General features: G+C 46.6%; 1 protein-coding gene across 3 annotated transcripts; it reads left to right on the top strand.

Annotated features, from left to right (window-relative positions):
* Positions 1-26,729: 26,729 nt before the first annotated feature.
* PMP22 (peripheral myelin protein 22) lies at positions 26,730-52,808 on the top strand. 3 transcript variants are annotated; one of them, XM_027517591.1, is made up of 5 exons: positions 26,730-26,817; positions 28,732-28,848; positions 30,055-30,154; positions 44,450-44,590; positions 51,487-52,808. In XM_027517591.1, the coding sequence occupies exons 2-5, from the start codon at positions 28,771-28,773 to the stop codon at positions 51,648-51,650; spliced, it is 483 nt and encodes a 160-aa protein (XP_027373392.1). In that variant the 5' UTR covers positions 26,730-26,817; positions 28,732-28,770; the 3' UTR covers positions 51,651-52,808. The 3 variants fall into 3 exon arrangements, with proteins under 3 accessions (XP_027373392.1, XP_027373391.1, XP_027373393.1); XM_027517590.1 differs by lacking the exon at positions 26,730-26,817 and adding an exon at positions 27,018-27,193; XM_027517592.1 differs by lacking the exon at positions 26,730-26,817 and adding an exon at positions 27,343-27,361.
* Positions 52,809-71,431: the final 18,623 nt, after the last annotated feature.

Here is a 71,431-nt window from a genome sequence, read left to right as displayed (position 1 = left end):
CTAAGGGCCCAAGATCACACAGCTACTGAAACCCAGACCCTTTCAGGCCAAATGTTAACTAGGGTGGCAATGGGTATGGATGCTGCCAAGTAAGTTTGTGCTCTTACTCTGGTGGTCCTAGGTGCCAGGCTGAGAGATTTCGATTTGGGCTATTGGCAGCAAGAGGCCAGAGAAGCTTCTGACGAACTTCTCAGTGGAAGGTACCGAGGAAGAAAGAAGGATACACTTGTGGTGGTCAGAATGGAAAGATGGGAGAGCTTCTAGGAAAACCACGTGTTGAGGTTTTTTCTCATTAAGGGCTCCTTTCTCCCACACCCAGAAGATGTCCAGAGCTGCTGGGGACAAAGCAGGATTGCAACATCCAAGACAGTGCAAATTTCTTCAAGATATGAAAACGTTGTTCACGTTTGCAAGTATAGAGAAGAAGCCAAGGAAGAGAGGAAGAAATCAGACTGGAGGAGTCAGATTACGTATATTATCTTCTAAAGAGATGAGTTACTTGGTAACAATTTTAAAGTTACTCTAAGGTAAGACTTCTCTAAATGTCCTTAAAAATCTTTCAGCTACTTTTACTTATTATTACAGAAGCAGCATTTTAAAATTATAGTAATTAAAGCTGAGATAGGCAGACAGATCACTGAAACAGAAAAGTCCAAAATCATGCCCTTATATATGTGGATCTAATAAAATCGATGCTCCATAATGGTAGGAGGGAGGATGGATCACTCAATAAATAGCAATTTGCCAAAAAAATTAATTTAGGTTGTAATTTAGTAAGACAAAATTAGTATAAATTATAGATGACTATAGATTTTTAAGTATCATGAAAGTATACACTCTCTGTATCTATTCAAACATCCAGAAGAACAATAAAAGTGAAAGTCAAAAACTGGGAAGGATCAGTGAACATTTCCTCATGCACTTTTTGGTTGAATTGAGTTTTTTAATTTTTCAAATTCTGTGACATCATTTTGGTTGCAGTTTTAAGATGTTGTCTACCCAACAATGTCATCTCTCTCTTCCTCTAATAATGGAAAAAAAATCAACAGGTATTGGGAAAGAGTCAAATTCTTTGCTATTAAGTCATTTATACCAGGAGAAGGAAATGGCAACCTACTCCAGTATTCTTGCCTGGAGAATTCCATGGACAAAGGAGCCTGGCAGGCTGTAGTCCCTGGGATCACAAAGAGTTGGACCTGACTGAGTGACTAGCACTCACTTATTCATTTATACCAATTGTCCATCTCCTGAAAAATCCTCATGAATTTCCAAATATATAGTGTGATCAGATCAGATCAGTTGCTCAGTCGTGTCTGACTCTTTGCGACCCCATGAATCGCAGCACGCCAGGCCTCCCTGTCCATCACCAACTCCCGGAGTTCATGCAGACTCATGTCCATTGAGTCGCTGATGCCATCCAGCCATCTCATCCTCTGTCGTCCTCTTCTCCTCCTGCCCCCAATCCCTCCCAGCATCAGAGTCTTTTCCAATGAGTCAACTCTTCGCATGAGGTGGCCAAAGTACTGGAGTTTCAGCTTTAGCATCATTCCTTCCAAAGAAATCCCAGGGCTGACCTCCTTCAGAATGGACTGGTTGGATCCTCTTGCAGTCCAAGGGACTCTCAAGAGTCTTCTCCAACACCACAGTTTAAAAGCATCAATTCTTCGGTGCTCAGCCTTCTTCATAGTCCAACTCTCACATCCATACATGACCACAGGAAAAACCATAACCTTGACTAGACGAACCTTTGTTGGCAAAGTAATGTCTCTGCTTTTGAATATGCTATCTAGGTTGGTCATAACTTTCCTTCCAAGGAGTAAGCATCTTTTAATTTCATGGCTGCAGTCGTCATCTGTAGTGATTTTGCAGCCCAGAAAAATAAAGTCTGACACTGTTTCCACTGTTTCCCCATCTATTTCCTGTGAAGTGGTGGGACTGGATGCCATGATCTTCGTTTTCTGAATGTTGAGCTTTAAGCCAACTTTTTCACTCTCCACTTTCACTTTCATCAAGAGGCTTTTTAGTTCCTCTTCACTTTCTGCCATAAGGGTGGTGTCATCTGCATATCTGAGGTTATTGATATTTCTCCCGGCAATCTTGATTCCAGCTTGTGTTTCTTCCAGTCCAGCGTTTCTCATAATGTACTCTGAATATAAGTTAAATAAACAGGTTGACAATATACAGCCTTGACGAACTCCTTTTCCTATTTGGAACCAGTCTGTTGTTGCCCTGGGCATCACTGAGTTGGGCTTAAGAGATATTATCAGTGCCATGAAGTAATGTTTTTTAAAAATCCAAACGCTCATTCCTAAATTCAAATACTCATTTGAGTGCCTTTTACTCAATATAGTCTATTGTAGAGAATAAAATCTTATACCTCCTGCTGATACCTTCACACCCTGTGTCAAAAGGCCTATGCTGAATGGGCACCGCTTGATTTAAATTTCCAGTTTGAGCATCTTCCCTGCTTTACTGCGTCATGATTAACACACACACTGGTAATCCCAACATTTATTTTCACCAGCTCCTTCTCTCACCATACCTACTTAGCTAGTGTTCCCAACGCACATTTTCCAGTCCTCAGCATGACTCACACAATAATTGCTCACTAAAATAAATACCTCTTCTGTACTATAAGTTTCCAACAGAAAAAGTTGTCAGCTTTTTCTTCCTTGAGATATTCACTCATATTCCAAGTGAGTTCAAAAGTTGGTACACCAGGGTTTTATCCAACCACAAACCAAAAACAAACACAAGCCTTACCACCAGCCTTCATGACGTTGCTCTTTCACATTAGATGTTATTAATACAGGGCATCATCCATCTGGTGTCCACTCATGTATGGATGTGAGAGTTGGACTGTGAAGAAGGCTGAGCACCGAAGAATTGATGCTTTTAAACTGTGGTGTTGGAGAAGACTCTTGAGAGTCCCTTGGACTGCAAGGAGATCCAACCAGTCCATTCTAAAGGAGATCAGTCCTGGGTGTTCTTTGGAAGGGATGATGCTAAAGCTGAAACTCCAGTACTTTGGCCACCTCATGCGAAGAGTTGACTCATTGGAAAAGACTCTGATGCTGGGAGGGATTGGGGGCAGGAGGAGAAGGGGACGACAGAGGATGAGATGGCTGGATGGCATCAGCAACTCGATGGACATGAGTCTGCATGAACTCCGGGAGTTGGTGATGGACAGGGAGGCCTGGCGTGCTGCAGTTCATGGGGTCGCAAAGAGTCGGACACGACTGAGCGACTGAACTGAACTGAACTGATGAATAAATCCCATCACTACACATCAGTCAGGTTGAGCTAAGTTATGCTGCAGTAACAAGTGAGCCCCTGATCTCACTCAGCAAAGTTTGTGACTGGCACGAGGCAGTTGAAGACTGCTGTACATCATCCTTACTCTGAGATCCAGGGTGGCGAAACAGCCACTGCTGGAACATGGACAAGTCCTGGCAGCAGGCTAGAGAGAACTCTGAAAATTGTTTATCCACCCTTTTTTCCAGACTGAAGCCAGTCATGTGGCTGTGCCTGACTTCAGAGGCAGCTGAGAGATGCAGTGCTGTCAGGCACGCAGGAGGCAGAGAACTAGAAATGGGTAGTGAATGCCCTAATGATTTCCACATGCTCATTTGACTTACTCTCTGAGTACAAATGTGTCAAAGGCTATGAAATTGGTTTTGTGAACTTTGGGAAAATATTTTGACTCAACCTGTTGATGCTTTGGAGAAGGCTTTGAATGTTGGCTTTGAAGTTTTAGACTTCTTAGAGAAAAAGATTCCATTGAAGACTGGAAAGCAGTATTTTGTGGTCATTCTAGAAAAAAATTGCTCAGTGGGTTTATTAAAGAGGTCACTGGTGAAAAATGATGCAAAATCTTCATACTCCTATTTAGCGAAGTTTCTGATCAGGACAAATCAGTGCAGAAATAGAAAGAAAGAAATTCCTTCATCCAGTGAAATCCAATTTAAAAACTCACTTGTCAGACTTTTCATTCAACCCTCCAGTTGGAGTTGTTTGTAGGAAATCTGTTTTCCTATCACGGCTCTGGCGCATGCAGATTCATAGTCTATAGTTGAACTGTACTGGAATCCTCTTTCCTATTTATATTTATGATGCTATTCTGAGCTCTAGTATTTACATTACTATTTTCAATATACTCTTATTCTTAACAAACCACCTTGGAGCCGTTGATTCTTTTCTGTGAACCGAGGATTTAAAACAGCAGAGTGATAACAAAAAACAATGACAAATTTTTGAAAAAAAAATTTAAAGAGAAAATAAAATGAAGTTCTTAAATGAATTAGGTAGATGTCCTTGAACAGGATGTTCAGTAAAAGTTGACTTGTGGAAATAGTATAAGCAACACTCAGTACCCCTAGAGACAGATAATGTAGAAAACTTTCTGTCTTTATTTTTAGGAAATGGGGACGATCTGAAAAGTTCAAAGCTTGTAGTTCCTCAGAGAATATGATCCCCCATTCTATCAGACAATGTCCTTCTCAATACCTCCAACCAATTTGTGGGGTTTTTTTGGCCTTTATTGCAAGAGATGCCCCAATTATTTTAATTAATCCTCCCTTTAACCTTCTAATTATCATGGTGTGAAAAGAGGTTGGGAGGGACATTCTCTCCTCCTGCTATTTATTATATACACAGGTCTCACTAAACAACAGAGAAACATTTTCATTTGCATGCTTCCTTTTTTAATGGCATATTGAGTACACCAGTTCAGAGCCCAATATCCCAATGCAAAGTGTGGGTAATTAGAAGAGGGTTCTCAAGCTTGGGATCAGAGACAGGGGTCTCTCACTTCCTGGCTTTTACCCCAGAATTGAAATCTGGGACCACATTCTCAGATGGCAATGGAGAGAGAGAGAGGCACGGCCTTGAAAATTCCTGACTCAGTTACTGACTTTTCCCGCCCTGTTCTATTTTATTTACGTGTTTATTTGGCTGCTTTGGGTCTTAGGTGCAGCACATGGGATCTTTCGCTGGGACACATGGACTCAGTAGCGGCAGTGTGTGGGCTTAGTTGCCCCCTAGGTATGGGGGATCTTAGTTCCCTGACCAGCTATTGAATCCACGACCTCTGCACTGGAAGGTCTGTTCTTAACCACTGGACCACCACAGGGAAGTCCCTCAGCTACTGTCTCTCACCCAGGAGTGAGGATAACTAGCTGGCCTTACATATAATCCCCTGAAAATACCACAGTGTGGGCCCATGAGCAGTGGTCTGAACCCAGTGACCCCAGTGCCATGAATGAATTTCATGTTCGATGGGTCAGTGATCCCATTCTTACCTGGGGGAAGGACCCTGGGAAGTGGGAGAGAAAAGTCAGCCAGGGTCCCTTTAAAAGTTGTCTATAGGGAGGAGAGAGAAAGTCCATTCTTCTGTGAACCAAAGTATGAAAAAGTAGAGAAAGACATTCCTTCTCTCAGGCACTAGTGTTCACTGGCTTCTATGGTTTGAATATGTATGTCACCCCAAAAGGAAAAAGGAAGGAACCCAGAAACCCCAAGTCTCTTCCTTTGGGGGGAAGGGAGTTTAGGAGTGAAGCTCCAATTCTCTCCTCTCAAATTTTCCTTCCCTTTGAATAATTGCTCATTAATTACCAAGTCCTCCAACACTGTTCTGTGTAGGGATGTGGTATGGGCTGAAGTGTGTTCTCTAAAATTCCCATGTTCAAGTCTTAACCCCAGTACCTCAGAATGGGATGTATAAAGATACAGGATTCTTAAAGAGGTAAGTTACCATGAGGCCGTATAGGTGAGTCTTAATCAAGCATGACTAGAGTCCTTATAAGAGGAGGACACCTTAGATGTTGACATACATAGAGGACAGACCAGGTGAAGACACAGGGAGAAGGTGGCTGTCTTCTCTGGGGTACTTTGTTAGGGCCATCCTGGCAAATGATACACGATGGGTGGAAAGTGACTTCTTTTAATGTCTAAGAACATAGCTGAGAGCAAACATTTAAGGCAAGTTTCTGTAAAGTTTATTGTTGTCCAATTGTTAAGTTGTCTCTGACTCTTTGTGACTCCATGGACTGCAGCATGTCAGACTCCTCTGTCTTCCACTATCTTCCAGAGTTTGTTCAAATTCATGTCCGTTGAGTTGGTGATGCCATCCAACCATCTCATCCTCTGTCACCCCCTTCTCCTCCTGCCCTCAATCTTTCCCAGCATCAGGGTCTTTTCCAATAAATCGGCTCTTTGCATGGGTGGCCAAAGTATTGGAGCTTCAGTATCAGTCCTTCCAATGAACACTAAGAGTTGATTTCCTTTAGAATTGACAGTCTTGATCTCCTTGCATCCAAGAGACTCTCAAGAGTCTTCTTCAGCATCACAATTAGAAAGCATCAGTTCTTTGGTGCTCAGCCTTTTTTAGGGTCCAACCCTCACACCCGTACATGGCTACTGGAAAAAGCCTAGCTTTAACTGTTCATAAAATTTGCGACACAGCAAAAAGGAACCAGACACATTAAGGTAAAACTGGGTCATCCGGCTTGTAAGAAATGGCTTGCTTTTTAAGCTCACTAATGGCTCATCCCATTCAGGAAAGAATTGATGCCTCCTGCACCCCAGGGTCCAGAGCTGGATCCCCACCCACACAGCCCATTATTTTGTCCAGAAATCATGTGGTCACATGTGCTGAGAGCTGGGTTAGGACTCAGACCACAAGTGGCCTGTGGCTGGAGTTCGTGGTCAGGAAAAGAGTGGTAGAACCCAGTATCACAACCCCTGGGCTTGTCTGTAAGCCAGTGTGGACATGCTGTGAATCTGTATGGCTGTGGCATTTCCACATGTGCTCTGGGAGGGCCATGTAATGAACAAGGTGTCTATAAGCATCTGATTAAAACTATGTTCCCACACCCCTAGGAGGGCCTCAGAGCAGGGACGATGTTCTCCTCTCACTTGAGAGAAACCTTATAGGAACATTCTCTGGCAAAGGCAAGCCCCTCCACAGTGTGCTCCAGGAAAATAGTTCTGAACACAAGAACTGCCAGGTCTGGATAAACATAGCTCAGTCCCTCAGATGTTTTGAACATGACTGAATGTTCATACCACACAGCCTTCCATCAGAGGCCTCCAAATAGTTCACATAAAATCCTGAGCCTGTTCCAGGCGGCGGCTCGTCAAGGGTTATCAGATCCACTGTTAGAGAGACCGAGCACCATGAAGTGTTTATCCTTGAAGATAAAGTGAACCAGGAGAAAGTTGATGCTTGAGATGGAGCTGGTGGCAGGAGAGTCCAATTCTAATAGACTTGGACATTTCTTTATACTCAAAACCCCACTTTCCTCATGTTTAAAATGGGAATAATAAAACAATTCCCTGGTGGCTCAGATGGTTAAGAACTCGTCTGCAATTCGGGAGACCTGGGTTCGATTCCTGGGTTAGGAAGATCCCCTGGAGGAGGGTTTGTCAACCCGCTCCAGTATTCTTGCCTGGAGAATCCCCATGGACAGAAGAGCCTGGCAGGCTACGGTCCATGGGGTCGAAAAGAGTTGGACATGACTGAGCGACTAAGCACAGTGATAATAATAGTGTGTCTTGAGACTTCTTGGTGGCCCAGAGATTAAGATTCCATGATCCCAGTGCATGGGGCACGGGTTCAGTCCCTGGTTGGGTGACTAAGATCCTGCATGTTGGAGGGTGTGGCCAAAAAAATAAAATAATAGTGTGTCTTCATATACATGCTCTAGGTTTTTAGTCAGATTAAAAAGCAAAGAGGGTTCCTACTTTGTGGTGGGGAAGCTCTCAAAGTTCCTGCACACCTTAGCCTTCAGGAAGAAACATAGAAAATGATGAGAAAGGTGATAAATGCTAAAGTGATAAAGACCTTCAAGAACACATTCATCACTGCCCCAGCGTTCTTGAGACATCCTACGATTCTACCGTACCAAAATCTATTTTCCTTAAACCCACCTTGAAGTCCAAGCAGCAGAAAGGATAGTTGATGAGCCAAGAGGTTGGAAATTTTAAATGTTGAAGTAACATAAATAAGTGAGTTGTAAAGCAACTCAAAGAAATATTTAACAGTCAGAGTGTGGTGCATATAAACAGGGGATCCCCACCTTCATGTGCAGATTTCTAGTGAAACACAGAGGTTTGGAGATTTGTATGTTTTTTCAAACAACCCCTTCATTCATACATGCAACAAATATTAATAAAGTGTGTATGTTATGCCAGGGACTGAAGTTAGCCATAGGAATGGAAGAATGGTAAGACAAGTCTCAGCCTTCCAAGACTAGAGCCTAGAAGGAGAACATCAATAAGGAAATTAAAAAAAGAAAGAAATGCAATAAAGTGTAATTAGATTCTCAACAGCTGGACTTGGTATTCACGGTGTCAGCAGTATCTGAGTAAGGACACAGGCCTGTGCCTTCCAGTGATTTTTTTAATGACTATTTTTTCCCCTTTCTTTTTTATTTTTTAAGTTGTGAAAGTGTGATAACACCTTTACAGCAGACTTGGAAAATACAGAACAAAGTTATATATGGTTCCACTATATATTACAATTATTTTTTAAGTAGATAATTTAAGATTTTTGGTTGGAGTTCAATATCAAATGCTCAAAAATTAATAGAATGAATATACAGAAAAGGACATACTAGACTCGAACAGCACCATAAGCCAATTCAAAATAATTAAGATTTATGCAATTTTCATACAACAGTAAGATAGTAATCGTATTTAAGTTCCCATAGACTATAAACTAGGAGATGTTGGAACATACCCAAGGATATAAAACAAGGTGCAAAAACTTCATGGTCTAAAGGTATTGAAATCATACAGAGTCTGTTCTCTTATCACTGTGAAGATAAGTTTAATGAGTATTTTTAAGACAAGTTTTAAGTTTACAGGAAAATTGAGGAAAAGGTACAGGAATTTCCCATACAGCTTCTACCCACCTCCCCACATACACAGCCTCCCCATTATCAATGTCCCCCACCAGATGGTATGTTTATTACAGTTGATGACTCTACAAGGACTCATCATAGTCATCCAAAGTCCACAGTTTAGCTTAGCATTCATTTGGTGGTGTACATTGTATGGGTTTAGACAAAGGTATAATGACATGTACCCATCGTTACAATACCATACAGAGTATTTTCACTGCCCTAGAAACCTGTACTTTGTTTCTTCATTCCTAGCACCCATGTTCAGAGAAGGCGATGGCACCCCACTCCAGTACTCTTGCCTGGAAAATCCCATGGTTGGAGGAGCCTGGTAGGCTACAGTCCATGGGGTCGCTCAGAGTCGGACACGACTGAGCGACTTCACTTTCACTTTTCACCTTCATGCTTTGGAGAAGGAAATGGCAACCCACTCCAGTATTCTTGCCTGGAGAATCCTGGGGACAGGGGAGCCTGGTGGGCTGCTGTCTATGGGGTCACACAGAGTCGGACACAACTGAAGCGACGCAGCAGCAGCAGCAGCATCCATGTTAGTCACTCAATCTGAGTGACTGACTGACTCTTTGGGACCCTATGGACTGTAGCCTGCCAGGCTCCTCTCTCCATGGAATTCTCCAAGTAAGAATACTGGACTGGGTAGCCATTCCTTTCTCCAGGGGATTTTCCTAACCCAGGGGTTGAACCTGGGTCTCTTGCATTGCAAGCAGATTCTTTACTGTCTGAGTCACATGGGAAGGCCTAACTGCTATTAACTATTCATCCTAACTGCTCCCCAAAGTCCTGACAACTGATCTTTTGACTGTCTCCAAGGTTTTGCTTTTCCCAGAAAGTCATGTAGTCTGAGTCATACAGTAAGTAGACTTTTCAAATCGGCTTCTTTTACTTAATCATATGCATTTAAGTTTGCTGTGCTTAGTTGCTCAGAAATGTCCAACTCTTTGCAACCCCATGGACTGTAGCCCACAAGGCTCCTCTGTCCATGGGGATTCTCCAAGCAAGAATACCAGAGTGGGTTGTCATGCTCTCTTCCAGGGGATCTTCCTGACCTGAGAATTGCACTGGGGTCTCCTGCATTGCAGGTGGATTCTTTACCAACTGAGCTACCCTCCTCCGTGTCATTTCAAGGCTGGATAGCTCATTGTGTGTGTTCAATAATATTCCATTGTCTGGATGTACCAGTTTATTTACACATGTAATGACTTTAATTTTGCTCGGGTGCAGTGTTACCTGGGTGGCTGAGGGCACAGTGTGAAATGTATGGGCAGGAACAAGTCACCAAACTAATGAGGAGACCAGCTGACTTTCCACCACTAGTTGACGCTTGGTTGGAGGGAGGGGTGTGGTGGTGACTGGCACAGTTACCTTCACAGTGTGACTGATGAGAATCTCAGTCACAGTGTAGTCAGAAACAACCTTAAGAAAAATCCAGTTGCTAGTGGTGATGATGGAGAAGAGAAGAAATGAAAGACCTCTAAGGACACGACTGTTGACAGTAACCATTGATACTGATGGACTGTAGGTTGCCCTCTGTGTGCTTGGGTCTTTGGTAGCATACTTCTTCTAAAGAGCATTCAGTTCCAAATGGGGAGCAACTATGTTTTGTGAACACTTACCAGCATTTTGGGGCTTCCCTGGTGGCTTGAAGGTAAAGAATCTGCTGGCAATCCAAGAGATGTGGGTTTGATCCCTGGGTCAGGAAGATTCCCTGGAGAAGGAAACGGCTACCCACACTCCAGTATTCCTGCCTGGAGAATTCCATGGACAGAGGAGCCTGGTGGGCACTTTGGTGCTAGTTAACTAAAATAGGTTCTTTCCCATGCTCAGAATGTATTCCTCATGAATAGAAAGGCTCTATTCTGTATGAAGTGTGTGATGGTAGACAGAAAGTGTTAGAAGCTTCTTGAAGGGAGTGACTTGGAGCAGATTCTTGGAAGATAAGTCATGCACTGACCATGTGACTAAGATCAAAAGTTCCGAAAGACCCTTGCCTGTTTGGAAAATACTGGGCAAAAACCAAACAAAAGGACTTCTGTTTCTGGCCAAGGAGGGTAGTAGGGATTTACTCTCTGACTAGAAACAACCCAAAGTGATCATGGCAAGAAAAGTTCATAAGCTGGTTGTTTGTCCTTGAAATATCTTCCCCCATAGAATCAGTTTTAAGTGACAGGTTCATTCCTGGCTGATGCACAAAAGCCTGTTTCCTCCACATGAGGGAATTTCAACTATACTCTCTGTTAAGTAGGTTTTATAGCCTGGTTTGAAGACACTGTCTCCCCATGTTATATGTTGTCTTCCTGAAGGAGATATTGGGGGACCAGAAGAACAAGGAAACAATGATCATTTAAATAGTCCTTTCACCTGCTGCAGGTGTCTGCTGAAATGGAAATGGAGAGGTTCGAGGACAGGTCTGGCCTCTGGGAACAGCTGGGCATTGTTTGGTCAGTGGATAAAGGTCTTTTCTAAGCGCTTGAGGCTTCCACCTCCCTGGAGAGGGCTGTCCAAAGCTCTTGGCTGCCCTGAAGGGGGAACTGGGGAATTATTATGGACCCAGAGACTTTCCAGCTTGATGCAGTTCCTTCTAACCCAGGTATGGAATGAGATGATAAGAGCAAATACATGTGTCTGGGTGGTCAAAGGGTCTGTGGATATTTAGCAAACAGAGAACATATAAGTAAAAAAAGACACAAATAAAAAGACATCTCCAAGGCAACAGAGAGGAGTGCTACTTGTGGGGATGTTGGCGGAGGGGGGGGGGGGGGGCGGAACCATTGCAACACAGGGCATGCATTCCTAATCGGTCCTTTCAGGGCATTTGGGAACTTTCCAAGAAGTAATAGACTGAGAGCTGGAGGACCAGCACAAGTCAGAGTGGAGATGGAGGCTGAGAGAATTCCAGGCCGGGAGAAAGGGCAGGGCAGGGGTCAGAAGGCAGGACAGAACATGCCTGGTAGAGACATTACAGACTGCAGCCCACCTGTTGCCGAGCACAGCAGGTGTTGGGGAATATTTCAAAGCACCATCACAGCATGTTTTGTTACAGGAGAAAAGGATTTAAGTCAGCTAATAAATGGGCTTCCCTGGTGGCTCAGCGGTGAAGAATCCACCTGCTAACCCAGGAGACATGGGTTAGATCCTTGGGTCAGGAAGATCCCCTGGAGAAGGGAATGGTCACCCACTCTACTATTCTTACCTGGAGATGCCAGCGGACAGAGGAACCCAGCGGGCTACAGTCCATGGGATCGCAAATAATCAGACTTGACTTAGTGACTAAACAACAACAATAAGCAGGCTATAACCAGGTGTCTATTTTGTTCTGTTTTGATGTTTTTTTGTTGCAGGATTTCTCAGAACCTTTGAAATTCTTCTAGATGCTCATATCCATCAAGAAATCCTCTAGTGGACTTTTCTCTCAAAAAACCATCAGTGTGTTCCACAGAGGTCTTGGTGGTGTCACTAGAGACACTCAGCTGAAGCTTTGGGACAAAGCCAGGATGAGAACATGGTCTCTGGAGTTAGAAAGATCCAGGCTTTTTGACTTCGATTCTGTGAGCAAAATGTTCAATTTTTCTAGCTTTGCTTCCCTCACTGAAATTCGGAATAATAGCTGGAATGATAGTTTTATTTTAGTTTAGTTTTATTTTGGAATAATAGTTCCCAAAATAATAGTTGTCAACAGTGGTTGCCCTTGGGGACTGGGAATTGACTGGAAAGTGGCTCAATGGAATTTTCTGGGTTGACAATAATGTGCTGTATTACTCAGGTGGAGACAGTCATCAAATTCCATCAGTGGTGCCCTTGAGAGGTGCACATTTTACTGTATGTAAATCTTACCTTAAAAATGTTAAGCATGTATTGCACTTTATTTAATGGTTTTCATGTCATATTACTTAAGAGTGAATAACCTGACATCTGCAACTAACTTTTAAATGAATAAAAAGTAAAATGGGTTGATAGATGGATACATATGTGATAGAGCAAATGCTGTTAAAAGGTAACAATTATAGATTCTAAGTGGTAGGAATTTGGGTGTTCATTGGGCCACTCTTTCAACTTTTTTTGTATTTTTTTTCATAATAAAATGTTGGGGAAAAGTTAATAATTACTATTTCTCAGGTCAATTTCAGTACAGTGAGTCCCCTACACATGAATGAGTTCCCATCCATGAGCACTTTTCTAAGTCCAATTTGTTCATAAGTCCAATAAAATCAGCCTAGGTACCCAGCTAACATGATTGGCTATATATTGATAGTTCAGTTCAGTTAATCAGTTGTGTCTGACTCTTTGTGACCCCATGGACTGTAGCACACCAGGCTTCCCTGTCCATCATTGATAGTACTGAACTGAAATAGGTTTACAATACTTTTCACACATGATAAAGAATCCACCTGCAATGCAGGAGACACAGGTTTGATCCCTGGGTTGGGAAGATCCCCTGGAGAAGGGAATGGCAACATACTCCAGTATTCTTGCCTGGAAAATTCCACAGACAGAAGAGCCTGGTGGGCTAACAGTTCATGGGATCACAAAGAACTGGACAAGACTAACACACACTCCATAAAAAACAAAGAAAAATAAAATATTTTAAATTTTATAGTACAATAATCTTATAGACATATGAACTAACTCATGTGATTGGACTTGCAAACACGTTTGCATCTTTGAAAGTTGGCAACTTGGAGTTTCGTATATAGGGGACTTACTGTACTAGTACAATGTCGAGAACATAACAAGTTGGTGATGATGGTTATTTTTAATGGTCATTAGATAGTGACAAAGTGCAGGCAGAGAGAGCATTTGGCTTTGGCAGTAATTCAGAGAAATTAAACCAGGGCCTAAAATAGAGTGGTTGCCATGAGAATGAAGGTGGTGGAAACAGTTTGGAGATGGAGCTGCTAACACTCGGTGATCCACGGGTAAACTGGTGTTGAGAGAAGGTGCAGAGTCTGGGGTGATGCCACAGCTTCCAGTCTTGACAACGGATGGTTGGATGCTGGTACCTTTCAGAGGGGCCCATCCTTTCCGGATGAAGGAGAGCAGGCTCTAGAATGTCCTGGTCCCGAGGCTGTTTTGTAGTGAAGGAGCTGCAGCAGCCCTGTTTGACAAGTCGGCTCCTCTTATCTTCCCCACTTCCACAGAGCAATGCAAAACGTGTCAAGCTTTGTTTCCACCAGTGAGAGGAATATCTTAAGGCTGCAAGACTCAGCCTCAGGAAGGTGCTTCAAGGGACACTCTTTAAAACACTTTGCAGATTTCTCTGGAAATGACAGCTCTATGGTCCTGGGGTCTGCAGGTTGTTAAGATAGTAGTGGCTCCGTGGAGGGGGGTGACCGCTCAGAATGTTCTAGAGTGTGGTTCCTGCAGCCCTGAGACCCTCGCCCAGCACTGTTGGACCAGTGCTCCGGGCAGGGCCAGCCTCAGAATAGTGCTGCCATCAACACTGTAGCTCAGGGACTTCCCTGGGTGTCTGGCAGTTAAGAATCTGCCTTGCAATGCAGCGGACACGGTCCAGGAACTAACATCCCATATGCCACGGAGCACCGAAGCCCAGGCACCACAACTACTGAAACCTGCACTTCAGAGCCTGCACTCTGCCCAAGAGAGGCCACTGAAATGAGGAGCCGTGCACAGCAAGGAGGACTTGATACAGCCAAAAGTAAATAAATAAATAAATACTTAAAAAACAGACTGTGGCTCAGAGATGGTGGTGATAGAGCAATGCTTCCTGGTATGACTATTTTCTCTGGCCAAGGAAATGCTGAATGTTGAGAGTTATTCTGTTCATTATTCGGTGCTCTTCCCAAGTAAAGGTGCTGTTTTTCATAAAAACGTGCCTGTTACTTGATTTTCCATGGGCCTTGCTTTGGGGGTTGAAGACCTGAATCAGAGGAAAAGTGTTAATAGTCAGGTTTACGCCACAGATGAGAGCCCATGGTTCCAGGCAGGGGGCTGTACGAGTTGCGGGGTTGGCCTCAGCTGTCTCCACGGTGATGCTGCTGGAAGCTTTGTGAGCACACAGCTCACCAACCGGAACAGGGCTGCCATGAGGAAGTACGCATTGAGAGTGAGACTTTAGAAGCTTTTAGAGAGATTTTACATGGCATGACACCCAGTGTGTGACCAGGGGACATGTCCCTCTGGCATATCTATCAGATCCTACGGAACCTTGGAGTCTTCTCAGTCTCTTTCTCTATCACTCTCATTCCTCAGAAATACAGCTGAGCCAGTGATTAAAGCCTGTTTTCTAGGCTCCAAAGAACCAGGAATGTGAGGAAGTCTATCCATGACATGGGTGGGGCCGGAGTGGGGGGTTGCAATTGCCTCTGCTGGCAGAGTCCTGCTTCTGATTATAACCTGTTTAATATGAAATCCCAACTCTATGATTCTTCATGTATCAGTTAGCTTTAGCTACATAAGAAATCATTCCCAAACTTTTATTTTTTTGGCTGAACTGTATGGCATGTGGGATCCTAGTTCCCCCACCGGATATTGAACCCTACATTGGAAGTTCAGAATCTTAACCAATGGGCCACCAGGAAAGTCCCCATTCCTAAACTCAGTGGCTTAAAATGACAATTTATTGATTTTCAAGATTCTGAGAGCTGGCTGGGCTTTGTTTCGCATCCCTTCTGATCTGGGCCTGAATCCACTGTTCTGTCCAGGGTGGCTTGTGGGTCTGGGGTCTTTGCTGAGTTGGGTGGGATGGTTCAGATCATGCTCCATGAGGTCTCCCCATACCCAGCAGGCTTCCCTGGGCTTGTTGTGATGATGGGGGAACAGTCCCCAGCAGTAGTGGATTAACCCTCAATGGGCAAGTGCTCTTTAAGCCTCCTAACATCCCATTGGCTAAAGCAGGTCTGCTCTGGATTCAAACGGTGCAGAAACAGACTGTACCTCCTCACAGAGGGAACAGAAAAGCTACATTGTAAGGAGGCGAGCAGACAGGGACCAGAAGCTTTCCTGGCTATTTTTGCATTTAATGAAGATTGACAAGACCCTGTGACAATGTTCACCCCTGGCTCATAGTAGCTGCTCACTAAAGAGTTATTAAATGAATAAGATTTTAAGACTTTATTTTTCCTTCTTTTCACATAGTTGAGGTTAAGATGCTCAAAATACACTGCTCCCAGGGGCTGGTTCTGACTGTGGATGCCAAAAATGCCCAGTCATCTGTTTACCTGTCATCATGGAAGAAGCCAGTAAAGTCCAGTGACCTTAGTTAGAGGAACTGTATAGCTTTTGTTTCCTTTATAGAAGCAGCCACTGGCATAGACTGGGAACTCAGTCTTCATCCATTGTGTGGTTGTTAAAACAACACCAACTGGTTTCAGCTCCACCCAGGTATTCACACATAACATTGTGTACAAGGAGTAGGGGGTAAGGATCAGCCGCTAAAATTACTGGGTGGAAAATGGCTCTATCAGGGATATCTCTGGAGAAAAGTCTAGTCTGAAAAGATGCACGCACCCCAAAGTTCATAGCAGCACTATGCACAACAGCCAAGACACGGAAGCAACCTAAGTGTCCATGGACAGAGAAATGGGTAATAAAGATGTCATACATATATGTCATATATATACAATGAAATATTACTCAGCCATAAAAAAGAATGAAATAAGGCCATTTGTGGCAACATGGATAGACCTAGATATTATCCCACTAAGTGAAGTAAGTCAGAAAGACAAATATCATGTGATACTGCTTATATATGAATCTAAAAATGAAGATACAAATTAACTTATTTATAGCACAGAAATACACTCACAGATATAGAAAAGAAAACAAACTTATGGTTACTGAAGGGAAATAGCAGGGAGGAAGGATAAATTAGGAGTGTGGGATTAACAGATACACTACTATTTAGAAAATAAATAATCAACAGGGACCTACTGTATAGCACAGGGGACTCTACTCAATATTTTGTAATAATCTATAAAGGAAAAGAATCTGAAAAATGATATACGTACACATGCGTAACTGAATTCCTTTGCTGTACATGTGAAACTAATACAACATTGTAAATCAACTATAATTCAATTTAAAAAAAAAGGAAAAAGAGGATAGAAAAAGTTGAACTTACAGAAGAAGTCTTATTGCCTTTTCTAATAAACCTCACATTGTCAGGAAAAAGAAAAAGAAAAGTGGCTCCACCAGCCACCTGGGTGGACACATACCTGCTGGGGTGTTGTCAGAGTGTGGGGCTCCGGTGCCACCGGGCTTGTGCACCGGCTGGTGGGTCAGGTTCCTATTTTCTCTAGCCCCATAGCTGCGGAGTCCAGGTATCCAGCCCCTCAGTGGTCGTCTTCCTCAGCTTGCTGGAGTGGAGCTCTTTCTCAGAAGGTCTTCCAGTTGGGGGCCATCCCTGACAACCCTCACCAACCACTCTCCCCCTGGATTCTCTGGAAGAACCTCTTTGAGGGGGTTATTTGAGGAACCTGGGGTGATCTGAGTAACAATGTGATCAGGATGCTTTTATTTCGCTGGAGGAGTTCTTGCCCTCCCTTGCAGCCTGCAACCCTGGGGCATCGCTGGGCTTCCGCGCACTGGCTCAGTGTTCCTCTGTGTGTCACTGGTCTCTGTGTGTGGAGGTGTGTCAGGGGGTCCTGGAGCTGACCTAGGAGAAAAGACATGGCCATAAGAGTCTGCAACCCACAGCAAGCTTCATCAGTGGGTCTTGGACAGGGTCGCATGAGAGACAAGGTCAGTGCATCACAGCTAGAGACCATACACAGGGACCACCATCCACAAAGGGAGGAGGGGAAGGGACTCCTGGGAGCGGGGCCAGGAGCGAGGGCTTACATGTGTATCTGTGTATATCCAGTGATGCTGCCCAATGGGACGTCTCTGGGTCAGAGGACCGAAGGACCGTAGCGGTTTGCGGGGGTTTTACAACCACAGACTCTTTCTCATCAATGGCTTGGAGTCATGGGGTAAGGTCTCATGGGGCTTGCAAAGCAGCCAAGTTCTAAGTGGCTAAAACTTTTGGGCTATTTTTAAATAATTGGATGTGTAAGCATTGGAGTTAGAAGCCAGGGAGCTTTTAAGTAATGGGTCTCAGCCTGCAGTGAAGATATAAACCACCCAGAGGCCACCTTCAGATCATTCCTATAACCCCGTAACTGGGGTCTGGGTGTTCTTCCAAAGTCCATGATGAGGCCAAGCCCTGAGCTAAGACTCAGTGGTCCCCCGGAGAGGAAAATGACCACCTGATAGGGGAGAGCCTGAATGGTCACTGGGAACCACGTGTCCCTGATGGCCTCAGGCCACATCCTCCCTATTCCTTACTGGGGATCACAGCCCCTGTGAACACTGCCTCTTCCCTGCCAGGGTTGGGGAGGCCTTGGCCGATGTCTCCTGCCTCCACACCTGCCTCTTCATTTCCTGAAATGCCTGGAGCCATCTCTTCCGTTTGTGTCCATTGATTTAGGCTAGAATGTCAGGGCCCACGAGGGTCATGTAGCGCAGTGTTTCCAGTGGTGAGTTCCAGGGAATCTAATCCTTGGAGACAATCTGAGAATAAGCATTCAGTGCTCTGATATATCTAGGAAAGGCTTCATCACCTAGTCTCCTCCTAGGGGCTCCTAAGACACAGTTGTAGGTTCAAGGATCCAAGATGATAGTGGAGTGAGTATGTTGTGTGGGGCAGCCTTTGGGGAGGTTCTGGAAAGGACCTCGCTGGGGAGGAAAATTCAAAAGAGTCCTGATGTCTCCAAGGATCGAGAGGCTTACAAGGTAGTGAAATTCAGATTTTAATGGTATTTTTATTTCATTATGGTTGTACAGCATAAAGGATGAATGAGCTATGAGAGCGATGAGGGAGAGAGAGCAAAAGAGGGACAGAGAGAGATTCGGAGACATAAGATAGCAAGACAAGGGGAGGGGCTTCCCTGATGGTCCAGAGGTTAATGCTTCACCTTCCTATGCAGGGGGTGCAGGTTTGATCCCTGGTCGAGGAGCTAAGATCTCATATGCCTCATGGCCAAAAAACCAAACCATAAAAAAACAGAAGCAATATTGTAATACATTCAATAAATACTTTTAAAAAAGGTGCACATAAAGAAATCTTTAAAAAGCAAAGGACAATAAGACAAGGGAGTCATTTAATCCCCATGGTTGAATGGACCACACTTTTCATCTGAATCATGTCTGACCTTGCTTTTAGTGAGAGTTATAATGACTCTCAGGCTTCCCAGGTGGCGCTAGTGGTAAAGAACCCGCCCGCTGATGCAGGAGATGTAAGAGAAGCAGGTTTGATCCCTGGGTGGGGAAGATCCCCTGGAGAAGGGCATGGCAACCCACTGCAGTATCCTTGCCTGGAGAATCCCATGGATAGAGCGGCCTCATAGTTGTGGTGGGCTCAGTACTTGTGGTGCATGGATTGAGTTACTCCTTGGCATGTAGGATCTTCCTGGACCAGGGATCGAACCCATGTCCCCTGCACTGGCAGGCGGATTCTTAACCACTGGACTAACAGGGAAGTCCAACACTTTCATTTTCGTCACTGTGAAAACTGGGTTGAGTCCACAGAGGCACATTTACGGGATGTAGTGGCTTATGGTCCAAGTTTATGTTTGGCTGCATCACCTGCCAACTCTGTGCCCTTGGGCACTGTGGTAACCTCTGGGGGCTGAAGGGGTCACAGTGGTCCACTCCTTCTGGGATTGTTGTAGGTAATAAAGTCAAGGTTTCAGCACAGCGTCTGGGGAGTGCCTGATCAGTTATAGGCATCGCATTTTGTAATTCCCTCTCCAACCACATGATGTTGACTTTTCTTCATTTCATTAAATTATCTTCCTTGACATTATTTTTAATGTCTTCACAGCATTTCATCTTATGACTGTACCAACCTTTATCCCCTATTGTTTGAAATATAGCATGTTCATTTTCCTTCTACAACAAACAGCTGCTTTTTTTTTTTTTTTTTTGTTTGCATATCCATATTTCTAGAATTTTCCTTTCTGGATCAAAACTGTAAGGTAATTGCCCCACGAGGTCCGGGATTTATCACTGAAGTCCCCCGGAGAGGTATTTCCTAGTCTTAAACAATGAAGAGTAAAAATACTTAAAGCTTTGCCCAGTCTTGCCTTGAACCTCTCCAAAGGTTTTGACCTTGATCTGTGAACTTCCTAGACTTTCCCTGAGGTTTCCCACTGGTTAAGTGGTTCAGGGGGTCACGAGGGAGAAAACATCTGTTCTCAAGTTCAATTGAAGTGCAGCCTCGTTCCTCCGGCTCAAAAGTGCTCAGGGAACAAAAGGAAGCATCAATGAGGCAGCTTGGGGAACGCTCCCCCAGGTCCCTTGCTGAGATGCTTTGTGTGTGCCCGTCGTTTTGTTTTGCTTTGCTGGTAATGAATGCTTCGCTGCCTGGTGTGGTCCCACCTGCCTGAATCAAGCATTCCCTTGGCTTAGAGTGGACCTTCCCATCCACCTCCCTCAAAAACAACCGGCCTCTGCCAGCCAGCCTAGGTTGCCTTCTTGGCCTTGTCTCGCTGGGCCTGCGGGACTTGAAAAGTCCGTCCACGCCTCTCCAATTCCCTCACCTCAAGACTGTTACTTCCTCCATCCAAGGGAGCCTCTCTCCACCAGGAGAAGAAAAACGTTCCTTAGCAATAAGAGTTTTTAGAAAAGTTTCAGAGTCCTCAGTCCCAAGTGCAAAGCCACATGGGACCCTCTCTTTCTTAGGTTACTTCGGAATCCCCCCTCTCGCCTGCTCGTGAGATGCCAGAGAAGACCGCCTTGCCCCTCCACTTGCATCTATGGAATTCGGCCTTTCTCAGCAACAATGTGTTTGGGAACAAAGAGTTCTTTGTACTTCGTATCGTGCCAATGGCTCCGCACGACCATTCTGTGCTTTCTCTCTCCCATAAGTGTGGCAGCTAAAGATGCGATGTATCCCATGATAAACTGTCAATCTGTGTAACTGAGGGAATGGCCCTGTGCCAACCTGAGTTTGTGTGTCATAGGCTGCTTTTTACCTGCGTCTTCGTTGCTCGTTGAGAATATCTTCTAGGGGCTTGGAGATGACATAACTTCAGACACATCCAGCTATAGCAGAATCTGCACACGGAAGTCAACACTGGCTTCATTCCTCCTCTTCCCCTTCTCCTCCTCTTCTTTCTCTCCTCCCTCCCTCTCTTCCTTCATCCCCCTCTTCAGCTCACTCTCTTAATAATAAACTGCTCAGAGAGTCTAAATGGGTCTGGATGGGGCAGTAACCAGCCTTCCGAGGCCCTTTCAGACCAGCTGTGTCCGAGCCCCGCCAGAAACTCCCACACAGCCTGCTGGCTGTAAGGAAACAGGAAAGGCCACCCTGCTGGAGTAAACACTCCCCAGATATTGACTGAGTGCTTGGTGGGGCTGATGTGCCAACGACATTCATCCCCTGGACAAATGCCCGATTGAGACTCATGTCTGTTTTTCCTTTGGGGAATTCTGCATAATGGAAAAACATCACAGGTTTGGAAACCAGAGGAGCTGGTTGCAAGTCCCAGCAGGTACTCGCTGGTGCACAAAGGAAAGACCCTCAATTTTCCAAGCCTCAGTTTCTAGCTAGAAAATAGTCCTGATTCCCTTCAAGTAAGATACTATATGAAATGGCATTTTGGCCACTCTAAGTGCAGAAGACAAGGGTTGCCTCTCACTTCCATGCATCTGATTCTCCTCCCTGTAGAGAGCAGTGATGGTCTCATGAAATCAAACTACCAGCCGTGCACTGGGTCCACCTTGTGCCAGCTGCACAGGTGAGTGATGCTGACAGCTTGGAGGCAGGATGAGTCGGGGCACGGGGAATGGGGGCCGCACAGGATGGGGCAATGGGTAGAGGTTGTAGGATGTTCTCTCTTTTTTTTTTAATGAGAAAATAAACTGGGATGCATAAACAGATAAAACGTGTCAGTATCTTTGGTGAAAAAAGGGAATTAGATCACATAACATCTATGGAAGCACCATGAAAAAGTTTAGATGTACTATGAATCCAGACAGCTATGTGTGTTTGTCGCTCAGTGGTGTTTGACTTCTTTATTTTTTTGTGACTGCATGGACTGTAACCCACCAGGTTCCTCTGTCCATAAGATTCCCCATGGGAATCCTGGAGTGGGTTGTCATTCCCTTCTCCAGGGGATCTTTCCAACCCAGGGATCAAGCCCGAGTCTCCTGTGTTACAGGCAGATTCTTTACTGTGTGAGCCACCAGGAAGGCCCCAGACACCAATAAGAGGCTCCAAAAAGCAGTGGGTACCAAGAGTGGATTCTGCAGCCAGATTCCCAGATTGAATCTGTCCTCAGCCATTTCCTCATGGGGCATCTTGAGAAAGTCACTCCATGTCTTACTGTGCCTTGATTTCCCCCACACCCCATCTTGCCCCAGTCTCCTTCCTCTGAATTCTTAGGCCCTGAAGCAGGAATCTCCAGGCTGAGTCCTGGCCTGAGTGGCAGCAGCCTCTGCAATGCAGTCTTCAGAGTCAGATCCTGGGGGCATCCAGGAAGGCGGGGTGTCTGGGTGGGGGGGCGGTTTGCTGAGACACCGTGCTCATCGGTCCCCATCACCACCATGTCAGCAGAGGACTGTGGGAAATTCCTCTCTCTCTGTGTCTCTGTCTCTCTCTCTCACACACACATACACACACACCAGGTATACATACAAGCCCCTCTTATGCCTGCCAAGACTCTGACCACAGCTGTGTAACACTGCAGCCTGCACTGGGACTTACCTCGATTTGGGGCCCCCTGACACCATATGATGCGAAGAACCGACTCATTGGAAAAGACCCTGATGCTGGGAAAGACTGAAGGCAGGAGGAGAAGGGGGCTACAGAGGATGAGATGGTTGGATGGCATCATTGACTCTATGGACACGAGTTTGAGCAAACTCCGGGAGATGGTGAAGGACAGGGAAGCCTGCTGTGCTGCAGTCCATGGGATCACAAAGAGGCGGACATGACTGAGCAACTGAACTGAACTGACGCCATGTGACAATCTGACTGGATGCTGGAACATCCTGGTGAATGTTAGAAATGACCTACACCTGAGCCCCCTCCCAGACCACCGCGTCCATGTGTGGCTCTGGGTCTGGGCAAGGACGTTTCCAATCAAGGACTGATTCTGAGGAGCAGCCAAAGTTGAAATCTGAGATATGAAAACAGACTAAATTGTTTCCCTGTGACTGGGGAGATGCTGCCTGGGGGCAGAACTCCCTCCTGACTGTGGAGTCCAGCAGAACAGAACACAAAGTGTCTGTGGCAGAAGGGGACCTCCCTGCATGCATGGGTGCTCCAGATGGGGGACCCTTCACAGAAGAGGGAGAGAAACTGCCAGAATTTCAGGAAATTCATTCACTGAAACCAAGCCCCCTTGCCCGGAAGCTTCCACCTAGAGAACTTGGTAGAGATGGAGGACATTTTCTTTTTTTTTTTTAATTAATTTTTATTGGAGTACAGTTGTATTTCAATGTTGTGTCAGTTTTTGCTGTACAATGAAGTGAATCAGCTATACATATACATATATCCCCTCATTTTTGGATTTGCTGCCCATTTAGGTCACCACAGGGCATTGAGGAGAATTCCCTGTGCTCTACAGTAGGTTCTCATTAGTCATCTATCTTAAACATAGTGGCAATCTGTTATACGTGTCAATTCCAGTCTCCCAGTTCTCCCACCCCTTGGAGAATGTTTTCTGAGGGTTTGAAGGTGTCCAAGCTGCAAAGAGTCTGAGAAACACCCTCCTTTCTTTTGTGTGCCTCTCCGCAGCTTTTCCATCGTCCTGCCCGACAGGTTAGAATGTTCTCAACAGAGGCTTGTTTATTTGAATTATCTCATGAAGGTCAACATTTAATCCTGACTCGATTAAAACCCCATGGAAGACAGAGCTGTAGGAACCCATTTCCAGGAGCTGCGTTTCAATGCCTGCCTGTGTGACAGAGCGGAGAGAGGTCTAGACAGTCATGGCAGGTGGCGGGGGCCCTGATTTGGTTCCCTGCTGAGATCCTGTGAAGAGATGACCTGTGCAATGTTTGAGTGCCTTAAAATGATGTCGTTGATAAAGGATGAAACCTACCTGCACACACATTATACACATAGTGTACTGCATTGGCCTCAAAGTCCGTTTGAGCTTTTGTATACGCTGTAAAAGAAAAACCTGAATGAACCTTTTGGCCAACCCTATGTTTCATCTTCGCTGACTTCACTGGGGGTGGGGGGGGGGCACTGAGGACTGGGTGATCTCTTTGCTCTGACACAGGCTGGCACTGGTGGTGAGAATGGCCTCGGCATCCCAGCTTTCAGGCACACCTGAAGCTCCTCTCCCTCCAGTCCAGGCTCCCCACACTCTAAGGGCCTCTTGGGATCACTGTGTTCTGGTGAGGACACAAAGCTGGGTGCTGTCTCTTTAAACAGTAGAGGCTGAGACGCTCTCAGGCCACCATGACATATCCCAGCATTGGACCAGCCCCTGAATAAACTGGATGGACGCCTGGTCTGGCTTCAGTTACTGGGGAGCATCACCAGGGCGCATTTCGGGGATCCTGGTGGGAAGCAGCAGGACTAGACCTGCCAGCTGCTGGTGTCTCGGCTGCCCTGTCCTGGGAGGGGCCTGCCTGACACGCGTCTGAGTGTGAAGACAGCCGAGTGGAGGAAAGGGTGACCCTGTTTGGCCCGGTGAGTTGTCTTGGCAGACTGTGCCTCTGGATGGTGTATGCTCATGATTTACAGAGCACTTGCTGCCCAGCCCCACGCCCTGCAAACCACAAATGGAAAGGATCGCAGGGGAGACAGCGCGTGTGTGTTGGAAATGACCAGAGAATCCGAGGGTTTCTAAAATCCTTGGCTAAGAGCTGGATATACACACTGGCTGGGGAGGCCAGAAGGGCCCTTTGGGAGCACCTAGAAACCCTGGCACATCCAGAGTTGAAGGGAGGAAGGGGACCAGACACGCCAGCCCTGATGGAAAACAGCTCCACGCACACAGCTGGCAGGTGACCTCGGATTGTAAGCAGGTTGGGGAGAGGCTTCCTCTTGTAACGGAGCCCTGGCTGGGACCTGGGTGTGGCCGAGCTGGTGACATCACCCTAGGCGGCGGCATTTGTCTTCCACAGCTGGGGGCTGAATGGGCAGGAGGCAGGCGAGGGGCACTGAAGTGACTGACAGGGACGGGTGGGTTCAGATGTCCTGCAGTGTGACTATGTGCGACCTGGTTAATGACTAAAACCTTGGGTGCAAAGGAAAGGAAGAAATGAGCTATATCTTACCATGTGTGCACTTTTCTAGATGTCTACATTTCATTCAGAAGTTTAGCTGGGAAAAAAGACAAGAAAGGAAGAAAATCCTGAGTAGATATGCTAATATTTATAAAGTGCTTAGAACAATCCCGGGAACCTGGTGATCATGTCAATGTTGGTTTAATAAATAAAAAGTCTGGATGGCACAAATTCCCAGGCAATTGCCCTGGCAATAATTCCCAGGGCAAACCCAGCCTAGAATATGACCCAGGAGGAAAGTGATCACTCCCATTTGTTTAGTTAGTCCTTCTACCTACAAATGTGCTTTCAATCTAGGAGGCTGATAAGCGATTTTAGTTTAGGGGGTCGGGCTTTCCTTAAAAGGTTGTTGTGAGGATTAAATGTGAAATAATATTAATAGTGACAATTTCCTGGGTACTACTGATCCTTTATTTGGTTCCAGACATTATGCTAAGTATTTCACAACTATCTCTTTTAATCAACACCATAACTCTTTAAAAAAAATGGGCATTCTCAGTCCTGTTTGCAGATGAGAAAACTGAAGCACCCCATACCTCAGCAAACTGACCAAATCCACAGCCCTGAGTAAGCAGGCTAATCAGGTTTGTTTGAGCCTCCACACCTAACCACTGGACCACACCCCTCTTACAGACCACCTCAGAGTCCTGCTAACCCACCTGCCATATCACTGGGCAGGGAACAAAAATTTCCCAAGGATTCGTCTTTTTAATCTAAGGATTTTTGAAAGACCATTGTTTGAAGAATTTTTCCAAATTATCTTTGCTTGAAGAATGTATAATTAGCTGCCACAGGCAGCCGCTTTCAGATAGTAAAATAAGTAGATGGGGGTATTTGAGTCATTCAGAGCGGTGATGTTCTGTGACACAGAGCTCTGGCAGGTGCTGGTGACTTGTGTGTGACCTGCTGCGTTGGCAGGCAGACCTGTAAAGCCCACCTTCCCGCTCCGCGTTCCTGCATCAAGGCGGGCTCCCAGAGCGTCTTCCCCTCTTACTGGGGCGCACCCACCCTGCGCCCGGAAGGGCTATCCTCTCTCCCCGTGACGCTGGGCGGACCGCCTTCAGCCGACTATGAATCAGCTGATTTCCCTGGCTGCTCTTCCCCCACCTCAAATGGCCAACTCACCACCCTATGGCCGGGGACGCCAGCCCAGGCCGGGCACCAAGCCAGCAAACTCGTCTGGAGCGTACCCGGTTGTGGTCTGGATTTGCCCAGCGACCCCCGGGCGCGCTGTCCTGCAGTGGGCAGCCTTTTCCCCCTCCTCCTCCAACTCTCTCCCTAGCAGGCCCGCTAGATCCGTCCCGGGAATCCGAGGCACCTGGCGCACCGCCTGGGCGCAGACGGGATCGCGCGGGCGGGCTTGGTGCGGGTGAGCCCCGCTAGGACGCCGGGGCAGGCCAGGGGCGCCAGGACTCCAGAGGAGGGATGTCTGCCTGCGCTTAAGTGCCATCTCCCCCTATCCGTGGGAGGGGCATCCAGGCTGGACCTCCACGTGGGCGCGGTCCAAATGCGTGCGTCCCAGAGCCTGGCGCTGGGCACCCGCGGGGGCAACCTCTGGTCGACTTTCCCACTTGGGCGGAGGGGGCGGAGGGGCCAGTATACCGGTCAACTCTTGGTCTCGGTAAAGTCAGCGAAACCACGGGAAACAGAGGTGAGAAAGCTGCGCGGTCTGCTAGTTTCCAGGAAAAGTCACAGCGGTTTTGCCGTCATCGACTTTCTCCCGGGGCGCAGCGTAAGGCCCAGGCTGTCTCCTGCCCTCCCTCTCTCCCCGCTGCCCTCTCCCCTCCCCGAGTCCCGCCCCCCTGCACACGCTGACCCAGGGACACACCCTACTGCAGCGACGCAGACAGGGCGTTGTTCCCGTTAAAGGGGAACGCCGGGAGCCTCCCTCCTGCCCCTCGCTTGGCGCGCGTAGCCCCGCAGCGCAGCTGCCTTTGCGGACGCCAGCCGCTGAGCGGACGCACGGAGTGTGTGCCCGAGGCAGCTCTGAGGATCTCTGAGGATCGGGGACAGCTATCCTTTGGGCCGTAAGTGCTTTGGCCGGGAGAGTGGAGGAGACGAAGGAGGAATGTGGGCATCTTCCATCGACGGCGCCAGAACGCGCGGAGCGAGGGGGCTTCGGGCTGGCGCGTTCCCCGATCGCTGGCAGAACACCGCCTGTCCGGCGTCATTCCTGCGGGGCTTGTAAGGGTCTGGTATGGAGAACCTGCGGGTCTGTGAACCGCCGGGGGCGCGGGTGCTGATGTCTGGATGTGGGGCAGGGGCGGAGGACTTTTCGTCTCGCTGGAGAGTCGCCTACTCGGAGACTCGCTGGCAAAGCAGTCCCTGCGGTGGACATCTTCAGGGTATAGGGTCCCCGGGGCCCCCCAATTTCTAGCTACATACCCGTTTATCTTTCTCTTGTCTCCCCCCACTTCCCCCCGCCTCCTCGGCATGAGGAGTCACTGGATTTAATTTAAACCTTCTGGGAGACGTCAGAAAACCCTGCTTATTTCCTCTGCACGTTCCAGGGTTTTTTTTTTTTTTTTTTTTTTTTAAGTGTTGCTGAAGGAGAGGACCGAGGGGCCTGCGACTGGGTACTTTAAACACTGAAGTTATTGAATCGTTGTTTCTAGCCCAAGACTCTGTCCTTCAGCACTTTCTTAAACGCAGCTTCGTCTTAGCAAACGTGCGGATCCTTCCGCAGATCAGACTCGGGATGTGAGGTGTGGTGTGAGGACCGCACCGCGGCGGATAGAAGAGGTCCTGCCGGCTCCATGCTGCTGCACTTATTTCTGGCGGGGGGGAGCTCACCCCATTACCTCCGCCTCTCCTTCGCACGGACACTTGCTCCCCTCCAGCCTGGGCCCTGAGTGCATTGGCCCGACCAGCGCCCGGGGAGGGCAGGAGGCGCCGGCCCCAGCAATTCTCCCGGGCGGTTCTTTCCTCTTCCCTCGGCTCTGTGCCTTCTCTCCGGGGCCGCGGATGTCTTTGCCAAGCGGTGGTGGGGTCGGGGCGGCTCCCCTGCGCGGGCCAAACTTGAGTGGAAACTCGGAGCCTAACGAAACGCGGAGCGGTCTAAGGGACCCGGCTCTAAGCCGCGCGCTATCCTTCCCAGCACGCCGCTGGATCCTGGGCCTCTCGCAGAGACCTAGGCCCCTGCCTGCCCCTCGCCCCCACCTCCACTCCACCGGGAGAGCGCTCGCTCTCCCTTTTTCTGTCCCCCTTCCGCAAGCTGGGCCGCCCCCGGCGCGCCCGGGTGGGTGGAGGCGCGCTGCAGCCTCTGCTTGGCACTCTGGAAAAACCTCCCCTCCCGGGAAGATTTCGACGTTTGTCGTGCGTACCGCTTGTTTTCTTCCAAAAGCAAAAGATATTCGGCCCGGCGGGCTGCGGGGCAGGGATGCTACGGTCGGCTGCTGCCCTCTCTCGGCGGCCGCGGGGCGGGGTGGGCGGGCGGCGGGCCAGGACCGGGCATTCCGAGCGCAGGATCCTCCCTCCTCCCTTCCCTCCTCCCCTCCCTCCCTCGCTCCCCTGCTCGGGCCAGTTAGCCCGACCTCACGTCCAATTCGGCTGTGTCTCCTGTCAGGCCAGACGGAAACTCCGCTGAGCAGAACCCGCCGCCAGAATGCTGCTCCTGCTGCTGGGTATCATCGTCCTCCACGTGGCCGTGCTGGTGCTGCTGTTCGTGTCCACCATCGTCAGCGTGAGTGTCCGGCCGGGTAGCGCGCGGTTGGGGCGCCCGGAGCTCGCCCAGAGCTTGGCCTCCGGACCACGATTCCCGCCACGCCCCCTCAAGTTTGCAGATTGCGAGTCTCAGACATCCTTGGGCCTTTTGCAGTTTCTGGCAATCCGCGCCTTTTCAGTAGTTTTTGAGAATATCAGAGTGGATTCAGGGGTGGGGAGAAAGCAAGCAAGCGCTGGGCTAGGTCAGCACACAGGCCTCTCTTTAAGCCAAAGAATGTGAATGCAGATCCAGGGTCCCCCCTACCCCCTTCATGTGATAAGCTTGTTTAGCATTTTTCTTGATGGGGCGGGGGAGGCGGGGAGGTGGGGGGGGGGCGGTGGTGGTTGTCCTTGAGGAAGGAAGTGGAGAATTTAGGAAGGTCTGTTTTTTCTCCAAACGGCATCCATCAGATGGGTGACTTAGTTCATGAAACGGCCTTTAGGACTTAAAACTGGCAAGTTAAAATTAGATTTTCCTTAATGGTTCATAGTCCCAGGTCTGTTTTGTGCTGTGGACAGGGCACCTTCTTAGAAAAGCCTCCTCCAGTACAAACAGATCATTGGGATAACTTGCATTACAAAATCAGCAAACATCCAGCTCAGTAGGTTTTAAACTTATTTTCTTAAAGATGAGCCCAGACTTGGGCAGTCATGTGACTGTGGTCTTAACTTCTTAATATACGACAAGTCCCAGGTATGATGTTCTTGCTTGGTTCAAAGATTGAAAAATAATTATGTTGGGGACTGATGAGTTGATTCATCACTTACCAGCATCTTCCCAACATCTTAACAGTAGGTTGACGGGAATTACCAATAAGGAAATGAGTTCAGAGTGGCTGTGGCACGGGGTCTGGGAGTCAGGAGATCAGGGGAGGAGAGACGGCTTGGATGCAGGTGTCCTGGCTTAAGTCCATGGCTCCTTCTACTGCTGTACACACCTTGGCACAGAGAAACTCATATTTGTGAGGTTTTTTTCCACTTACAAAGTGCTTTTTACTTGCAAAGCCCTGGCCCTCCCCTAGAAAAAAGGTTTGGGCCAGAGCACCACCTCTTCCCTTTCTCTAGCACCGTGGGCTCTGGCTGGACAGTCGATGAGGCTGCTCTTTGCCTTGCCTTGGTCTTCTCCCTCCCCTTCTCTGTCACTCCTCACTGCCTCCTCTGACTTACTGCATCTGGTTCTTTCTAGCAATGGATGGTGGGCAATGGACACGCGACTGACCTCTGGCAAAACTGTAGCACCTCCTTGATGGGCAGTGTCCAGCACTGTTTTTCGTCATCAGCAAATGGTGAGGATGGTTTTTTGTTCCACAAACTCGTCCTGGTCTGTCTGCAATGTGCCTCTCTCTCCAGACCTAGAAGCACTTTGTTCTTGGAAGCTAGAGCGGTGTTGCTGGGCTGGGGTGAGATGTGGCCAGGGGCTGGGAAGCCAAGGTGAAAGGAGAGGGGTGGTAGCTTTACTGGCTAAGCTGAGATCTCAGGGAATTGTTGTGCATTCTCTCTACCTGGAGAGAAGCCCTAGACCTGCCCTCCTGTTCCTGCTCATCACTTAGTGTAATTCTTTTAGTGAGTGAAGAAATGTGGATGCAGATAAGCAATGATGATGCAAAATCTCAGGCAGATTCTGCTGGGAGTTTCGATCCAACAAGCAAGTTTGGTTTGGTGGTGGAATATCCAGGAGTGCCCTGGGTCTTCCTGGTGCAGTGATGGAGGGGCTGTCCCGGGAATCCATGGGCCCCTTTTGGTCTCCAGTTACAGGACTCCCTCTCTGGGTCTTGGGCCTCAAAGATCCCATATAGCCATCAGAGCTGTAGAGTGATTTCTTGTTGCAAGACAGGGCATTGACACTGTTTGCATGTCCCCAAGCTGAGCCCGGGGGTATTTTTACTCTGTCCTCAGCATCTTTGTTTGTGAGATGTTGGAATCCAGGCTTTCTTGGGTTCAGGTTAAAGGGATTAATTGGCAGTGGAAGCACACTCTTAGACCCTTGCAGTATCCAGAGGGAGGGAGGGCTCAGCAGGGCCCTGGGGCCTGTGAATGTAGAGAGGCAGTAATAAATACGATGCAGTCTTTTTGGTGGCTGAGAAGTATCTGGTGGCAGCATGGACCCTGGCAGGGGCCACAGTGCCTGGTGTTGAGAACACAGTGGGCCAGGCTCTTCACAGTCTCATGTTCCAAAGGATGTGTCCTCAGCCTGGACATGAGGTTTCAATGTGGCCGCAGCTGCCCCTTGATCAAATATTTCTGTCGAAGATGCTATAGCCAGTGAGAGAAACCATTTCAGATGCAGCTGAACAAGGCAGGCAGGGCAGTGGCCATTGGTTCTGGCTTCTCACCATCCAATTTCACTGCTGGCCTTTCCTTCTCTGGGCTATGTACCCAAATTGTCCCTGAAGCATCACCAACCAAACATCTCTAACCTCAGCATAAAGAGAAACTGCTAGAACTACTCGAGGAGGATAGCCAAGCAGTAGAAAACACTGTCTTATGTGTCTGCTTTCCTGGGGGCAAGAAAAGAGACCCCAGTCCTTGTGGAAGGGAGCAGTCCTTAATTCTTTTCTGTGAGTCTGTGAAGAATATTGAATTAAAACCACCCTTGAGGCTGCGTGGTGAGTTGGTAGCCAAGTAACCGAAACCCTCAGGAGTGTCTGAGCGTGTGGCCAGAGCACTGCTTGGCCCCAAAGCCGCAGCATCCGGTGTCTCCTGGGCAAGGTCTGGCTGAAGTTCCCTGAAGGCTGAGAATGGGAGGTGCTCTGCTCCCTACTGACACCTGGTGGCCATGCGTGGTGACTCCGCCCACAAGGGCTGGCTTTCCCTGAGACCCCGGGTACCCACTTGCACCTCCCCCAAGTGGTGTGTGGCCATGTGGAGTTGGCAGGAGATTCTACACTCACAGGCCCGGAAGGGGCAGTTTTGGCAGGCATGTTCCAACCCGGCTGGGTTTCAAGAGGGATGAGTCGGCAGAGGAGCAGGGATCTAAATTGTCCTGCAGCAGGGCAGCGATGTTCGTATGCTGCTGGCCTGCCTTCTGCATTGACCGCGGTCAGTTAGGAATGGCTGCTCTACCGTCCTCCCAGCAGCTCCCAAAGAGGCACCAGTGTCGTTTCAGTTGGGAACTTCCCATCGCTCAGCTAGCTCTTTGTGTTCAACCTCATCTTCTTGGATTTGCTGACAGTGACCTTGGAGTGTTTCATCTTGGGTTTTTATCCAAATCCACATTGTTGCTTTCCTGGGGCGGGGGGTTCCAAGATCCTGCTTCTCCCCTACACATGCCTTCTCTTCTCTCCCAGGAAGGGCATTTTTGAGGAGCTCTGGACAAGCTGTGTTTGTTTGCACTTGAACTTCTAAGTAAGATGTTCCCATTTCAGCTTCCCCAGTGGTCAGTATCTCTGCTCTCGTCTTCTGATGGGTCAGCTTGTGTTACAGCCTAAGCTCTGGTGGATTTGAAGCCACTGGGCCTCCTTTGCCTTCGGACTGGGTTTAACCATTTTTGTGCCAAACAAGAGGCGAAAAAAATACATAATTAAGAAAAAAATTAGACTGCCTTTACAGATGAACCCTGTTAGTCATAAACCAGTCACCATGGTTTGTATTTGCTCTTAGGATGTTTCAAACATACCTTTTATTTAAGTCATTGAAAGTAATTTTTTATTGATACTTGTTTGTGAAGAATATGTCAACAAGTTTGTTATGTGAAAATGCATTGGTTTACATGACTTGCTATTTTTTTGAAGGGGCCTGTCTTTGCCTGAGTGTTGCTGGAGCCCTGCACCTCTGCAGGGCTTCATTCTTTTTTTTTTTCTTATATGAATGGTGCTTGTTACCACATTGACTGCATGGCAGTCAAACATCTATGTTACTTAGTTGGATGGAGACAGATTTTCCTTGAACTCCCTCTTTGTATTAGAGTTGGTTTTAGATTTCTTACTAAATGCCCTCAGCTTTGTCTGCTTTTCCATTATCTAAATGCATTTACATACATTTAGAATATAAATCCCTGGCTCTACCCTGATCCTGGCTGCAGACAGAGGTGAAGGAGGCCAGTGAGGGAATATTTATCATGACCTTGTTTTGAATGCCTCTTGACCCAGGGCATACAAGGACTTGTAGACTCTGGACTTTGGTCCTGATCGTCCTGAGCTCTGTGAGGAGTCAAGAGATCACTTCGGGGAGATGAAGACAGCATAGGCCAGATACCCGAGGAGTGGAGGCAGGCAGGCAGAGCCGGAGTTCAGGGGAGGAAGTGGAAGGCAGGTCTCCTGTGGGAGGTGGGATTTGATCCATCCTCCAAAGGATGGGCAGGATTTAAATAAACACAGGCAAGGAGGAGGCAATTCCCTGTCGAGACAATGACATGACCTAAAGCAAGGGGAAAGGTAATGGAGAGACGCGTTCCGGTTGAGATTAAGATTGACCCCACAAAACAAAACATCTTTAAATGGTAGTGACTTAAATAAGATAGTTTATTTCTCTCTCTTTCAAAAGAAGTATGGAAATAGGCAGCCTAACATAGATATGGCAATTCCAGGAAACTGTCAGAGCCATAGGCACTTTCTACCTCATTTCTTTGTCTAATCCTTATGGAGCAGACAGCTGCTACAGCGCCAGCCATTTCATCTCTGCTTCAAGCCGCAGAATAGAGAAAGGAGGAGGAGAAGAATGTGTCCCCCTCCCTTTTAATGAAACATCTTCAGATAGACCACACACCTCTGTTTTTGTCTTTTCCTGGAAGTCAGTCACAGAGCCACACCTACTGTCAAGGGAGGCTGAGCACGGAGTCATTTGACGTCATGGGAAGCATGACTTCTTGATTCACAGAAATTTAATAGCAAGCACCTCCCAGTAAGCCTGGCTTCTCTTCAAGGCTGTGACCACATCCATCCATACCCAGTCATACTCTGACAATAGCTCTGGTGCATCCTATGCTGTTTCAGACTGGAGCCCAGTTACTTTAGGATTCAGCAGACAGTCTATCTCTGCCGTGTCCTGGGACCCTTCAGCAGCACAGTGACCTGTGTCGGCAATCCGATGACCCTTCGACTTCCTTCTCTTTTTCTCCACTTCCCCAGTCATTAGCAGCTCTTACTGTTTCATGGTGTCTCTTGAATCCTGTTTCCTCCCAGGCTAGTCCTCTCTTCTGACCTCCAGACCAGCCTGGCCAGCCACCCACTGGAAGGTTCTGCTGGGATGTCTCAGAGGCATCCCCAGACCAGCCAGCCTTCGTCCTCCTCCACCCAGTCTCCCCCTTTGACAGTTTCCAGTATTTTAGTGGAGGCTGTCTCACCGTCCAGTGAGATTCACACTCAGAGTCTGCCTGGATGTGTCTTCTCTCCCTTCTCAGAATCATCCTGGTCCCACTGGTCACTCGTTATCCCCACCCACATCACACCAGGGCCACTGCAGCAGCCTCCTTACTCCTGATCTTTCTCTCTTCGTTGTTCCTCATTTTGTACATTGAATCCAGGATGATATTTAAAAATACAAACCTTGTCATATCACTCTCAATTTAAAACCTCTCAGAGGTCCCTTTGGTCTTCATCTTCAGATGAACATCTTTGCTAAGGTCCATACGTCTACATGAATGATCTGCTCCTATTAAACCTCACCCCATCTCTTCTCCCCTTCATCTTGGCATTTCAGCCTTCTCTCACTTCAGTGATCATGGATTGCCTGCCTGGACTGCCTGCCTCAGGATGCCCCCTCTCCTCCCTTCTCCCCTTTCTCCCTGGTCTCCTCCCTTCTCTCCTCTGCCCTTTCATGCAGGACTATTCACTGAACACCTGTCTTGCAGAAGATTCCACTGCAGACACTGAGGGTGCCAGTGGATGAGAGCTTCCATTTTACTGGGCAGATCAGTCAATAAATGTGGATAATCAGAAGGCAGTGATAGGAAGGATGAGGAGAATAAAGCAGGGTGATGTGTGGTGAGGGATTGGGATGGGGAAGAAATGATCTCTTGAGGATGACCAGGAAGAAGTCAGCCACAGGGACATCAGGGGCAGATTCCAGACAGTGGGACTTCCTGAGGACAAGGTCCCTGGGGTGGGAAGGAGCCTGGCAAAGCTGATGCACGGAGAACACAGGGGATGGAGAAGCAAGCCAGCCTGCAGGGTCTTCTAGATCCCAGGAAGGACTCTGGGGCATGTGGATGGGGTTCTAAGTTTCATGATTTGATTTAGACCTGCTCTGTCTTGTATGCATTTCTCAGCTGTTCTATTCCAAGTTGGAGTAACAATCCTGTGCATTTATAAGGCAGAATATGTCAGAAATCTTACAAAGTAGAAATCCTATCTATTTCCAGCAGTAGCGACCTTATGGCCAGCAGTAGGTTGTAGGCAGCCTTAAACCAGTCCTTTGGATTGAAAGTCAGAAAACAATACGTCTGGCCAGTCTCAGGAGCCCCTCCCTGACTTGAGCACTCTGTGTCTCCTGGGACTGTATCTCCTGTGATCGCCAGGTTTATCTTGTTTATCCGTTTGGTGGCATTGCCATTTCGGCAAGGACATCAGACCATTTCCTCATCTGTGGCTCAGCTTTTGGTCAACAATTTTAAAAACATAGGAGGCCCTCTGCACTTAGGGGCTCGTGTTTTGCAATTTAGCATCTTTGTGGCTCCCTGGGCTAACCCACAAGCTCTGCCCCAGCAATGGCTCTGGATTCTACACGCCCTTGTGGGATGCGGAGGTCCCGGCGGGCAAGGGAGGTGCGGGGTGGGACGAGGCGTCCTGATGCTGATGTTTCAACCCTTGGAGTCTCTCATCAGATGCCATCACCTAGGAGTAAATTCAGAGGCTTGTGCAGACCTGTGTCCCACCATATGGTGCTAGATACTCAGTCTTTGCTTTTTAAAAAATGTAAATTGCTTTCCCGGGATTTTACCAGTGTTGAGAAAGCATCCTTTGTAGTTCAGAAGCTGGGATTGGCCATGGGGCAGCTTGAGGGCATAGATGCTGTCTTTTGGTGCCCAAGAAAAGGATGCCTGGCAGGAAGCCTTCTGAGTATGTGCTCATCAGCACACACGTAGACTCTGATGCTGGCAGGGGCTCTGGAGGTCATCAGACCCATCCCCCTGCCCCATGTCACTCACTTCAGACCCCTCTGCAATGTACCCATTATATGCTCATCCTACCAGTGACAGGGGACTCACTACCTTTCAAGAGACTCCCTTTCATTTCAAAGAGCTAACAGAGTGGTCCATTCATCCATTCTTTAACTAGACTGAGTGTGTGCTAGGTACTGGGCACTGTTCCAGAAACCGAGCTGATGGAGCTGAACAAGAAATACCAGTCCCTGCTCCAGTGGATGGAGCTCACAGTTACTCAGGGGAGATGGAGGAAAGACAATGAATGAGTCACTGTGGGCAGCGGACAGTGCTCTGCAGGAGATGGCCAGAGCGACGGATAGTAGGGCGCCACTAGGGAGGAAGCAGCTGGTCACAGAAGGCCTCTTCCTGCCAGAGTCACATGGACAGAGGCTTAAAAGATGGGAGGGGCCAGCTGTATGAAGAACCACAGGAGGAACATTCCAGGAGGTACTGGAAAGGGCCAGCTCCTTAGGCAGGGAGGAGTCTGGTGTGTCCACCAGTGCTGGGCCAGCATGACTGAGTGCCAGGCTGCAGGCAGGAGAGGACAGGCTCTGATGCTGAAAAAGCCACCCAGGACATACAGAAGGGTCTGGAGCAGAAGGGGGGTGTAATTTGATTTGTGTTTTGAAGACGCATTCTGGCTGATACATTGAGAAGGTACAGTGTCAGCAAAGCACTTGGATTTAGGAATCTGTGGCTCAGGGTAGACGTCTGGCATGGACATTCAGCTTTGGGGTCATCGGTGTCTGCAGGAGGGTATTTAATGTCTGCAGGGGAATTGATGAGAGGTGGAAGGAGCAAGGGGTCCAGTGTGAGTCTTGTGACATCTGGTGGCTGATGGGGGCAGGAAGGAGCTGGCAGAAAGGTTGGGGAGGAGGGGCCCATGATGTAGAACGGGTGAACTGCTGTGGGATGCTGTCATTAAGAACTTACTTAGCTGTGGGACTTCCCTCGTGGTTCAGTGGTTAGGCCTCTGAGCTCCCATTACAGGGAGCATGGGTTTGATCCCTGGTTAGGGAACTAAGATCCCACATGCTGTATGGTACAGCAAATAAAAAAATAAAGCAACTTAAAAAAAAGAAAGAAATCACTCAGCTGAGGCCACATCAGTCCCCTAAATTTTTCAGTGGTTTCTGGTTGTCTTCATTCATGCCTGGAGGCTTGGACCTCATCCTCAAGGTGTCTAAATCCCTGTTCTGTCCTTGGAAGCTGTGGTTTTTTCTTCCCGGGTCTCCCCTTCTCCAGGTGGAGCTTCCTCCTTGCAGTGACCTTTCTGTTGCTGGTGAGAGTTCTGTGCCCCCCATCCCCACCTGTGTAACACGTTGTCTCTGGACCGTGGGCATTGGCCTCCTGGTGCCACTCAGCTGCTGGCTTGTGGTTGGCCTGGCAATTAGACACACAGAGAGGGGGTCTCTCTCCTGTGGCCACCCCATTCATTCTCCTCCCCACTAGGCTCTGTGGATGCCAAACCTAAAGAAAGGCTGAAGGATCATTTAACTCCTTAGATTTCAAACATGCTTTTGAACTTCTTGGGCTTCCCTGGTGGCTCAGACAGTTGAGAATCTGCCTGCAATGCAGGAGACCCACGTTCAATCCCTGGGTCAGGAAGATGCTCTGGAGAAGGGAATGGCTACCCACTCCAGTATTCTTGCCTGGGAAATCCCATGGACAGTGGAAGGGTGGGCTACAGTCCATGGGGTCGCAAAGAGTTGGACACGACTGAGTGACTAATAACACTTTGAACTTCTCAGCACCCCGGTGGATTGGCATCATGAGTGCCTGCTTTTCTGCACGGGGTATGCCTCTCAGAAGCTGGTTACCTGGGGCAAGTACCCTCATGGCCTAATAGGGTAACTGTGGAGGCAAGACCTGGGGTGGTCGCCCATCACGTCCCATGCACCCTGAGTCCTCTTCCCATTCAGGATATAATTGTGACATGGGGGGATCTTGAGTGGACACCGCCTTTGAGCTGGGCCTTGGAAATTGGGTAGAACTTCAGTAGGTGTGGGGAGAGGGGAGAGTGCTTGGTACTGAGCTTGGTGGGCTGGTGGCTCTTAATTTCCATGATGCTTGGACAGAAGGCCTCTGATTATTTGCATATGGAGAATGCTTTTTAAACCTAAAGATCCTGAACCCCTTCCTCCACCAGGCATCCCCTTTTCCTCTGTACATCTCTTACCTCCCCTGGGCAATTGAAATGTCTTTCTCTTCTCTTCCTTTCTGAAGTCACTGTCTGTGGCCAGACTCCACATATTCAAGTGTTCTTGACAACACCAACACAAAGTGTTCTCTGATCAGTCAATTTGGAAAAGACTATTTCAAATCTACTCAGGCTCTTCTTTTTAATCGTAAGACTTTTCAGAACCTTGAGTACCTTACTGTACGTTGCAGTGTCCAAGGAGGGATGTTAATATACTTGACCACGGAAGCCACTTACTTTATTTTTCTGTGTGTGTGTGTGTGTGTGTGTGTGTGCATATTAGATGGCTCAGTTGTGTCTGATTCTTTGTGACCCCATGGACTGTAGCCCACCAGGCTCCTCTGTCCTTGGGATTTCCCAGGCAATAATACTGGAGTGGGTTGCCATTTCCTTCTTCAGGGGACCTTCCTGACCCAAGGATCAAACTCACGTCTCCCGCATTGGCAGGTGGAGTCCTTACCACTGCGCCACCTGGGAAGCCCTCCATTTTTCTGTTTAATCAACAATGTTTTGGGAAACAGCCTAACCTGACCCTCTTGTTACTAGAGTTTTCCACCCAGGGAATGGAGGAAGCCTGAAATAGCTGGACATTTTCAGTAACCTCGGAACCTCAATGACTGTATTATATTCCCTGTTCCAGTTTGAAGACTAGTGGGAATAAGACTGTTGGTGTCAAACCACACATATAAATTAGACTCTGGAACAAATTCCTCTGCCCACGAGGGAGCCTCTTGGTCAGGAGGGCAGTTAACCAAGTGACGGTGTCAGGTGCAGCCTGAGCGCCTGGAACATGAGTTCACTCATCGTCAGCCAGAGGTTTAGCTGGAGTTGAAATGCCCCCCAGGATTAGCGTGGAAAGAGCCTCCCTCATGGTCTCCCTCATCCTTGTGAGCTTCCGGCCAGGGTCTGTGGGCTGAAAGACCCCATTATGGCTTTTCCCTCTGCCTGCATCCTTGTGGGTCCCAGGGAAAGTGAAGCCGGGGCCCAATTTCAGAGCTCCCAGCTGGGTGAGATGGGAAGAAGCTGGAACCCTGGGCAAGGACCACTCGGTCCCTGCTCAGGCTCCTGCCAGTGGGCAAAGCAAACATACAGCAAAGTCCTCGTGGATAGGATGGAGGCTGCTCGCAAGTCAGCAGCCTCTGGAATGACATCCATCCCAAGAAGGAAGGAAAGTGGCAATTTGTGGGATGTCAGTGGGGAGGGTGCCAGCTAGTTCAGTGGTAGAGAATCCATCTGCCAATGCAGGAGACGTGGGTTTGATCCCTGGCTCGGGCAGATCCCCTGGGGAAGGAAATTGCAACCGGCTCCAGTATTCTTGCCTGGATAATCCCATGGACAGAGGAGCCTGGAGGGCTACAGTCCACGGGGTCACAAAGATTCAGACACATCTGAGTGACAGAACAACAACAGTGGGAAGGGAGGTTAGCGGGTGTGTCAGCTGCTTTGCAAGATGGCCCAGCATTCTGGACAGGGGCGGCTCTCACTCCCCCAGTGGTGATTCACCCCAGTGGCTCCTTCCTCCTGGCTTGGCCTCCCCAGTTCATGCTCTGACCCATCTGCCACTGCCCTTCCTTTCATTCTTGATGGAGTCAGAGAGCTTTTGTGAATTGCCAGAGTGGGACTCGAGGTTGAGGGGGGAGCAGGCGCTCGGGCGTTCCTCTAGGCTGGGAGGAAAGGAGGCAGAAGGACGCAGAGGGGCCGGTGCATTGAAGAGCGTTGTAGCCTCCCTGAGCCCTTCGCTAGCTGGCTCGTTGGCCCTGGGCTAAGAATACAGCTGAGGGGGCAGATGTATTTCCTTCATAGCTTAGCTGCTGCGGGGTAGGAATCTGACCTTTGGTCATTGGGCATCTGCAGCTTTCCCTTCTGTGGCAGGGAGGAGCAGGCTTCTGCTGGCCGCCACAGCCTAGCCCACGTCAGAAAGCTGTCAGCAACCCTATTACCTGACAGGCTCGTCAGAAGAGCAGGTCTGCAAGGAATTCGGGGGTTTTTAATTCCCGGGCTCAGCACCAACGTTGGAGGTTAAAACGCTATCACTGGGCATTCCACAAATAGTTGCTGGGCACTGAGCAAGGCCTGGAGAATGACCGTGGGTGCTGGTCATGGGCTCTGCCAATGACCCTGAACTTGCAATTTGAGAGAAAAGAGTATCATTGGCCTGGGGCTTGGGTAGAAGTTCAGATTTGCCACCTGGCATGCTGGCCTCACATTAATTTGACTTTGTATAAAACAGGACTGCAGTGGACAGCATTTTCCTCTGCATCCAGGTCTTTCCACTCTAATCATTGTTTTCTGTACATTGGATGTATTTGGCTATAGTAGAGGTTGGCATCTGATGCAAAGAGCCGACTCATTGGAAAAGACCCTGGTGCTGGGAAAGATTGAAGGCAGAAAGAGAAGAGGGTGGCAGAGCGTGAGATGGTTGGATGGCATCACTGACTCAATGGACATGAATTTGAGCGAACTCCGGGAGACAGTGAAGAATAGGGAAGCTTGGCATGCTGCAGTCTATGGGGGTCACAAAGTTGGATATGACTTAGTAGCTGAACAGCAGCAACAGAGGTTGGCAAGCAATGGCCTGCAGATCCAGTTGGGTCCACTGCCTGATTGTGTAGATAAGGTTTTGTTAAGGTGAACAGGCCACACCCACTCATTTACATATTGAATGAGGCTGATTTTGTGCTAAGATGGCAAACTTCAGCAGTTGCCATGGAAACCATATGACCTGAGAAGCCTAAACTATTTATAGTTTGACCCTTCACAGATAATTTGCCAACCTTTGTGCTGAAGCTCTCGTAAGAACTGGTATCAGAATTGTATTGAAATGGGCTCTGCTCTCAAACAGCATTCTGGTTGGCACCCTATAATGGCTTATGTGGACACAGTTGTCCACCTTATTCCTTGGTGTGGCCCAGATAAAGATACCCTAAGGACCCCCTCCCCACCCTCCACCATAGTCTACAGCTACTAATTTACTCTGCCCCTGAGCTCAGCCTTTTAATGGGGTTATTTGTATTGTACAGAGCTTTTATATCAACATTCTTATTTGAACATTACACAGTCCTCTGAGGTAGTTGGTCCCTCTTGTTAGCCAGTTAAGCAGGGGGTACCCAGGCCTGTTTTGATGGAGCACATGGCCTAGCCTGGCTGGGGCCACAGCCTGTAGGTTTAAGGTACATACTGTCAGTAGCATTCCTTGCTGAAGAAAGCTTTACTTCTCATCTTGATTTCTTTTTCCAAGGGATTATCTGGAATAGTCTTTTAACATTTCCGAATTTATTTTGGCTGGTTTGTTTCTTTTGAGATTTATTGAGGTTTTTTTTGTTGTTGCCTACTGCATAATTGGTAAGACTATCCCATATGTGTTTGAAAATTTTATCGTCATCACTATAGAAACATAAAATAATGTATATCTTATCATATTTTTGATCTACTTGATTTACCTATTCTGAGAGAGGTATGCTGAAGTCTCCCACTGTGCTTATAGGTGTATCCGTTTCATCTTATACTTCAGTCATTTGTTGCTTTATATTTTTTCCAGGTCACACTGTGAACAGAGGTTTATGACTTTTGTTTCTTTATGATAAACTGGAAATACCATAAAATATCCTATGAAATATCCCTCTTTGGCCATCTTCATCTTTTTCAGTTTGAATTCCAGTTGTCTGATGCTATTATTACTGTATCTTTTTGTTAATATTTGCTTGGTGCCTCTTTTAAAAAACGTTTTAACTTTTAACTGTTGTTGGTTTTAGGTATCTCTCTCGTATCAGACTCTAGATAGGAATTACATACTTCAAGATGGAATTCTACATCTTATAATGATTTCCATTACTGTGATTGATAATATAGTTGAATTTGTCCTACTTTCATCACGTATGTGTGTTATTTATTGTGCTTCAGGTTGAAAACTTTCTTCTTCAACTTTGTATTCCCAGAGCTCAAAACAGTAGATTTTTAGCCAAGGCCTGCTGAATAAAAACTTCCTTGATTTCTTAATTCTGGTTTGATTAGAGAGCTAACTTATGGAAAATTAACTCAGTTGTAATGAGGTTGGCATTAAAATTCAAGTTCCTGGTAAAAGAAGTTTTGAGAAGAATTTAGTGACATCACTAAATTTAAGAGACTTTTCCTATTGATGTAGTTTTAACTTGTATGATTTTGAGTTTTCTCTAAATGTGAGGCCTGGCAGAAGTTTCTGTTATTAATGAGTGGAGATAGAGACTAAGGAAAAGATCTCAGAATTGGAGAAAGAAATCTGAGATGTTGCCTGCACCAACCGTGCTCCTTCTAAGGGTGTACCTTGAAGGACATTCCCCATGATCTCTGTTTTAGTTCTATACTTAGTTCTAGATTTATTTTTGTGGCTCAGATTTCTTTATGTTTCCAGCTTCACTTACCAGACTGCTGGATAATTGCTTTATTCAAAACGTAGAGTCTTCCCTGGTGGTCCAGTGGCTAAGACTCCATGCTCCCAATGTGGGATGCCTGGGTTTGATCCTTGGACAGGGAACAAGATCCCACATGCTGCGACTGAAGATCCCAGTGGAGCCAAATAAATAAATTAAAATAAATATTAAAAAGATAATATTATGGCGGCAGTAGCTTTGTTGCAGACTGCTCCTCCAGAAGAACCACTGTACTGGGTGTGAGTCAGTGAGTGAGTGATAGTCGCTCAGAGTGAAGGTCACTCAGTCACGTCCAACTCTGCGACCCCATGGACTGTAGCCCATCAGGCTCCTCTGTCCATGGAATTCTCCAGGCAAGGATACTGGAGTCTGTTGCTATTTCCTTCTCTAACTACACTGGGTAGAATGGTTCAATGAGAGATATGAAAATGAAGTCAGGATGGCTCATAGCCCATTAGATATCTTTTTCTAACCTTAATTGACAAAGAAATTGCAAAGATTAAAAAAAGCATATGGTCCATCAAGGTAGAAAGATCACCAGACTAGAACAAGGGCCTCCCAACCTTGGCCATGCCAATGGTGCTCAGTCGAACATCTCTGGAAATCTCTCTCAGTACAAAGGGCCTGGGTTAGCTGATCCCACAGGCTTCTTCCAACTCTAAAATGCTTTCAGAAGATTCTTCCCATCTTCCATGAAACTCTAGTCACAGTTGACCTAATCAGCATCCTTAAAATTCTTCCATGAACTACTTGCAACTCAAACCAGGGTCATCTTAGTGAGGTATTGATGTAAGCCATCCAGATTTCACAGTTTTTTCTACCGTGATAAGCCTAGGCATGTATTTTTCTAAGCCAATGCACATTAGTCTGTTCCTGACTGTGGAGGAGCAGACCTTGGGTCTTCTCTAACTGATCTTCCTTGTTTAGAGCAGCACCCACCCCCAGGATTCTCTGGCACTTGGAAGGAGGGATGCAGGAAGGAAGGATGACAAGGCCCTTGGAGGTCTCCAGGGGGGACCTGGCGGGTTCCTGTCTCTGATGCCAAACCCAGGTTTTTGCATCTTGTTGGTTCCTTCTGGAATTGACATTCATTTGTAGTAGATGGTGAACTACAGAGTTCTCTTCCTTGCCTGAATTTCAGTTGGACGCTTGGAGATTTGATCTAAGGCTGGTGGTTCAGCTAAGATAAGGAATTGTCATCTGTGCTCCTATCTGATGACCAGACTGAGCGCTGACTGCTCTGAGATGAGCTGAGAACAGACACAGTGTGGCTGAGCGAGTGGTTTATAGCTAAATAAAGCATGCTCTTCCCATCAGCATCTTCTTCCAACTTTCTGCAAAATTAGTCTTGGCTCCAACATAATTTTCTTCGTCCCAGCCGTCCCCAGGATCTCTCTGACTCCTTGGGGGATGCTGACATTTTGAACGGTGGTTTGGAACTATTCTCAGAATCCAGGGGTTCCAAGAAGCCCTTCAAACCCCCTGAGGACAGAGAGAGAGAGGACGCAGAGGGCAGGGTTCAGAGCCCCTTGAACACACACATATCTGTGTAAGTAACTCATTTGGCTAAAGGACTGGAAGGAAATTTAATATATTTTAACTTGATTTTAGCTCCTTGCGGTGGGACTGAGTATTTTCTTACAGCCTTTTCTTAAAATGTCTACAATTAAACATGTATTAATACCTCTTTTTTTTTTTCCTCCAAAAGAAAGCATGAAATAAAGAATGACTTTTAAGAGTGGGAAAGTGAATAGCCTGAGTTTCATTCAGAAGAGGGCTGCTGCTCCTGGGAGTGGGTGTGGCTTTCTGCTGCCCAGGCCACGCCCCCTGGAAGAGCCCCGCCCCTCTGGCTGGCCCGTGCGGCCTTTTCCTAACCCCGTGTCTCCTCCCCTAGAATGGCTGCAGTCTGTCCAGGCCACCATGATCCTGTCCATCATCTTCAGCGTTTTGTCTCTGTTCCTGTTCTTCTGCCAGCTCTTCACCCTCACCAAGGGCGGCCGGTTCTACATCACTGGGGTCTTCCAGATCCTCGCTGGTAAGTTGGAGAGGACCAAGTCCCCGTGGGGGCTAGGCTCCCCCAGACTGCATGCAGGATGGTCAGCCAGGTGGGCGTGGCTCCAGAATGACTGACGTGCGTGAGTCCTCCCCCTGGATGGATTTCATACAGCACAGGGGTGTGTGTGGATGTGAATCTGGAAACTCTCCATGGAAAGGGGTACATGGGGAATAGGACTTAGGGGCTCTGGAAGGAGGGTCCCTAACAGTGGGACGGAGCTACAATCCAGGATGCATCCTCGGAGGTAAATGTTGAAAGTGTCCGTAGAGCAGAGGCCGGTCTCGAGGCTGGATTTCTGTAGCTCACATCGTGTGCCCTGGGAAGCACCCCTGCTCCAGTGTGGAAATGGCCCCTATGTACTGCCCAGATTGCTCTAGGGTACGTGTCTCCCTCTCTAAGCAGTGGTGGAGCCATCTGCCAGATCTTTCTCTCCTTTACTCCAGCCCCTGGAGTCCACTGGGCTCCTGTTTACTGGCATTTCCTTTTGTGTAACGTGTAATGCATGGTCAGTTCCAGACATGGGGCCATGATACCAAGGTCTTCTCTGCCCCCTCCCTGAACTGCCTCGAGCAACCCCCTTTGCACAGGCTATTCACACGGTCTGTGTGCAGAGTCCTAGACGTGACACCTTCCCGCTCTTGTCTCTGGATACTGGCCCTTGTCTCACTTTGTTGCCTCTTATCCTTCTGTCCATCGATGACCAGCTGAGTGAGTCCTCAGGGCACCAGAGAGACATAGGAGGTGGATGTGGTGGATTCTGTAGTCCAGGCTCAGATCAGATCAGATCAGATCGGTTGCTCAGTCGTGTCCGACTCTTTGCGACCCCGTGAATCACAGCACGCCAGGCCTCCCTGTCCATCACCAACTCCCAGAGTTCACTCAGACTTACGTCCATCGAGTCAGTGATGCCATCCAGCCATCTCATCCTCTGTCGTCCCCTTCTCCTCCTGCCCCCAATCCCTCCCAGCATCAGAGTCTTTTCCAATGAGTCAACTCTTCCCATGAGGTGGCCAAAGTACTGGAGTTTCAGCTTTAGCACCATTCCTTCCAAAGACATCCCAGGGCTTATCTCCTTCAGAATGGACTGGTTGGATCTCCTTGCAGTAGTCCAGGCTAATAACCCACAAACCTCATACGTGCTGGAGTACATCTGGGGACTGTAAAGTATTCTCAATTCTGACCCCTGATTGGGCAGTGGGTAGCATCTCTTGTTTAGTTGCTGGATCACAAGCAGTCATTGGAGGGTTGAAAACAGCCCACATGTCCTAGATGGATGGATGGACGGGCAGGCAGATCTCATGGCTTATGCAGGGCTGTATGACAAGACACAGCCTCAAGTTGGACGTCGGTGACCCTTTTCTAGAAGACAGAGAGTTACCTTTCCCTGGAAAAAGGAAGTAAACTAGAAAACTGTGTCTCCTCAAATCCCTAAATACAGCAGGTCAATGTGCACAGTTTGGAATTTCAAAGTCAAGTAGAGCTTGGCTAGTTGCCCAGGTTTCATTATACCAGCTAAGCTTCTCGGGTGTTTCCAGCTTTATTAAAGTACTAATTCTGCAGTGAGAAATCACTTCTGGGGATGTTAGGAGCAGAGACCATCAGTCACCCAGAAGTAACAGAGAACTAGGATGTATTCTGGGATTTCTTCTTTGGGTCCCTATTTACCATTTGATATCAGAGGTGATCATCTCCTCTGTATCAATGACTGTGTCCTCAAGAAAAAGGGGCACAGACGTAGGAAGCAGAAGTTTCATAAAATACTTATATTTGCTCTATACACTCTTGTTATGTTACTGATAAATAAGCTGAGACCAGGAGAGGCTACATGAAAGTGCAGCTCATGCAAGCACACTGGGATGTCCCCACTTCCTCCCATCCCACGTGGAATGAATATATTTAGAGATTCAGAATCCACTCCAGTTTTTAATGAACACAAGATCCAAGGCAGAAACTACTTTTTATGTGATCTTTCATTGAACCTGGTTGACCATGGAAGATGAATTCAAATCTACATCCTTTTTGATCCCCAAGGTCCCAAACATCTGTGATGAATGAGTCTATGTGTCAGAACTGATGAGTAGTCAGACTGAAAACATCAGAATGGAGTGAACTTATTACTGTTGAAGGGGCATCTCAAGGCAGGGAGTATGTTATCTTTTTTCCTCTGAGGTATTTTAGCTTAAAATTCTCTAACAATGTCTTTTTAGCAAGGTCATTTTCAGTCAAAACTAGAGTGCAGAGATGAGTACTTCCTTGCAGCCTGAACACTCTTAGGCATTGAGTTTTTCTAATCTAAAGTTTATTTACTCATTGCTACTTGTTTCACCATTTGGATTCTTCTCCGAACTCAGTCCAAGCCGTTCGGTACTCTGCCACAAAAACCTCTGAATTTAGAAGCACTTGATTTGTTCTTGCATTATCCCTTCCAGATCTAGCTTCTTATCTCTCATGAGACTTCATTTTCGGTTACTGGTTTGTCAGCTTAGCAGTCCCTCTGTGAATAGGAAGTTACTGAATTAGAATGTTGATCCAGAATAGCAGTTGTACTCTATACGTCTGAGAGTGCTCCATGCTTGTTCCCTCTGGGCAGAAGAACCCGAGAGCTGGTCTAAGAAACCTCAGCTCTCTAGAATGTTGCATTTGAACTTGCTGAAGCATCTTTCCACTCTAGTTGGGAATCTAAGAGAGTGGGGACTTCCCTTAGAGATTTCATAACTTTTAGCATCTGACAACCCTGCTCTTGTGTGTTTCTCCTCTCATGATCTAAAGGATCCAGTAACTAGGGAGATTGCAGACAGTGACTACAGTCATGCAATTAAAGGATGCTTGCTCATTGGAAGGAAAGCTATGACAAACCTAGACAGCATATTAAAAGGCAAAGACATCACTTTGCTAACAAAGGTCCATCTAGTCAAAGCTATGGCTTTTCCAGTAGTCATGTATGGATGTGAGAGTTGGACCATAAAGAAGGCTGAGTGCCAAAGAATTGATGCTCCTGAACTATGATGCTGGTGAAGAATCTTGAGAGTCCCCTGGACTACAAGGAGACCAAACCAGTCAATCCTAAAGGAAATCAACCCTGAATATTCATTGGAAGGACTGATGCTGAAGCTGAAGCCCCAGTACTTTGGCCACCTGATACAAAGAGCCAACTCATTGGAAAAGACCCTGATGCTGGGAAAGATTGAAAGCAAAAGAAGACGGTGGCAGAAAATGAGATGGTTGGATGATATCACCAACTGAACAGATACGAATTTGAGCAAACATCAGGAGACAGTGAAGAACGGAGGAGCCTGGCATGCAGCAGTCCATGGGATTGCGAAGAATTGGACATGACTGGGTGACTGAACAACAACAGCGACAAACTAGGGAGACAGTTCGGGGAGGGTTGTTGGTGACAAAGGCTGGTGATAGCCCGAGAAATTACCCCTAAATATCAAGGAGCAAATCAGAAAGCAAAAACAGCCACGCAGTAAACAAAAAGAAGAGTAGAACGGAGTAAGGAAGGGAGGAAAGAAGGAAGTAGGTCCACAGTTGCGGGGTGCGGTCCACAGGCAGGTTGGCCACCGCAGGCAAGGTCCACTCAGGGCAGGGCAGATGCTTCTTTAAACACTGCACCCTGTTGGGTGGAAGCCCCAGAATCCACTGAGCATCCCCGGGGCTGTTGCAGCTGAAGGGCCTGGCTATGTGGACTCCAGACACGCACGTGAGCGTGCAGGGAAGGCAGGTGAAAGGTTGTGTGGAGCTCTTCCGCTGACTACAGACCTGGGAGCCGTCCCTGCCTGGCGCTGCCTGTCTTGCTGCATCATCCCTTCTCCACTTATAATAAGCTGAGAGTCTCACCTGTAAGAACTATCTTTCCTTGATTACATAGTTCTCAGTTTGGCTGTTTCCTGAAAACGTTTCGAGAGGCACCCCGTCATCCTCTTTGGTGCTTCTCAATCTTAGCTGCATTTTTTTTTAAAGGGGATGCTTTTAAAAAGGGCTTTCCAGGGGGCTCAATGATAAAGAATCCGCCTGCCAATGCAGGAGACGTGGATTTGATCCCTAGGTTGGGAAGATCCCCTGGAGGAGGAAGTGGCAGCCCATTCCAGTATTCTTGCCTGGAGAATCCCACGGGCAGGGGTGCCTGGCAGACTACAGTCCAAGGGGTCACAAAGAGTCGGACACAACTTAGCTACTGAACAGCAACAAAAGGGCATTTAGAATAAAAACCTGGGGGAGGAATAAGAACCCAGTGCCCTTTCTGTTCTGAGTGGTTCGAAGTCGATTTAAGTCGGAGACCACGTTTAGAAACGCTGGTTCTGGGTGACTCGTCCCAGCTGTCGCCCTGGCCAGGCCAGGATGAGCATCTTGTAAGGCTGGGGGGTGATGTGTGAGGCTACAGGGGTCACTTGGAGGCTGAGAGTGGAAGGAGGGACAGCGGCTTACCTATTCCACGGGAACCTTCATAAAGGTTCCCCACCTACTGGTGGCTGAGAACGCGAGCCACAGTCCCCTTACGGGGGGAGGTGTTTGACTTTTTGGGATTCCTGTATGACACTGCCTGCTCTGTATTCCAGGGCACGACTGTTGCTTTGCACACAGACAGCCTCGTAATGATATATTCCCTAAAACATCAGTCTCCCGACAACAATAATTATCAAGTAGTGTGTCTTCTCGTTGGTTTGTAAGTGTATAAGCTTATGGCTTCTTGAAGCTAAGCACAAATTCCTTTACTTCTGAGATTCTCCCAGGGCGGATGTCACATAATTAAGCCATCGACTCAGTCACTGCACTTGTGCGTGCTGTTTCTCTTGCTCCCCCAGGTCACAGATGGAGTGTTTTGTCTTTGCTGTTTTTTGTTTGCTGGGGAATTCTGGGCCCAGCTGGTCCGCACAGGTGTCATGGCATTTCTCCATGCTGGGTGGACATGGGTCCCATCTGGAAGCCCTGCCAAGAGGGTGGGCACCATCCTACCCTTCGGACGCTCTGTTTAAACCTCCTTCTCCCTTGGTCAGGCCTCCCCTTTGAGAGCTCTGCCCTCATTAGGTAGGTCAGACAATGAATTAGCACACTTGAGGTGAGCCATGGACCTCGAGGCAAATACAGTGTGTTTCCAGCAGGTCAACACTGCCCCTCCATGACAGTTCACCACCTATGACACCCCTGTGGACACAGATGTCTTCGCGTCTCCCGGGCTTTCAGGAGGTGGAAGGTCCTGGAGCTGACCCCCTGGGGGTCTCAGGCCTGCTGTGTGGCTCCCTCAAGGTGGGGGGGCAATGCAATGGGAGTCTCCTCTCTCGGACTTGCAGAAGGACAGTCGTATCGGGGCGTTGAACGTGACACATTCCCACCTCTGCACTTTGTTCAGACAGAGCCACAGTGTCCAGTGAAATAGCCCAAATAGCAGTGAGGTTAGATGTAGGTGGTCCAGCCTGGGGGGCCCTGGACCCACAGGCATCCCACATGCTTGCTGGACTCATAATAGAGTCACTTAGAGCCTGTCAAAGCCCCTGTGTTCAGGAGGGGACAGAGTGGCCTTTGTGCTGCTGGAGCTGGGGTGCTGACCTCACTGGACCCCTCCCCGCAGGGATGCTGACTGTCCCCGTGGGCAGGGACCGTCACGCTGGAACTTGCCTGCTGTGTGAGGTCCCAGGTGGAGGTTTTTCTTGTCCCTCCCACCCCAAAGGCCGCATGGTCAATGAAGCAGGGGTGGGCCGACAGGCCTGCCCATCTGAGACCTTCTCACCTTCGTCTGGGCTGCAGACCAACCTTGGGGGACTACGGGTAGCTGAAAGGGACCAAGCGCCATGAAGTTTGTCCGTGACTGCCTCCTCTCTTGGCTGTGTCCTTCCTCCTGCATTCTTCCCCCACCACCCTGTTCCCCTCCACGTGTTCCTCTGTCTGCCTAGCAGTGCCCACGGGCGTTGTTGCTCTGTCTCTGATGTATTGATCCTGCCACGGGGGTCAGCACAGCCTTCTGCCCTGTGCTTGGCATGAGTGCCACTCAGATAATGATAAAGTGTCGCTTTCCGTGGTTTCAGAGACCGCTACCACCCGTCTATGGAACGCTTCACAGCTTCCAGGGGCTCCACAGCCAGCCATCCTTGCAAAGAGATGGATGGGCTTCTCTTGATACCTGAATTCTCTCTGGTGCCCTCGTGTTGACTGGCCATGGGTGACAGTTAAGGGAGATGAGGCAGGAGAGAGGCTGAGGGGCCCGTGACCTGGGTCAGGTGGACTGGACACAGAGAGAGACTGTTTGCTGGTTCCTGTACCTTCCCCTTCCTCCTCACAGTTCTGGGTCTGTTGGCAGATTCCTGCTTGAGATGGACTTGCCTTCTCTCCCTGCAGCCTACATTCTTCTTCCTAAGAAAGAGAGAAGCGTGCCCTGGTGTGTGTGTGTGTGTGTGTGTGTGTGTGTGTGGGGTGTGGTGTGTGTGTGTATGTGTGGTGCGTGTTTGTGTGTGTGTGTGTGTGTGTGGTGTATGTGTCTGTGTGTGTGGTGTGTGTCTGTGTGTGTGGTGTGTCGGTGTGTGTTGTGTGTGTGTGTGTGTGTGGTGTGTGTGTGGTGTGTGTGGTGTATGTGTGTGGTGTGTGTCTGTGTGTGTGGTGTGTGTCTGTGGTGTGTGTGGTATGTATGTGTGTGTGTGGTGTGTGTGTGTGTGTGTGGTGTATGTGTGTGTGTGGTGTGTGTGTGTGTGTGTGTCTGTGTGTGTGTGTGGTGTGTATATGTGTGTGTGTGTGCAAGTATGAGGTGAGCTGGAGTTTGGGGAAGAGAGGAGTGGGTGGGGGAGGTGCCCAGGGTCTTGGGGAGTCTGGGTTGGGGGTGGTGCAGCGTCCCTGCCCCGTGGTGACCCCTCCCACTCCCAACTGATCCCTCTCCTTCCCAGGTCTGTGCGTGATGAGCGCGGCGTCCATCTACACGGTCCGGCACCTGGAATGGCATTTCAACTCGGACGGCTCCTATGGCTTCGCCTACATCCTGGCCTGGGTGGCCTTCCCCCTGGCACTTCTCAGCGGTGTCATCTATGTGATCTTGCGGAAGCGTGAATGAGGCCCGGGGATGGGACGGCCGAGGCTCTGAGCTCACGTGGGGAGGGAGGAAGCAAACCAGAAGCCAGGAAAACAAACAAAAAAAACCAAGCTAGCCAAAAAACCCAAACTCAAACCAAACCAAACAGAAAGCAGTGCGGGGGGTGGGGGGGTGGTTAGTGTTGATTGAAGATGTATATAATATCGACGGTTTATAAAACCTATTTATAACACTTTTTACATATATGTACATAGTATTGTTTGCTTTACGTGTTGACCATCAGCCTTGGGTTGAACCTTAAAGTAGCTAAGGAACTTGACATCCTAACCATATAATCAAGCTCAGTTTTTTTTTTTTTTTTTCGTTTTTCTTTGTTTGTTTTGCCCAGAAAGAAAGTAAGCCCATCATGCCCCTTCCCCTTCATCTGAAAGAAGTTACCTCCCTCCCACTCCACCTCATTTAGAAAACCAAAGTGTGGGTAGAAACCCTCAACGGCCCAAAGCCTTTAACTGTGGGTGACCCGCCGCGTGTCACAGACACGCGCTGCCCACGCCTCTGTGTGCAGCCTTACCTGCACTCAACAAAGCCCCCAAACTGGAGCCCTCGGAGAGTCGCGGCTTGTGGCTTTGGAACCCTTGCCCTGGAGAGGATGCGGTGTCCCAGTCGCGCGTCTAGGTTAGGAATCGGTGACAACCAACCTACGAAGTGGTGCTATCCATTTACCATTCCTTACGGTCACTAATCATCTAAACGCCTCACTGGAAATTCAATTAACAGTCTTACAACATAAAGTTGAATGGAGACCTGAATAATTCTGTGTAATATACATGGTTTATAACTGCTTTTGTACCTGGCTAGGCTGCTGTTATTACTATAATACATAACAATGCACCGCCTTTATCACGCCCACATTTCCTTATGGTCGGAGCATCCGGACAAGCTTCTAGACCCGCTGGGACGGTGGGATCCCAGGATATGGCGGAGTCTAGATTGTCCTCTGCCTCCAAGGACTGTCTGGCAATGACTCGTACTGGCCACCAACGGTAGATGTATATACGGGGCCCTTCTGATGCCAAGACTCCAGACCTTGTTTTTTCCCTCTTTTTTTGCTTTGCTTTTTCTGATTTTATACCAACTGTGTGGACTAAGATGCATTAAAATAAACATCAGAGTAACTCACTGAGTTCTCATGGGTTTTTGTGGGTGAGGGTGTGAGGTGTATGTTGGAGCAGATGGAAGAGGGTTGTGAAGCTGCTGTTGGGTAGATGATCTGGGTTGTAGTTTGGTGCTAAGGAACCAGAATCTTTACCTTTGTCCAGGCTCCCAGGGGCATCTTACACCTTCTAGAAGCCTGTGCGAACATCTGCTAGCTGGAAAGGCTAGCCCTTGTGGCTGAAACAGACCCTACAAGTGGGCTGGAGGGACTCAAGTGTTACTTAGCCAAACCATCTTTCTTCTGTTCTGGCCTCTGATGACCCACATGGGGTCTGGAGCACCACACACACTCACGTAATGTATGAGATGTTGGCATGAGCAGTGCCGGTCCCTAACCTTTGGGGGGGCAGGTGTGATCTGGTGGATTGTCAGTGGATCATCTGCATGATGATGATCTGAGGCCAGACTTTCAGGTCAGACGTTTGTCAGAACCAACTCCTCCCCATGTTGTCCCCAGGGAGCTGGGGTCACTGTGCTGTCAGCTCCAGGGTCCCAAGCTGTATCTCACTTTCACGTTTTCTTTTACTCAATACTTTGAGCTAATGATGACCTTGCTATTCTTCAGCATTATCCAGCACATATATTGATGGACATACTTCTTGATCTCCAAGGTGACATTTTAGTGAGAGGCACAGCAGAGAATTAACTATGTTACAATGTTGTTGTTCAGTGGCTCAGACGTGTCTGACTCTTTGTGACCCCGTGGACTGCAGCATGCCAGGCTTCCCTGTCCTTCAGTATTTCCCAGTTTGCTCAAATTCATGTCCATTGAGTCAATGATGCCATCCAACCATCTCATCCTCTGCCACCCTCTTCCCCTCTTGCCTTCTATCTTTTCCAGCATCAGGGTCTTTTCCAATAGTCGGCTCTTTGTATCAGGTGGCCAAAGTATTGGAGCTTCAGCTTCAGCATCAGTCTTCCCAATGAATATTCAGGGTACACATAAATTAGAGACCTTGGCTTTGAACCTGCCCTCTGCCCCTTGCCAGCTATGTGAGGCCGGACAGTTTCCTTAAACTCTTAAGGTTCTATTTCCTTTCTGTGAGATGAAGATGCTGATTCCAAGCTTACAAGATTGTGGAGATTAAAAGGAGGTGATCAACGTGTATAAAACATTTAGCCTAGGGACCAGCGGGTAGACAATACTCTATAAAGGACTGCTTATCCCCAAAGTCATGTTAGAGGTGTATTGGAAGATGTTGGCTGTTCTGGGGAATCAATATCTACATATTAGAATCGCCTGTGCAGGGCTCACCCAGAGATGCAGCTTCCTTGTGCTGGTGGTGGGACCCATCTTGTCTGGATAGTCTTAAAGAACCTCGCCAGTGACTGCAGCATTCAGCTCGGGGTGACAAGCTCTGAGCTCGTCCAGGGCTTTTAGACTTGAATCTGCTACTGAATCTCCTGGGAGTCCTGTAGTCCTGTAAAATCAGATCTGAGTGGGGACTGAGGTGCTGTATTTCCAACTTAGAGCCTGAGAGATGCCGGTGCCGCCGGCCCAGATCACACTCTGAGTAGCAAGGATGTCGAATGAGGCCACCTTCAGGCACCTCATGCTCCCATGTCTTTGAACATCTGTGATGGAAGGCCTTCTCCCTTCCAAGGTTTCTGATAGTAACCCGCACGCTCTGCTTTGACTTGGATAGATGGGGTAAGTTGGCACAGATGGCCGTGAGGTGACTGAAAACTGGGAATTTCACTTCATGAGCTCGAACACTGAAGATACACACTTTCATTTCATAAGCTTTCTTTATAACATTTAACTAGAAATTTAAAATGAATACAGTTAAGAACAAAGAAGAAAACCAGAAATGGCCCAAATCTCACCATCCATGTAAGTGTGTTGGTCGCTCAGTCGTGTCCGACTCTTTGCGATCCTATGGACTGTAGCCCACCAGGCTCCTGTCCATGGAATTCTCCAGGCAAGAATATGGGAGTGGTTGCCATTTACTTCTCCATCCAGATAAACCTTTTGGAATTAAAAAAAACTAAGTCTAGGATCATGACATCCTAAAGTTATCCAGAGGGAAAGATAAGATGCGAAAGCCTCTTTTCCTCTTTTTTTTTCCTGTAGTCTCTTGCCAAAGGCAACTAGAAGACATGGCTTATGATTTCCTCCAGGATAAAAGGGGATACCCACATAGATATCTATTCAAATATTTGTAAGATTTCCACAAAATGGAGCAAAGTACTCATATTATTCTACACCATGCTGTTCTTTCCCTGTAGTAAGGATATAAATTGGAGATCTTTCTATAGCAACATATACCTTATTCTATTTTTAGTGAGCTCTGCTTCATTCTTTCAGAATCCACATAGTATTTCACTGCGGAGCTGCACAGACATTGATTTCCCAACTCCTCAATGATAAGCACTTTGATTGTGTCCTGGTTTTTATTATTACCCAAAATACGTCAGTGAACATCCTTACACATGAGTATTGGTGCATTTTAAGAGTACATCCAAGTGCTAAATTCCTGGTAAGGATATTGCCAAGAAAAGGACATGCATATTTTAAAAAATGTACTAGCTGTGGCCAGCTTTAGTCTCCAAAAAAATTACACCAACCTTGACAGTGAGCTTTATTTTCTAATCATACCTCATGAGGACTGCCAAATACAGACGCATGTTAAAATAAAAACACTTGAGTAGAATCAGGTACTTGCTACCAGTTCCTTTGTATGTGACTGTGATGGATCTTTCATCCACAAGGCAGTCTTTCTGATCTGGGAACCTGTCTGCTATAGATTATTTTCTAAGTGTGAGAATACTTGTAAATCGTTTATCTGGAAATTGACTTGTATTCAGAATATATATAAGGAACTCTTATCAGTCAGTTCAGTTCAGTTGTTCAGTTGTATCTGACTCTTTTGCCACCCCATGGACTGCAGCACGCCAGGCTTCCCTGTCCATCACCAACTCCCTGAGCTTGCTCAGACTCATGTCCATAGAGTTGGTGATGCCATCCAGCCATCTCATCCTCTGTCATCCCCTTCTCCTGTTTCCAGCAAGTATAAGAACTCTTATACTCAATAATAAAAAGACAAACCATCCAATTAAGGGGTCTTCTTGGTGGTTCAGATGGTAAAGAATCTACCTGCAACACAGCTGACCTGGGTTCAGTCCCTGAATCAGGGAGATCCCCTGGAGGAGGAAATGGTAACCCATTCCTGTATTCTTGCCTGGAGAATTCTATAAACAGAGGAGTTTGGTGGGCTACAGTCCACAGGGTCACAAAAAGTTGGACATGACTTGGTGATTGAATAACCACATATATACAAATGGCTAATAAGCAACTGAAAAGAATGTTCAGCATCATGGGTCATCAGGGAAATGCAAATCCAACCACGGTTCGGTGCTGTTAGTCCACACCCACTAGGTGAGCTTGGGTTGAAAAGAGTGATGATAGCACAGGGTGATGAGGAGGTGCAGAAATTGGAGCTTTCCATCCTTGAGCAACCTGCTATGCTGCTGGTGGGAATGGAAATGGTACAACCACTTTGGAGAACCTTGATATTTCCTTAAACATTTAAACATAGCATTGCCCTAGGACCCAGCAATTCTAGATACTCATGTAAGAGACATGAGCAAATATGTCTGAGCAGGAACTTGTATGTTCCTTGGATGTTTATGGCCACATTATTTATAGTGGTCAAAAGATGGAAACAACCCAAATGTCTATCAGCTGATGAATGAATTAACAAAAGTGTCCATGTGCCGGGCTACTACTTGGCCACAAAAAGAAATGAGATACTGCTATGTGCTACAACATGGACGAGCCTAGGATATTTTATGCTAAATGAAAGAATCTAGTCATAAAAGACTGCATTTTTATGTGATTGAATTTCCATGAAAGTCCCAACTGGAAAGTCTTTAGAGACAGAAAGTCCCCTATGGTTTGTTTAGAGCTGGGAAAAGGTGGGTGAGGATGTAGGGTTATAAAAACTAACATGTGTGATGTTTCCTTTCGAGTTGATGAAATGTTCTAAAATGGATTGCGATGATGGTTGCATCCCTTTTCACAGATGTGAATATACTAATATCCAATGAATCGTATGCTTAAAATGGGTCAATTGTATAGGAGGAGAAATACATCTCAATAAAGTTTCTAAAAAAGAAAAGGGACAGCTGTCTGCTGTAGCTGTTCCTAATTTTCTCATTCAGTCTGTTCTCTCTGGAAAGCAATACCTCTTTTTTTTTTTTCCCTGTGGTTTTGGATCTATATTTTAAAGGGAAGAGATTCTTACTCCTTCTGAGCAATTTAAAGCACAACAGGATATTGGAGACGAACAGTTAACATAGTTCTTCACTCAGAATCTTGAGTTTTCCCAGAGGATTTTTTTAATGACATTTATTTTCCATCCTTGAGCTCTTCTGAGAAATAATGCAATCTTAAGAATTTGTAGCAATGGAAATTTGATTCAAAACCACCCTCCTGACAGTTTCTTTGTGCTTTGCACTCAGGGAGGGTACCGTTTAGGAAATGGTGAGTGCAGACAGGGGTGAGGCTGGCTTCTTTGCAATTGTCTTCTCTCCAGGACCTTGAACCCTTCATGTCTTAGCAACCCTGAACTCCAATTTTGTCTCCCAGCTCTTTGAGCTCCTGAGAACGATGTTAGCCTTCCTGCCCTCAGCAAGTGGTTTCAGGGCAGCTTTTCAGTTTCTTGGTCTGTTGCTTATTAATTGGCAAATTCTTTCAGCAGGAATTCAGAAGATGTTGGACTGGTCCAAATGAGGGGGTTGGGTTTCTTCTCACACCTGCGAGCTCCTGAATCCTGGAGGCCTTGGTATCTCTTGATGCTGTCAAACAGAAGGAAAAATCTAATCCAGATTTTCTAATAATTCTTGGCCAGAAGAATCTGTCTTTCTATAAGATGCTACAAGCTATTCTACAAGAAAGCCCTTTTGTTCCGAAAACAAAAGTTCAGTATTTATTTTGAAAGAGGTCATTTAATTTTTTATATTTATTTATTTATTTGAACTCAGGATCTTTGATGTGGCATGTGGGATCTAGTTCCTTGACCAGGGATTGAACCCAGGCCCCCTGCATTGGGAGAGCAGAGTCTTAACCACTGGGCTGCCAGGGAAGTTCCAAAAGAGTTAATTTAAATGTATAAATGAATGTCAACAGGGAGATATTGATATCGTTTCAGGCATGTTCCCAGTCTGAACAAACTCTAATGAGTCTGATCTTTGTTTACACCTTCATAACATTTTTTTGTTTCCATTATATAGGTCCTATACTTTTATATTAACTCTATTTCTAGGCATTTACATGCTTTATGAATTTCTTTTATTCTGTGGTGTTTTATTGTTAGCTCCTGTGTGTGTGTTGGAAACATGGATTTTTCTTAGCCAGTTTTATAATTGTTTCTTTGACTGAATTGTCTTACTGTTTTCCATATTTATCCAGTTGATTATCTTGGCTTTTTACATAGATAATCACAGCAGTGCAAAGACAGAAAAAAAGAGGTAATGTGCTTTTATTTCCTTTTCCATATTTACAGTTCTTCATTTTTAAAATTATCTGATTGATTTTCTAGATCTTCCAGCACATGCCAAGTAATAGTTGGGATGGTAAACACTGTTTCACTTTTTTCCCCTTGAATTTAATGGAAATGCTGATGCTTATAGTTAACTTGTTTAAACATAATTTATTTTGGTAAGTGCGTATTTCTGATTCTCAGCTTAATAGGAATTTTATCTAAGAATTATATTACACATTATGCAATGTTTTCAGTCTTTATCTGCTGCTGCTGCTAAGTTGCTTCAGTCGTGTCCGACTCTTTGCAACCCCATGGACAGCAGCCCACCAGGCTCCTCTGTCCATGGGATTCTCCGTTCAAGAATATGGGAGAGGGTTGCCATTTCCTTCTCCACAATCTTTATCAAGAAGACTTAATTTTGTTATACCTTTAACCAGTTACTCTGGCGAATCCTATCAATAGTTTTCTTAATATTGACTCATTCATTTTGTAAATGAAATAAAGGCCAGTTTTGGGAAAGTGGCATTCTTTTGATGTTGATGGGTTATTTATTTATGTATTTTTGACTGTTCGGGGTCTTTGTTGCTTTGAGGGCTTTTCCCTGGTTGCCGTGAGTGTGACGACTCTCTAGTCGTGGTGTAGGGGCTTCTCCTGTTGTGGAGCGTGGGCTCCAGGGCATCAGGGCTTCCCTAGTTGAGGCCCACGTGCTTAGTTGCTCCCCTGCATATGGGCTCTTCCCGGACCAGGGATTGAACCCATGTCTCCTGCAGTGGCAGGTGCGTTCTCCACCCCTGAGCCACCAGGGAGGCCCCTTCTTGGCTTATTTTTGCTTACATTTTATTAAGGCTTTTTATATTTTATTAAGGTATTTACATTTGTAAATAAGATTGATTTTTAGGGATGTGTGTGTGTGGAGGATGGAAAAGTGACATGAAGTCCATCCGTATTAGTACAGAGAAAACATTAACTTGTTTCTCTGGGGTACTGTGTGGGGGTTCTCATTTTCTGTACAGTTGGCAGTTTTCACGTAAGGCACACTGCTGGGCAAGTGACTGCTGGAAATTGTAAGACAGTTCACAATCGATTGACTTATCGACCTGACATAATTGGTAGTGACGTTTAGACGCTGTCATTCACAGTCTGATCAGTGGACTCCAAAATTTAACTCCACATGTTTAGAATTTCAAGTGGATCTTGTCTGGAATTTAAATTGGTCCTTTTCTTTTTGGAATTCCAAATGGAGCCAAGAAGAAAGCGAAAACAAAACTTTAAAATGCCCAGGCTTTATTACTGCATTCAGATTTACAACGTAAAATCTTCAACCCACTGATCCATAGCGGGCAGGCATGTAGGTTTAAGAGCTGGAGACGCATGGAATCATCCTGAGGCTCCTACACTATTTATCAGGACCTGGATCTCTGAGAAATATACGGTGAGTCCCCATCTCCAATGGACTGCAGCCAAGACACATTTTCTAACTGAATGAAAAATCATTCCCTTTATTCTTTGTGCTCCTTTGGTTTCCATTAGGTATATCTCAGGATAACTTTATTGCCTGCCAAATTAAGACTAACAACAAGAAAACCATTCTCCAAGAGTGCCTCCCTAAGACTTATAGCATCTTTCTATACTCACCCTATTCATCTTAGAGCAAATGAACATTCACTTTACTAAATCAGCAACTCGGCTTCATAACTACCAGAAAGGCTTTCATTACCCACATAGACAGGGGATGTCAGTCTTGCAAGGTTAAATTATGGGTGCTTTTCTCATTCCATTCCCAAGGAGGTAATTCAAGGAGTCAATTACAATGTATGGGTTTCAAAGTAGATTTCCAGCAGGGGGAGCCCCTGCTTGGGTAATAGAGTGTTCCTTTTATCTTCGTTAAAATGCACAAAGTGAAGATTTTGAATAGAATTCATTAGCATAATTTTCCACCTCCAGCTCCATTTGTAGTCAAATGCTCTATCACTGAGCTCCACTCCCCACCATTCCAGCTCTATGTGTAGACTAAGCACATAATTTTTTTTTTTTTTTTGGCAAAAACGAACCAAATGACTGTTTCTATATCTAGACCCCAGGGCAGGAATTGCCCAGGGTTCAGGACCCTGGCTTTGGTGCCTGGTAATTGGCCATCCCTGTGGCTCAGTTGGTAAAGAATCCGCTTGCCAGTGTAAGAGACCACCTGGAATACAGGAGACCCGGGTTTGATCCCTGGGTCAAGAAGATCCCCTGGAGAAGGAAATGGCAACCTGCTCCGGTATTCTTTCCTTGGGAATCCCATGGACAGAGGAGCCTAGCTCAGTCTAGGCCTCTTTAGTCCCCTCCAGAGGGGCATTCTGAGCCCTGTGGTGGGAATGAATTGAAGGTGGTGGAGTAAGAGCCTGAGGTTCAGAATCAGGTGCCTAACGTTCAAATCCCAGCTTTTCCATTCACGGACTGTCCCTTGGATGCGTTGTGCAACCTTTCCAAGAGAATGTCAGTATTTACCATACAGGGTTGGATACAGAATATCAGGTGACATAATGCTGGCAAATAATAAGAGCCTTATAATATGTTAGGCATTATTGCTGTTGTTGCTTTTATTAAACCCAACTTGCCTTTGGGGTCCTAAATTCTTGCCCTGAGATCCTCTAATTCTGCTTCACCCTTGCAGCTTGCTGACAACCGTAGGAAGAATAATTAGGCAATTGTCATGTGTAACACACTATGTAATTTTTCCCCCACTTTACGTTATGTGCATAATTTTATCATTTGGTATCAAAGGGAGTTGAAGAGTTCTCATACCATTCTCCTGTTCCCAAAACACTGGGGCAGAGGGTGTGGGAGGGACAGGGTGGACAGAGGGTGGACACAAGATCTCATTTTAGTTGTTGAGGAAAATGTCTTAGAAAGCAAAACCCACAAAGACAGATCCAATGCTGCCTTTTTAGGGGGAAAAATCTCCTGTAAATATATGTACACCAATGTAATCTTATAAATTCTTGTCTGATACAAACTAAAATCATTAGCATAACCCTCAATATCCAGTTTCAGATTTTAATCCTATGTTCTGGGCTGAACGGGTTATCTTCAATTGGTCTCTATTGATTGGACTTCTCCTGAGAGTCACTCTCATTTCTGGTTTGACAAAAGAAACATTTGCTGTTGTTAAACCTCCTTTTTTTTTTTTTTCCTATTGATTTTGCCCTTTTTCTTTAATCTCTTATGTGATCTTCCTTTTGGGTGAAGGATGTTCCAGAGGTCTGGAGGGAATGAAATAGGGTTTACAAGAGGAGGGGTTGTTGAGTTGGGGTTTATTTTTGCAGACACCTGTCCTAGAAAGAGGTGTGGAAAGCCCCCTCTCCTTGTAATTCTTCACTTTGAACTGATGGAGGTGTATGTGGAGGGGGAACCTGAGGTTGTAAAAGTAAATGACTGTTTTCTGGGAGCTCTAGCAGCTTCCAGTGGGGAGGGACAGCCAGTTCAAAGGATCAGGACCACTTGGACACACCCAGCTGTTCCCAAACGCCACTGGCCACCACTTTCTAAAAATGAAGTGTTAAGACACCGGGAGGAGAAAAGAGATGTCTGGCTTTTAGCTGCTAAATGTGGACTCACCGTCAATCATTGTAGGCGGGTAGCAAGCACTGGGAAGATTAAATTGACCTTTGTTTTTGCATAAATACAGAACCAGGGAAAGTGTGGAGTATTCTCAAGTGGTTTCAATCTGCATTCTCCTGCCCAGGAACCAGCAGCCACATGTATCCACTGGGCGCTTGCAATGTGGTTGGTATGTTGAACTGAATTTTTAACTTCAGTAATAATTTACATTGAATTCATGTGCAGTGTTTTTGTATATTTATTATATATTGAAAAAAATTTCCCTGGTGGCTCAGACGGTAAAAAATCTGCCTGCCATTCAGCAGATCCAGGTTTGATCCCTGGGTTGGGAAGATCCCCTGGGGGAGGGAATGGCTACCCACCTCAGTATTCTTGCCTGGAGAACTCCATGGACAGAGGAGCCTGATGGGATACAGTCCATGGGGTCACAAAGAGTTGGGCATGACTGAACGACTATCACACACATTATAAATTGAAATGATAATATTTTAGATACACTGGGTTAAATATATTTTTGAAATTAACTTCATTGTTTCATTATACATTTTAAAAAATATGTGAAAATATATTTTAAAAATGTGTCAGTGGTTCATTCCTTTTAGTTATGGACAAGTGTTCCATTGTTTGGCTACCACACTTCGTCCATTCACTTGTTAATGGATATTAAGATTGTTCCTGTTTAGAGACCATTATATATCAAGCTGCTATGAACATTCATGTTTGAGTCTGAATGAGTACATATTGATATTTCCTTTTTGTTGTTGTTCGGTTGCTTAGTCGTGTCCAACTCTTTGCAACCCCATGGGCTGCGGCATGGGGTGTAGGAATAAAGTGACTGACTTCCAGGTCAGGGTTAGTCTACCTTTATAAGAAGGAGCGATACTGTTTTGCAAAGTGGCTGCATCATTTTATACATTCACCTGCAAGGCAAGAGTGATTTGGTTCCTCTACATCCTTGCCATCATCAGATCAGTCTTTGATTTTAGCAGTTTTGGAGGATAATAGAAAATATATGTCGGTCTCTCCCCCCTGGTTCCTGGCACAGAGCTCCTAAAGCCCTCGTAATTTCCTAAGTGATAAGAACACTAGGAGCACCTCATTCTAATGCTAGTCCTTGACCTCTGTTCCTGACACAGAGCTCCCAAACTCTTGGAATTTCCTGGGTGATAAGAGTGTCTTTTGTTTTTAATGAGGCCACTCTGGATGAGGGCTGGCCACCAGAGAGACCAAATCATGATTAGAAGCTTGGAATTTTCAGCTCCCCCATTCTACTACAATTCTCTTGAGAAGGAAGAGGGACTAAAATGGAGTTAATGGTGGATCATACCTATGTGAGGAAGGCCCTGTAATATCCCCAAATTACAGGGCTCAGAGAGCTTCCGGGTTGGGGTTGATGTACACATGGAGATGCAGGCGGAGTCGGTGGGGAGCTCAGCCCCGTTTCCTCCGTGCCCTGCCCCAACCCCTCTTCTCCATGCGTGTTCACCTGTTGTTGTTCACTCCCTAAATCATGTCCGACTCTTGCAACCCCATGGACCACAGCACAGCAGGCTCCTCTGTCCTTCAGTGTCTCTCAGAGTTTGCTCAAATTCATGTCTATTGAGTCAGTGATGCCATCCGACCATCTCATCTTCTGTTGCCCCCTTCTCCTCCTGCCCTCAATCTTTCCCAGCAACAGAGTCTTTTCCGATGAGCAGGCTCTTCGCCTCAGGTGGCCAAAGTATTGAAGCTTCAGTTTCAGGATCAGTCCTTCCAATGAATATTCAGGGTTGATTTCCTTTAAGATTGACTGGTTTGATCTCTCTGCCTGTCCAAGGGACTCTCAAGAGTCTTCTCCAATTCGAAAGCATTAATTCTTTGGTGCTTGGTCTTCTTTATGATCCAAGTCTCACATCTGTACATGACTACTGAAAAAGCCATAGTTTTGACCATACAGACTCTGGCAGCAAAGTGATGTCTCTGCTTTTATCATATTCTTCGTAATAAACCTATAAGCCTAAGCCTATTGTTTTCTCGAGGTCTGTGAGCCACTTTGGCAAATTAATTGAATTCATTAAAATCTCCCATCTCTAGCTGGTTGGTCAGAAGTCCAGGTTATCACTGGTCTTTCCAGGGATCTGAGGGGGAGTGTGTGTGTGTGTGTGTGTGTGTGTGTGTGTGTGTGAGTCTTGTGGGACTGAGCCGTTAACCCATGTGATCTGACACTATCTCTGGGTAACTAGTGTCAGAATTGAGTTAAATTATGGGACCCTCAGCTGATGTCATCGAGAATTGCTGGGGGTGGTGGAACCTTCACTCATTTGGTGACCAGAAGCATCAGGATTGATAGTGTCAGCTATCTGTGTACATTGTACAGAAAAGAAATAGAACTTGGTTTTTCCCTACACAGGAGGTAGATAACTGAGTTCTTCTTTACACATTCTGATCAGTTTGTAGTTGTAGCTCATTGTGGTTTTAACTCACACCCTCAAATGACTTACAAGGTTGAACATTTTTTAATGTGTTTATTTTCAAGCTGCATATATTTGCTTAATTCCCTGCTCACATGTTTTTGTGATTTTTGAATGGGGTTGTTTGCTTTCTTCTTATTGGCTTTGGATATATTTTTATTTATTCTGGTTACAAGCCCTTTGTTGGGTGTAGGATTCATAAATATTTTCTCCTGATTTGTGACTCATTTTTCCATTCTCCTAACAGTGTGTTTCAAAGAGCAGAAGTTTTTGATTTTGGCAAAGCCCAGTTTACAGATTTTTTAATTGTATGGATTATGTTTTTGGTGTTTGTGGCTGTGAAACCTTTGCCAAACCTAAAGTTGTAATCATTTTCTCCTGTATTTTCTTTTGGAGTTTTATAGTTTTGGGGTTTTACATCTAGGTCTCTCATCTGTTTTGAGTTAATTTTTGCATATAGTGTGAGGTGTGGGTCAAAGTTCCTTTCATCTTTCTATTTTTTTTTTTTTTTTTGCATGTGGCTATCTGATTGTCCTGCCATTGTGTGTTGAAAACCATCTTTTCTCCACTAAATTTCCTTAGTGTGGAAAATCAGTTTTTCGGCATGTATAGGTCTATTTTTGGACTTGATTTCTTTGATCTATTTGTATATCTTGATGCTAAAACATACTGTCTTGATTTCTGAGGCTTTATAATAAGTCTGGAAACTAGATAGCTTACTTTTAATGCAAGTTTGCATGCCTGGCACACGGTGAGGCCAAACACACCAAAACATTGGAGTTTGGAGCAGAGAAAGGTTTACTGCAGAGTCATGAAAGGAGATAGGTGTGGCTCACGTTCCCAAAAGTCCCTAACTCTCTAAAGGGTTTCAGCAAAGTGTTTTAAAAAGCCAAGTGAGGGAAGGGATGGTATGTGATCAGCTGGTACAGTTCTCTGATTGGCTGACGGGTGAGAGAAGAGGGTGATGTCACAGGGGTTAGCCTTCTCAGTCCTGAGGTTCCAGGTGGCCTGGGGCCGTGTGCTCATGGTCCTCAAGTAGTCTAGCATCTTCCATGTGGTGGGAGGTTTTCACATTTGAATATTCATTGGAAGGACTGATGCTGATGCTGAAACTCCAATACTTTGGCCACCTGCTGTGAAGAACTGACTCATTGGAAAAGACCCTGATACTGGGAATGATTGAAGGCGAGAGGAGAAGGGGACGACAGATGAGATGGTTGGATGGCATCACTGACTCAATGGACATGAATTTGAGTAGGCCCTGGGAATTGGTGATGGACAGGGAAGCCTGGCATACTGCAGTCCATGGGGTCGCAAAGAGTCGGACATGACAGCGACTGAACTGAACTGAAACAACTCAGGAAATCTGCATCAAATGGTATTATCTAGGTACTTCTGAGAAGAGCTAAAGCAGAGGCTAAGGGGAAAGACCTATCCTGGGAAGGAGGGCCTCAGTGGGTCCTGCTCTGTTACACAACTACTCTACTCTGATCTGTTTCAAGTTCTTGTGGCCCTTCTGTGTCTTTTGCATTTTGTGCTACTGTTTTTATATATTTAATTTTTACATGTATTACCAATCTCACATTACTTTGTTATAGTGTTTGTCTAAACAATGATCTTTGAGAGTGTTTTTCCCCATTTTTTTTTTTTTTTTTGGTAAATTATGCATAGTGCAAGGAGATCCAACCAGTCCATTCTAAAGGAGATCAGCCCTGGGATTTCTTTGGAAGGAATGATGCTGAAGCTGAAACTCCAGTACTTTGGCCACCTCCTGCGAAGAGTTGACTCATTGGAAAAGACTCTGATGCTGGGAGGGATTGGGGGCAGGAGGAGAAGGGGACGACAGAGGATGAGATGGCTGGATGGCATCACTGACTCGATGGACGTGAGTCTGAGTGAACTCCGGGAGTTGGTGAAGGACAGGGAGGCCTGGCGTGCTGTGATTCATGGGGTCACAAAGAGTCGGACACGACTGAGCGACTGATCTGATCTGATGCATAACATTTGCCACCTTAATCATTTTTAAGTATTCAGTTCATTGGTGTTAAATATTTCATAAGGTGGTGCAGCCATCTCTGCCATCCATCCCCATAGCTCTTTCCATCTCCGAAAAGTGGAAACACTAAACTAGTAAACACTAACTCCCTATTCCTCCTCTCGTGAACCCCTGGAAACCACCAGTTTTCTTTGTCTCTGTGAACCTGACCACAGTAGGTACAAATGAGGCCATGTCCATTTGTGATGGCTTATTTCACTCAGCACAATGTCCTCAACGTTCATCCTTATTGCAGTAGGTGTCAGAATCTCCTCCCTTTTGAAGGCTGAACGATATTCCACTGTGTGTTTAGACCACACTTTGCTTCTCCATTCATCCACTGACGGATATTCGAGCTGCTTCCACATGTCAGCTATTGTGAATTATGCTGCAGTGAACATGGTGTACAGATATCTCTTTGAGATCCTGCTTTCAATTCTTTTAGGTATCTTGTATACTGTTTTTGAGTATGTATCCATGTATAGTTTTTTTTTTTTTAGCATTTTAAATACTAAAAGATACATGTATGACTTTTATTGATATCAACATTTTACCAATTGGGGTACAGAACTAAGGACAAAACAGCTCAATGAGAAACAAAATGAATTAAATCTAAGCATCTAGGTTCTTAGAGAGACTGCAGACCAACGGGGTGGGGTAGACAGATGTACACTCAGAATCTCTGTGGCATCCTTGCAATTTGACCTAAGCTCAAAACAATATGGGCACATCCCAAAGTGAGAAATAATGGTGTCACCCACCACTTATTAAGTGCTTTACTGGGCACGCACTGGAGTGTTTCCATGCATTGTTTCTTTGACACCGCGTGGGAAATGGATATGAAAATCTGAACTTACAAAATAGATCAATTAAAGGGTGACTATTTGCATTATAAAAGAATTCTTTGTGGTACAAGAGGATTAGCATGGGGTTCCTTTAAATGGCATCTCCCCTGGGTATTAATGTGTTTATTTATAGATCATTAACTACTTGACAAAGATGCCTCGGGGCAGAGCAGCTCAGAGACAACTGGTCAGGGGGCCCTGGGTGGAAGATCAATTAAATTGGAAGACAAAGTGTCTTTGAAAGAATACACAAAGTTAATAGAGAAAGGGGATTCATTTGCCCACATTTGTTTTATCTCAGTGGGGAGCACATGTATTGGGTGAACAGCACACCTACGTGCTCTCATTCATGGCTTGTCCAGGCAGATGCATGCTCTCTTCTGTGTGGCTGAGGTCTGACATGTCCAGGGTCATAGCTATGTTTGGCCCCCTTGTGGTTGTGCTTTAATTAAGAGGTAAAATGATTAAAGTGGCAGATGTTTCTAGCCTGAGGACCCGGGCCCTGTTACATCAAGCAGATGGTCCCAAGCAGGAGAGCATCCTTTAACGAAGAAGCATTTGCAATTCATGAGCATTCAGGACGTCCGTTTCTCTCAGTGCCCAGTGTTCTGCTTGTCAGGGCTCCCATTGTGTGGCCAGGGAGCATGATGAATTAGGCAAACCCCTTCTGGTTTGGGATGGCATCTCATGCTGATGAAAATTAAAAGTATTATCGCCCAGAAGATCAAGGGACCCTGATCAACGGAGTGGGGGTTCTCCTGCCCTCTCTCTCATGTGCCTGGTGATCTGGCCAAGAGCCATCACCCACATCACAGGCTCTACCCAAGGTATGACTTGGCTTTAAGGACCCAGAACTGTGAAAGAACTTCCTTCTTCAGCCGATTCCTGAAATTTTCACCTTGGAGGGGACCCTGGTTGGATCTGAGGCTCATTTTGATTCTTTCCCAGGATGACTGGCAGGCAGAGACTTTGGAAAGACTGCCATTTACAGGGAAAATATTTTGGTTCGATATCCATGTGACCTGGGGCAGATAACACACACACACATACAAAATCACACACAAACTGGGTAAATGTAACCAAAATGCTTGCTTAGTTGCTTCTGACTCTGCAACCCCATGGACTGTAGCCCGCCAGGCTCCTCTGTCCAAAGATTTTCCAGGCAAGAATACTGGAGTGGGTTGCCATTTCCTTCTCAGGGATCTTCCTGACCCAGGGATCAAACCCACACCTCTTGAGTCTCCTGTATTGGCAGGTGGATTCTTTACTGCTGCACTACAAAATATTTCATCCTGATACCCATGTGACCCTGGGGCAGATCTCACACACATACACACACACACACACACACACACAATAAACTTAATCAAAATAAGAGACAACAAATACACAACATTAGAAACGGGGAAGGTGACCATAGATTCTGAGTGGGTTAAAAGAGCAAAGAGAGGATTCTGTAAACAATTCCATGCAAATCTACTTCAAATTCTTATAAACAGATGCTTTCCTTGGAAATTCAGATGTTGACGCAAGAAGCAGAGACCTAAATAAAGCAATCACCATGAGAAAATTTTTAAGCATTTGTCAAAGGACTGTCCCATCCCGAAAATACTAGGCCAAGGGGGCACTAAAGACTAGCTCTTTGACCTTCCAAGACTAGAAGATTCTTGCATTGTTTCATGTGTTCCAGAGCATAGATAAAAATAGAAGGCTTTCCAACTCATTTTACTAAGTTAGCCTAACCACAGGCGTCCATCAGGTTCCCAGCAGGAAAGAGATGTCACTCTTACAGTGGCTAATTTGAAGAGAGCTCAGTTAAGGAATGGGGAAGATTCAGAAGCGCTAGGTGGCAATGCAGTCCTGCTCCCCACCTTGGCTTGAAGGGACCGGGAAGCAGGCCTTATCAGAGTTTCTCAGAAGGGCCTGGTAGGAGCTATGATCTTTGCTCCTGGGATCCAGTCAGCTTACTGACACCTTGCAGGGCAGGCCTGGGAGAAGAGATGCCCTCACCCCCTTCTTCTCCCACCCTCCAGTTTTCTTCCTGGTTCCCCATTGGCCAAACACAACTGGAAGCCACAGGTCAGTGGAGTCCGTTGATGTGGTCCTTATGAGTCAGCCTCCCAGGGCATAGAGCGGGTGGAGGTAGCTGGAGGTGGCCCTGGAGGGGCTGATGGAAGTCCTGTCACACCCCTGGTACTGCAATCTGATAAGCATTACACAAAGAACACAGGTGGAGGACAACCTAACCTCTAAAGAGAGATGCAAAAACACTGAAATGAAATACTAGCAAATTGAATTCAGAACTTGATAAGGATACTATTAGCAAATAATGCTATGGAGTTGGGCTGGCTGTTATTTCAATTCTATATATGTATTTGGACTTCCCTGATGGCTCAGGGGCTAAAGAATCACCAACAGTACAGGGGACACAGGAGACCTGGGTTCCATTCCTGGGTCTGGAAGATCCCTGGAGGAGGAAATGACCACCCACTCCAGTGGCCTAGGGAATCCCATGGACAGAAGATCCTGGTGGGCTACAGTCCAAAGGGTCACAAAGAGGTGGAAACGACTGAGTGCAAAGTGCATATATATTTTTAGGACACTGTGTTTTTGGTTCTTCATTTTTCTAGGAAAATTCCCATTCTTTCCCTCCTTATTCTGTTCTTCCCAAGGGAGGAGAAATGACTGGCTTCACGGATGTGTTGAAGAGGACACTAAAGCTGCTGGGTTGGTTTCGGAATGAGTTTCTCTGTGGAAGGTAAGCCTCCCCCACTTCTCCAGCATCACAATGGGGGCCTCTGGGCTCCACGCTGGACCAGTGACTGGGGGGCAAGTTATTGAATTCAGCAGCAAAGAATTAGCAAAACCATTTAGCTGTGCATCTAGGCCGTGTCATCCAATCAGTTTTTTATCAGTAATCAAGCTAATATTTATCTCCATCTAATTCCTCTTATCTTTTATTCATTCATTTTATTATTCACTGGAGGAAGATAGACTGTTAATTGATTAGCCTTTAAAAATGCCAACATCAAGGATATGGAGAAAAGGGAAAGCTTATACACTGTTTGATGGGAATGGAAATTGGTGCAGCCATGATAGAATACAGTATGGTGATTCCTTAAAAACTGAACTACCATGCAATCCAGCATTCCCATTCCTGAGTGCATTATCTGAAGGAATAAACCATTGTCTTGAAGAGACATCTGCAGATCCATGTTCACTGCATTAGCCAAAATACTCAAGACACAGAAATAACCGAAGTGTCTGTCAGCTGATGACTGGATAGAGACGATGTGGTCTGTAAATAGAAAAATGGAATAGTATTCAGTTATAAAAAAGAAGGAAATCCTGCCATTTGCAATGGCATGGAAGGAACTTGAGGGTGTTAGGCTAAGTGAGATAAGTCAGACTGAGAAACACAAATAATATGTGATCTCACTTACAGGTGGAAAGTGAAAAAACAACTGAGTTGTGGACTGGTCGTCCACCAGAGTGGACTGGTGGTCACCAGGGGTTGGGGACGGAGGATTTGGGGAGACGATGTTTAAGGATACAAATGGCAACTGGTTGATAATAAGTTGAGAGATCTCATGCACAGCATACCGAAGATAGTCAAAAACACTGTAACTTCAAAGTTACTAAGAGACTAGATCTTAACTGTTCTTAACACAAAGAAGAAATGACAATTATGTGCCCTGATAAACGTGTTGGCTAACATTGCTGTGGGGCTTCGTTGGTGGCTCAGTGGGAAAGAGTCTGCCTGCAATGTGGGAAACTCGGGTTCGATTCCTGGGTCGGGAAGATCCTCTGGAGAGGGAAATAGCAACCCACTCCAGGCTTCTTGCTTGGGAAATCCCCTGGACCTAGGAGCTGGGGATTCACATATGATGAATTATGACTCATATATGATGTGTATATGTATATATAATATGTACATATATGAATCACCTTGTAGTTCACCTGAAACTAACACAACATAGTAAATCAACTTTATTTTACTAACAATTGAAAAAAAATAAGGTGGCTTTGCAAGATTCCTGGGCTCCTTGGGGGAAAGCAGCCAGAATTCCCTGCCCTAGCCCCATGGTGGAAGGCTAGATGTCTGTTAGAACCAGTGGTCCCTAGAGGACACTTTGCAATTTCCTGTTGTCCTTAGATCCTGGATCTG

Source organism: Bos indicus x Bos taurus, chromosome 19 (genome assembly GCF_003369695.1).
Source record: "Bos indicus x Bos taurus breed Angus x Brahman F1 hybrid chromosome 19, Bos_hybrid_MaternalHap_v2.0, whole genome shotgun sequence".
Classification (NCBI taxonomy): domain Eukaryota; kingdom Metazoa; phylum Chordata; class Mammalia; order Artiodactyla; family Bovidae; genus Bos; species Bos indicus x Bos taurus.
The sequence above is the reverse complement of the archived record's forward strand: the minus strand, read 5'-3'. Positions and strand labels throughout refer to the sequence as shown.

What these genes read in the sequence shown, in the direction of transcription:
- PMP22 (XM_027517591.1), top strand. Translation starts at nt 28,771, where the DNA reads ATGCTGCTCCTGCTGCTGGGTATCATCGTCCTCCACGTGGCCGTGCTG. An exon ending in TTTTTCGTCATCAGCAAATG is followed by an intron (nt 30,155 to 44,449) that starts GTGAGGATGGTT and finishes CTCCTCCCCTAG; the next exon opens with AATGGCTGCAGTCTGTCCAG. An exon ending in GGTCTTCCAGATCCTCGCTG is followed by an intron (nt 44,591 to 51,486) that starts GTAAGTTGGAGA and finishes TCTCCTTCCCAG; the next exon opens with GTCTGTGCGTGATGAGCGCG.